The following is a 72,089-nucleotide window of genomic DNA, read 5'->3' as shown; positions in this document are numbered from 1 at the left end:
CGAGGTCGAACGTCAAAGCTGAATATTAGACTATTCACTGACAGATACAATATTATTGGTCCTTACCTGGATTGAGTACGTATGCTAGTGTGGGTTATGATAACGTTAGAAGTTCACTTTTCAATTAGTTTGTTTAGGAAACCACAAGACAGATGGTTCTTAGTAAATATTTCGGAAGAGGACCTAGGCTGCTGAACAATAATTATTTAACGCTTGCAAGTATAGGTTTAGATAAAATATTATTTATCAGTTTACTGACACAAAAAGAGTGTTCCAAAATTGTATTTTATATATGTTTGTGTTTGGGATATATTGAAATTGTGTTTTGCATTTTCCTGTATGCCTTAAGCAAACAAAATTAAAGTTATTAGACTGTAAATTACAAGTAACAATGATTCGGTCAATGTAGGAATGAATACAGCTCCATGTGTTGAAGGTTAAACAAGTTAAGAATGGCTACCAGTTACTTCTACTAAATAAAGTTCGTAGCTAGATTCTTCCATAACCAGAAGTCAAAATCAAATTCTACACCATATCAACACTATACTTTCATTACCGGAAGTCAACAAGAAATCCTACACCATACACAGGATGTCAACAAATTATGGTTTTACACTGTATCAATATAATACTCTCACACCAGAAAAAATAACATCATTTAAAATAATATCGAACCTATTTTTGTAAAACAGGATGTTAATTATACGTTAATTCCGTGGCTAACAGGAAATTCACACTAAACTCTCATATCTAAGCTTGTTTTATCGATTCTATTTTAAAGAAACATGCTTGGTTATCAATTCACGAATTTCAGTTCATAAATACTAGAGCGTAAACAGGGACTCCCCTCCACCATTAATGATTAAAAAAAATACATAAAAAAACAGCGACACCATCTTACTTGTATGCAATATATATAAACCCATCAATATCAAAGCCTTATTAGTGTGAGGGAAAAAACGCGCATGGCATATATCTATCACCTGTTTAGAAAGGTACTTCAGAAGAAGAAAAAATTCCATTGTAGACATCTCTGATAAGGTACCATCATTGAATATGGACATGCCTTAACATGACAGACATCAGTAGAGGCATTGAACGTTACAGTGTATCAGAAGTGTCACCATATTTGGTGTGTATCATTAAAGAAAACCGACTAATTGAGAACTGGCAAAATTATTACGATAATAAAGGTTACATTGGACAGTGATGGTAAAGATTCAAAGACGTTTGTGTTTGTATTGCAATCCCATTCTACAAAGCTAAAAGATAATGGTAAAGCAGAACCCTAGCATGACGAATGGGCTTTTGCTGTGTCTAGCGGTAATCACTGGTATGGTTACAGGTAAGCATTGCCGCAAATATGTTTGTGTTACCATGGCGGACGCTCTGAGAATAGCAATCGATGGTTGCGGTGAGTTCATATTGCAAGAGCATTAAAGAATATGTAAAGGTCCCTCAATTTATTACGGATAGATTCATGTGAGTTCGTAGTTTCTCATTATATATAAATCCAGACCACATTAAGTTAATGTAATATGTAGCATCGAAGGTAGGGTAAAACCTATGTCTACACATTTATTGACTACCACATAGCATTTATAATTAAGAAAAAGTGATACTGACTGTTAGCCACCGACCCCGTTCCAAAAGTATTAAGGGTGGTATAAATGGAGGGGTTTTACTAGTAAAGAGTATCACTTGTAAAGAGTATCCAAAGAAAATGAGAAATCGCCATCTTAAACAAATGTACAATGATTTTTTCTCTTTGAGCTTAAATGGTAGAAGTATATTGTGTTCAGTGTTGGTTTGATCTTATCATTGTTGTTGTATTTTCGTAACCCTTTCACGGTATATATCATTTTTATGCATTCAAATTTGTTGATTTCTTGAGCTGATGCGTTTCATTCCAAATATTCAGTTAGGTATACAACTTCAAATGTGGATACAAGAAAAATATTTTATTCAGTTGAAATTCCACGCAATTAAATACATAGATCACGAAATATTTGAATATATAACATTTGAATTTGGATAAATCCTAAATAAACATACTTGATAATTCATGATTTCTCTAGTTTATAGACTGTTCTGCAAAGGAGATCAACTATACTATATGTATCTGATATGAATGATTTAGATTCTAAACCAGTTGTGGAATTTGGCGTCTGCTGTTGACCATACAACGTTTTTGATTTCTGTAGGTGATATGTTTTTAAATATTAGTTATGACTGATGCTGCAATAGTTAAAAAGAAAATAAACGTGAAGGTTGGCGCTTAAACATCCCTTTTTCTCGCCGATATTTTCGGTGAAGGTATGTTACGCTTGGTTTGCTATTATTGTCAGAGAATGGATCCGGCCTCTGTCAGTTCGTAAATTTTGTAATCAAATACATTGTTCAATTAAACCGTCCTTGTTTGTCAAAAATGCTGCTTGCTTTGAGCAAATTGAATGTAACACGACATCAAGTCATGGCATGCTATTTATTTAAAAGTTCTGCCTTACCACGGATCAAATTTCATCAGAGAATTGAAAAAAAAAATATCGCTAAAGTAATCAACTCTGTGTTTTTACCAGACTTACACGTTGGGAATTAACAATTAAACGCTTGTTAGATTGTATTTATTGTCAATATCCATGCAATCTGGGTGACAGATATTGATATTGACAATAAATACAATCTGACAAGCGTTTATCAAATAACCAAAAATAACACAAAAACCAATTTCCATTCATTTGTATTTTTAATACTTATTTCTTGGCAAATTATTGTCGTGGTATATAAATATCAAAGTAATTTTGGAGTGACCAGTGGGAACACAGAATCACCCAAATAAACTTTCATCAAAAAACCAATAATTGATATGCATCAATTTGTCATAGAAATGTTATAAGAAAACAGGTGATAAGAAATTTATGCCAAAAGCTAGATACAATCTAGCTTCGCCACAAAACAAAATAGGTGGGGCAATGATGATAAACCTTTTTTTCAGTATACCAATATAAACACATGCATTTAACGACAATAACGACAACAATTTGCCAAAAATTCATACAACTATACCTAAGTAGGACCAAGACCCATACAGAAAAAACTACAAAATTCACTTGATTGCTCAGCTTTGTTACCGACCTTTCCAGAGGTTTGTTATATGGCAACTACAAACAAGCATCCAACATTACAAAATTACATCATCATTTGTATGGGCCATTTGTCCATAAAAAAACAACAACATAAGACTCACTTCATCAGTGCCAAACATGTCGCCTCAAGCTTGCGACCCTCATTACATGTTCATAACATGTGCTCACTTCATCAGTGGCCAACATATCGCCTCAAGATTGTTACAAAGTTTGTCACCCCATAGTGACTAACATATCAAACGTGCCACACCATTCTGTAACCAAACATTTTATAAGTTGTCGCCACAACTGGTGACTCAAAACATAATAGGGTTGTTCCCAAGACTGACAAAATATATGCATATAATAATATAATCACATGACATTCTAGTGACAACGCCATAATTACAATACCTCAATAATACCCATGGAGCAGTAAGTCAGGCCTAGGAACCAACTTGAGAGCACTCTGCAATCTGTAAAGGGAAATCTCATTGCCTAACTTACTCAAATGCGTACCATCGCAAAACAATTCTGGATACAAATCCAGTATCTCAGGGTATTCAACGATAACACCCCGGAAACACTCACTCGATGCCTTGACCTCCCTTTTTACTCTCCTGTGCACCAGTTCTAATGCTCTGTGATTCATTTCCCCTCTCCAGTAAATTCTTGGCAATACATTGGACCATACAACCTGAGTACCAGGCAACATCCTGTAAAGCTCCTGTAAAGTACTCACACTTTTTTTTCGCAAACAAACTCCTGTTGTACCAGACCCAATGTCGTTTCCCCCACAGTGTATGACTAAAACACTAGGAGGGTCCTCCATGGTGATTAGATGACGTACTTTGGATTTAATTCCCTTCCAGGTCAGACCACTGTACCCTTGCCACCATATGGTTGTGCCGAATCGCCCCAAACCCAAATCAGGTCCATCTTGAAAATTATTTCCTCGTGCATGGACAAATGCTCTTTTCACAATTGAGGATCCCACTATCCATACCCTCTTGGGCAAACCTGTAAACTTTAGACTAAATTAGTGATGCCCTATAACTGAAAACAATGTGTTAACATTTCCTTACGGGAAAATATTCTGCAAAAAGAGTACATTACTGCAGAATTCACTTAGGAATTCGGATATATTTACGGAATGCATTCGATGTCCACCGACCATAAGACATGAGCTCCTCATCTAATACAGCATTTCTATAAGCGGTAGTGGTTCGAAACGAATGCGAATTGTACCTGTTTGCATCCATACCTATGTGAGAAATAGCTGACTTCAGAACAGCACAAAACTGGAACCTAGTAAGAGGCTTACTGCAGATGAATTGCTCACAACACTTAACAGGACATGTTCTCCCCCCCCCCCCCCCCCCCCCCCTGAAGCGATAAATATGACACAAAATTTACCACATCTGACACCACTGGTGGCCAAACTAGTTCCAGGCCATATTCCAACCTAAACGCCTCAAATTTCTGTAAACCAGTATCATACATCTTCCTAGTGCTTGCTGACAGGGAACTATCAAGCAGCCTTAGGCTTTCATTTCGTAAAGCAACCTCTGAAAGCTCTCTGGGACTTGAAATGGTTTCTCGTCTGCTTCTGGAGCCAATCGACGAAACCGGAGCCACTGTTGACGAGAAATACTGTCAGCAATACCATTTTCAACGCCAACTATGTGACGCGCTTTAAAATTAATATTGTTCAACATTGAGTACAAAACTAGAGGACGCACTAAGGCCGAAGATAGGCTGCTCCACCTTTTGACCCATCCCCACCAGCACTATCTGTGTACAAAGCCAGATCAGGAGAGTTTATCCACTCAATCTCACCAAAATGATAATACCCATTAAACAAGTCTAGAAACGTTAGCCACACTCTCAAGTCCTCCTTTAACTCCTGAGTGATCCTGATTAAATAATAGTATTTTTTAATACCTGCCATTACATCATAAAGTCGACGTGTAAATGCCCTAGCTGGGGGAATTGCTCTTGCACAAAAATTCATCTTGCCTGCCAAAGATTCTAAATCTCGTAATGTTACCTTTTTTCTACCCAAAACCTGTGTAATTTTATCCTTCAAGTCCAACAGTTTGTCTCTAGGGATTTTAACTACCATATTCACTGTATCGATTTCCAGGCCAAGGAATTCTAGCACAGGTGTAGGCCCCACTGTCTTATCTCCAGCAATAGGTACTCCTAACATATTACATATTTCCTGGAATGCCGACATAAGGAAAACACAGTCATTTGAATGTTTAGCACCTGCAAATATAAAATCATCTAAATAATGATCCAAGGACTTAAGGCCGGTCTGGTCTGATGCTATCCACTGAATGGCAGTAGAATTTTTTTCAAAGACTGCACATGAAACACTACACCCCAGGGGTAAAGTTTTGTAGTAGAAATAAATGCCTGCTATCCTGAAACCAAGCAAATCAAAATCTGATGGTTTAACTGGAATAAGACGAAAGGCTCCCCAATTTTGCTATCATCTTTAGAATTAATTCAAAAGAAGAGTAATGAACAGTGCAAAATTCTTCTGCAATAAAGTCGTTTACACAGAATGGCCTTATCTGCCTAATTGGGATATCCAATTAATGCATATTCTAACATGTTACACTTTACTGGGGACTGTCCGAGCGACATTGGGCTGGCCCACCTGACCTGATCTACTATGGTTGGAGGTACTGCCGCCCGTATTTCCTGCTCGATTAGGTCCTACACCTCCAGACCTGAAACCGTAGCACCGAATTTTTGGATGAGTACCTAAACACGAAATGCAGACATGGGCAAATTTACAATATGGCCTCTTACAATTTCCTGTATTGTTATATTCGAAACATTTCGGCCCCGCTTTACCTGAAGTTATCTTATTGGAACTAACTCCAGCAACTTGATTCGTACTGGCATACATGTAAATTAACCACAACTCCTGGTCTACAACTCCCCAATCCAAATGAGGATTCACTGCCTTCTTCATCCTGAACTGTATATCATAGTCCAACCATGACAAACCTGTGACTCTCCTAGCCCCCAAACGCACACAATGCATATGCTTCAAAATCCCCTGTGTCTGCTCATGGTGTGTCAAAACATAAATGGCCACATACTTTAAAAATGCATCTTCTTTGTTTACCTCCCCTGGTTTTCTAAGCAACAAGGCTAAATCTTTGTACTCCCCTTTTATAATTTTTGTCTTTAGGGCTACATCAACCCCGGCATCTAATCCCTCTGAATAGCTAGGCACCTGGTCACTTCGACATGCCACTGCAGTAGCAACTGTCTGAAAACCACTCATACCTTGTGCAACCTGCTGCAGTATCCTTGGGGTGATCCTTTCAATGATTGTCTCAACCATGTCTGCAGCTGGCTGTTGTACTTCGGCCTGCGTTGGTTGGACAAGACGGTTTTGTACGTTCGGAGGGGTTTGCCCTTCCTGTACTTCAAGTGGAGGTGGCTCTAACTGTGATGTCTGTTCTGCTACCTCTTCCAACAGTCGCTGCCCCCTCTGGTCTCTTGTGTAGGTACCTCTGCCCCTGGCACGCCCTCTTGCCCTAGCCCTAACTTGTTTAGGCATGACCTCACCTCAACAGAAAAACAATAAATATGAGTGTAATGCACTTAAATGTATAACTAAAATAAATCAATTCCACCACCACCGTGTAACAATTCCAGCAGCAAATGAGTAGATGTGAATTGCTGTAACCAAGTTTCAGTACATACATGTATCTATATATCCATATCTGTGTTACACCCTTAAATAATGTAAATTCATATCGCCTATATTAAATTGACATAATAAAAATTTAATTCCAACATCTCATATTTATCTCGGCAATTGCTTAAATGACAAACTCGGTCCTAATTTTAACCGTGTCCGTAATGGCAATTTATGAAAGAAAATATTTAAGTCAACTCGTCCCAGAAATATCACAGAAAAACCCCCGGACGAGTTGTCTTTGCAAAATCCCAGTAATACCCCTCTCATATATTTAAAACAACCTCTCGCATCTCTTATATGTTTTCAACAACACATAAAAATTGTCAGACATTGAACCATCAATGCGAATATATATATAATGTCCACGTGTGAAAACACGTGCTCACCATGCGGTCCGAAGCCGTATGCCAACCGCCTGACGTTCACCAAGCCACGTTCTCTCTTTTACCTTAACCAGATACCTATATACTAGGGATTCGCAACAACCGCTTTTCTCGCAGAGTCACGACCTCACCTATTGTTCTCATAACCGGAGGTATATTTAGCACGAGATCTAGCGAGACCAAGCGCTGCGGCTGCGCAATAGGTGGATATCGGAGTTGTTTATATTAGTGACATGTGCCGTGCCAAGAGATGTTGACGACTGTCTGTGCACATGTGTCACCGCGTTTGGCCGAGATAACTTCACACTGGCGATAGTTATACCTATGCACTGTAATGTATATCGGCAGATGTGAACAACGATATTTAAGTAGTGTCTAACCAAAAAAAGCACCATTTTTTCGTTAAAGATTCATATAGAAACATATGGAAAATGTCGTCCGATTTTCTGCCATTAGACGATGATCTAAATTTAGATGTATAGAGAAATATACTGACGACGATTCTTATATTTTCGATAGTGATACTGACTTCAGTCAGTACTTCCGTAATTATACCGGACTCTTACAAGGGGAAATATAATCACCTGTGTTATTTTCTTTGTATCTAAATACACTTTATTAATGACAACTGTCCAAGTATTGAATTACAGATGCTCGATCTTTTCTTGCTAATGTATACCGACGACATGGTTTTATTTGCTAACTGCCCAGAAGATTTACAAATTATGTTGGATTATTTATATGAATATACCATAAAATGGAATCTGGAGGTCAATGTTGATAAAACTAAAATAAATCATGGTGTTTAGAAATTGTGGACAAATAAGAAATAATGAGCCATGGAAATATAATAATGAATAATAATGACAATATAGAAATTGTTGACAGTTTTAAATACTTGGGTATGCTGTTCAACTACAATGGGAAGTTTTACACAACACAAAAACATTTTGCAGAACAAGGCAGAAAAGCTTTATTTTCTCTGACAACTTCTCTTAGAAATCATTGCTTGAATGTAGAAACTTATTGTTAAATTGTTTATTCGTATGTAAATAGTATTTTATGTTATGCATCGGAAATATGGGGATTTCATAAAGGACCGCATGTCGAAAGCGTACATTAGAAATTCTGTAAAAAAATACTTAACTTAATAAGGTGCCTAAATAAACTTGCAATGACTTCGTTTACTGTGAATTTGTAGATTACCATTAACTATTATGAGAAAATTAAGAGTGTTCAAATATTGGTGAAACAGTCGGATAATCAGGTATTGAAAACATGTCTTGATGAAATGGTAAATGAGAATGACGTGTGGATATGTGACATTAAGAATGAATTAGCCGCTTTAGGTATTGAGTATATGTTTTATTCTAATTCACCAGTAGACTATGCTTTTAAAAGCATTGAGCAGAGATTGACCGATGTTACAAAACAAAACATGTTAACAGATATCTGGTTCGTCGAAAGGTAGATTATATATCGATATCTGATAGATAGCCACTGTGTACAGTTTTAAACCTATAGAAACTAAATATAAATGTATGTGGAACATCCTCACACAAATTAAATATAGAAATAGGTAGACATAATAATATTACCCAAAGAAATAGAACCTGTAACAATTGTGATTTGGGTGACATCGAGGATGAGTTTCATTTTGATATGTCCATTATATACAGGTCTGAGGGTAAAATGTTTAAAACAATAGTACTGCAAAAGACAATCTGTTTTTAAATTAATCCAACTATTATCTGTTAATAATGTTAGAGAGTTGTTAAATTTAGGTTAATATCTATACTTGGCTTGCAAAAGACAAAATTTATTAGTGTAGATAATTTTATATTGAACAGTTTTCATGTACATGTATGTAACACTCTCCTGTACATATCTGTAGCTGTTTAATGTTATATATCTTGTATACCTATAGGCCTTAGAGCTCATCTGCACCCACCACTAGACCAGTGATTCGTTGATTTATTTCACCAGCAGTTTTACAGTATAAAAACCAGCATTAAAACTATGCCTTTTATCTGTTTTTTAGAGATATTTCTTGTTTATTAGACAAATGCTATAGCAAAATTCTAAAGTAAAATGAAAAAAAAAAAATACTGTCATGTTTGATGATTGATAATATTTCATTATTTAGTATTGAAAACTTTGATAGTGCTTAGGTCATGTACCAATGGTAGATCTTTTCTTCTTTGGCTTTCTGGGAAAAAAAATCAAGTTGAATTGAATATAATTAATGGATAGTTTAAATTATATACACCTTCCAGTTAAAAACAAAATAGACGATAGTATACCAGCCATCTTTTTCTCTTGTTTTGTTTACTAATTTTCACCGGGCAATAACTAAATATTCACAATGAATTACACAACAAATTTGACTAAACGCGATACAGTAACTATCGAGCAACAATTATTTGAAAACCCTTTTGAAATTGGTCAATAAATAAAAAAGGAGTTAAACTGAAACCATGTAGCACTGTCCTTAACACCAGCCATTCACAGTATAACCATAATTTGTTTTGTTTACTTATTTTCACTGGGCAATAACTAAATATTCACAATGAATTACACAACAAATTTGACTAAACGCGATACAGTAACTATCGAGCAACAATTATTTGGAAACCATTTTGAAATTGGTCAATAAATAAAAAAAGGAGTTTAACAAGTAAACTAAAACCATGTAGCATCGTCTTTAACACCAGACATAAGCTAACCAGCCGACAGCGTGGTAATCGCCGTGAAAAGAACGGCCACATGTGCAGTCTTCCGAACATAAAGTACGACGGAATACGTTTGAAACACCAGTTTACATAAAAATAATTGCACTTACGTTTGATTCCCGTGATTTGTTATCGGACAATAGTCTTCTATGAGCTGTCATAAAGCTGACCGTGTTTCAGTGTACCTTCAATATGGCGTCTAAACAGTAGGAGCAGCAATGCACTCTGGGATAAATTACCCGAACTTCCGCTCGGCGGTGACGTTTGGTAAGCCAAAGAGCTTGTTGCGAATCCCTAGTATATAGGTCTCTGCCTTAACGCAACATATTCCTTTCAATATTTTACCATGTGATTCCGTCTAGACATACTTATACCCGTCCAAGAATGTCAAAAATTAGCTTCAAAGATAAATTTTGATTCCTCCACTGAACAACGTCTTTCTTCCTGAAATGTTTTATATAAAGGAAGTTCTGTCATATTTCCTAATAGATTAAACGGATATTCAAATTAATCCGGAAAATAAATATCCGGATCAGCACCATTTTACACTGTCATAAAAACCTCAACATCAATTCTTTTTTGGCATTGAGATAAATTGTTTGAAAATATAATTTTAAAACTTATTAATTGTTATATTTACATTAAGGCACGTTTAACTTCACTTTCTCTTTGCTAAATCTGGGATTTAAGTTCAGCTATTCCCCTGTTTGTTCAATTGAAAGAACGGCACATGTGAAATCGATTTCATTGTAGTGCTTCGCTTGCATTCAAATTCATGTGTAATACAAAGCCTCGGCGTGACTATGATCAACAAAGCACCAAAATGATGTCATATTTACGCGATTGTTCTAAGTCGAAATCCTTGCTAGGCTTGATTTACCCCAACGCAGTGACAAACATTTTTTGACGCTGACGGAAGTGACGTCATATGTGATCTGGGCTACATTTATACAGTGATCAATACCATCTGGCTTAACACAGGAGTAATGGAAGACTGTCACACAGAATGTAAATATATATGGGTCGATAACATTTAAGTTTTATTCATGCTGCTTTGCTGAACATTTGAAGTTTCTTTACAGCTATGGATAACAAAAACCTTAAACGGCTCTACAACTGCACCATTGAGCAGCTGCGAATGTTGGTATATGCTTCAAACATTGACTATGAATTAGCTTTTAACATTAACACTAGCACTAAACTATCGCCGTCCTCGCTCTACACGTACTCTCAATGATCATCTCTTGTAGGAAATTGCATTTCAATCACCAGGGGTCAAATTGAGTTCACTGCTACTATAGAAACATATTGTTTCAATGCGTGCTCAACGGGCTTCATTAATTACTCGATTGCTTTGATCAGAAGTATAATATACTTAGAGCCGTCATATCCTGTAAGTTTTACCTCGGTTGTCAAAACAAAAGCCAATATCGCTAATAATATATATTTCAGATGTATTTGCATGCACTAACAAATTTCATTAATTTTTACTATAGTCCAGAAACTCTATACCCTTACTCATAATCTTCATCTTTTGTGTAGAATTAGATTTAGTTAAAATTTGTTTGAGTTAAAATTCAGATCACAGGTAGCTGCTAGTCTGCTATTCCAGCCACTTCATTAAGTTTATCTGATTGTCCGAAAACTTCATACACATACTCACTACTGTGTTCTCTTGAATGCATTTCAATCATTTTGGATCCAAATTGAGGTCACTTTCACTCTACATAGATTTCCATCATCCTCGTTCAAGGGTGCGCGTTATTATGCGAACGTTATATACCGTTTTCCTACGTGACAGTATGGCTAGACGAATCTTACATTCTTTTGTTGTGTGTTGGTCAATGTTGAATAGCAAAAGGATTCGTTTCGCTTGAGATGCCTTGTTATTTCAGGAATGTATGAAGAAAACGAATAAAATGTGTTGCAGAGAAATATATAACCATAGCTAATATCACACATGAAGTCAATTTAATCATATTAACATATGTTAACGTCGAATCAATGTTTAATCAATTATTAATGTTTATCTGTCAGCACGTACTGACACTTAAGAAATATATTATGGAATACTTACGAAACGAGAACAACCTAATCCTGTAAGCAAACTGTACACACTATCACGTTTTAAAGGTATTAATGAGATACTTTGAAGCATATCTCTAAATTATTCAAAATAACTACATTATATTATTAATAGACAGACCTAGATATTAACCCTTACCTTGTCCCACTTTATAACATATTGAACAAGAAACGAATTCAGATATTTTCTTTTTCTTTTTCAGAGAAAATGTTTATATCGTTAGAATCGGACACTGGCGTAGGTCGATGCTTTTTAATTGAAGAGATTTGTTTATTTATTTATTTTTAAGAATAGTCATACCGAAATGATAAATAATCACACAGGGATATCTAAAAATGATTGATACATATCTACAGGTGTCATGGCATAGCCTGTAATTGATGAAAGTGTTCATTCATGCATAGTACAATTATTGTAACAAATCGATAATGAGTAGAGTCCAATTCATCATGTAAATATATAAAGATTAAAGCATCAAATATGATTTGCTAATACGAATTAATTGTCACTTTGTAAAGAAATATATGATTTGCTGATAAGTATGAATTGTTACTTTGTGAAACAAATATGATTTGCTAATAAGTATTAATTGTCACTTTGTGAAACAAATATGATTTGCTAATAAGTATTAATTGTCACTTTGTGAAACAAATATGATTTGCTAATAAGTATTAATTGTCACTTTGTGAAACAAATATGATTTGCTAATAAGAATTCATTGTCTCTTTGTGAAACAAATATGATTTGCTAATAAGAATTTATTGTTACGTTGTGAAAAATATTCAGAAACAAGACAGGAAGACATGGTTCTGCGGACATTCGGTATCGTCAATGACGTGGACATCGCAGACAATATGAACATGTTGACGAGACAGCAGACGACGAACACAAATATGAGATGTACGTCACTCTGTATGCAGCTTGGATGTGAGTGTACGTCATTTGTCTATGACAACACCAATAAGACATGCTACATGTTTGCCAATACTCTCATCACCGGGAACGGAAATGACGTAGGCTTCACCAAGATTACAGGTAATGCTTAAATAACACAATAAAATGTTTCTCAATCAACAGAATTTCATTTTATTTCTCGACCGCTGTGTCATGGCGGTAATGGCGTGTCCTTTAAGGAGACCTTTCTGAAATATATACATTTGTCTCCGTCCGTGGAAAATTCAGGAAACATCTGTGATATGATCATTGTATTATATTTATATTTCCACTCAATTCAGACTCAATGAACCTACCACAGTTAACTCGAGTCATTTTTCAATGAACTATATCAAGTCCGGCGTAGGAATACATTTGTCGAGATTGGACTATATTTTTTAAATTCCTTTTCAAAAGTGATCATATTTATATGAAATAAATTCCTTTAAAACTAATATTTGTTTTAATTCGCTATTAAGTTTGTTCACGAAAGAAATCTAGTATCTAATATGAACCATATGTAGACGAAGAGTGATGACATACATTTCGGTAAGTTCTGTGGTAGACTTGCACAAGTCCTTTTTGTCAAAGACAAAATATTGTACAAAATATCAAAAAAAGATAAATATAAGGATTGAATAAAGTTATGTTATGGTGTATGGGGGCATAAACCTCAATAGGTCTTGAGACAAATTTATTATGAACTGCTCTTCGCAGTTCATAATAAATTTGTCTCAAGACCTATTGAGGTTTATACCCCCATACACCTCAACATAACATTATTCAATCCTTAATTGTCTTTGCAATTGTGCGACAGAATTACAGTATAAACGTTGTGCCAAGGACTTTTCTTACGGGTTCATTGAACATTTTCTATATATGCATATGTAGCAGACCGCATGATTAATTTAATTTAAATAATTGCCTCCGCTAGGGATCGAACCTGGGACCTCTGGCTTACTAGTCTTACGCTCAACCGATCGAGCTAAAGAGAAGATCTCTCTAGCCGAGCGGTATATTGCAGCTAGTATTTACCAGGGTTACATACTCCCCCTCCAAGAAAGAACTCGTCCTCGAGTTTCCAGGGGTAACAGCGATGTTTGTGGAGCAAGGCTGAGTATTTTCCCCGGGTCCCTACATGAGCGCCAATGTAACAGAGCGCATGATTAATTTAATTTAAATCACTGCCTGCGCTAGGAATCGAACCCGGAACCTCTGGCTTACTAGTCTTATGCTCAACCGATCGAGCTAAAGAGAAGATCTCTGTAGCCGAGCGGTATATTGCAGCTAGTATTTACCAGGGTTACACACACATATATATATACAGTGTATATATGCATATGATATTATTAAAACATGCTACAACTGTCATATTGTGGAAATAATTCCATAATATATTGTATACAAAATTAATAGAACCTTGACAATAGCCGTTTTATTTATCTAGAATGTGCTACACCCCAGCAAATACCGGACGCCGCTTTGCAGAATTATACAGGCTGTAATGCTACTTACGACTGTAACTTTGGCTACACCGCGACTCCGTCTAATGCCTCAAATGTGATCACGTGTCAGGAAAACGAGACATGGACACCAAGCGACTATGGATGTGTAAGGAGTCGTAAGTATTGGTCTTTTAACACGTAGATACTGAGGTTTTTTTACATTCAATTCTCACTCAATAGGTTTTCATTTCAACTTGAAAAGGAGCGGAAAACTGTAAAAAAACACCAAAAAAAACAAAAAAAAAACACACAAAAAAAACAAAAACAAAAAAAAACAATAGTCTGAATTTCATGCATCCATTCACAGAAAGGAAGTCTGCGTGATGTTTGTTGTTGTGCATTACATTTAAGATAGTATTCTCTATTAAAATCAATTCGATGTAAATTTCCTAGAAAAAAAAAGAAAATCACTGAAATTGAATTGTTTTAAAGTTCGTGTTATGGTTATGTTATTCGACAAACAGAAACTGGCCTTAGTGAGGCGTTATACAATGAATTACATATGTTTGTCTCAATGTTTTATATTTTACCAGTGATATTGATATAACATTACAATTGGGAAAACATGTATTTTCGAGTGATATACATATTCTGTTTATATATATTTAATATATCGCTATTTTAAACCTGCAATACAATTATGTGATAGACTGTGTACATATTGTAAATCTAAATCTGTTGAATCTGAAATTCATTTTTTATGCGAGTGTGATTATCATAATGAATTCCGGGAACCTCTTTTTATAAAGGCTAATGACATCTCATCAGATTTTTTAGATATGTGTTCGAAAGATAAATTTATATTTTTAATGAATGAGGCATCTCTGCAATGTTTTATAGCTAGAACAGTGTTTTTATGTATGAGAAAACGTCGTTCTTTTAATCATGATTGATTTGTGTTAATGTTGTATATTAATTTCTGTGTCTCGTAAGCCAAATACTGGCTGGGCATTTTATAAATCATGCATTGTTTTAGTTAAAACTATTATGTATGTATTTTAAAATGTGTGACACGCTAATAAAATATTTATTATTGAAAAAATATTTATTATTATTATATTTAATGAAAAATGTCAATCACCATTTACACATACAAACGGTACTAATATGGCTACGGTGCATGGGTCTATCACCATATACATGTACGTAAACTCCAAATATTTCAATCATTATCAATTGATGAATCATGTTGTTGGTATATGGATTTTAATAAAAATCGGTTGGAAATACTATATCTTCGATATAATCTTATAATCGTTGAAAATTATGAAGTCTTATAAGAAATGTCCCGCCCTATGGATTTCAGTGGATTTCCCTCCGGTACTCCAGTTTCTTCCTACAGAAAAACCTCTTGTTATTAATAGGAGTTGAAATAACTGGTTTAATAATTGTTGTAAAGTCAATAAAGTTTACTTTTATATTCCCAGTGAAATGATATAGTTGGATTTGCTAAGAGCAAAGCGAGAGTATTTGCTCCCAAACAAGAGACGACTTTTTAAAAAATCATACAGATAGGTCATAAAGATGAATTCCATTACTTATTGGTCTGCAATAAATTTCATACTTCATATCAAGCTGCATAAAAATAGAATTTTGATTTGATTGAGCAGCTAATTGTCTAAAAAATACATTAACTAGTTTTTGGCAAAATATTTGTTTTATCAAAAGCATATTCTTATTTCTGCAGTCTGTTTCCCGCCGCCCTTACTTATAAATGGACATGCCGATGTGACTTCGCTCAGTGTAGGAGGTATCGCAACGTTTGCATGTGATACCAACTTCATCAACGTCGGAGGGACAAACACTCTTACTTGTTTACTGGGCGGGACATGGTCCGGAGTAATCGATATGGACTGTAAGTAAAAAGACTTTTGCAGCTCGGAAACTATTTTACCTGGGGGGGGGGGGGGGGGGGGGGGAATGCACCTTAACTAGATCATATAAATCTCCAAACAAAATAGCTTGATATCATTCTGTAAAAAGTGCACCTTAACTAGGTAAAATAAATTTGACAAAAAAATAGCTCGATATCATAAGGAAGTTCGGGAACTAAGTATTTTCTGGGGGGAAAATGCACCATAACTAGATCAATAAATCTCACAATAAAATATGCCAAACTATGAAACCATCAGGTAGTTGATATAAACAAAAGTTAAGCACTTTTAAACAGTTATATTCAAATTGACATTTTTGTATTGTTTCTGAAAATTTGATCATTTTAATAAATGGGAACAACAACTAAAATAGATCTGGCCGTCAGTAAAGGGAAGAATTAGTGTACCAAAACCCAGAGAATACATTAAATAAACAAAACGTTTGTATGCAAATGGAAATATTTGCTATTGAAATTACCAGATATAATTGGAGAAATATTACGTTACTATAAATTTACAGACAAACAGACAAACATGCATCAAACATCGTCAATACAGGATGGTTATGGTGGTCGGTGGTGGGTAGCGGTATGTCACATGGTTATGGTGGTCGGTGGTGGGTAGCGGTAAGTCACGTGGTTATGGTGGTCGGTGGTGGGTAGCGGTAAGTCACGTGGTTATGGTGGTCGGTGGTGGGTAGCGGTATGTCACGTGGTTATGGTGGTCGGTGGTGGGTAGCGGTATGTCACGTGGTTATGGTGGTCGGTGGTGGGTAGCGGTATGTCACATGGTTATGGTGGTCGGTGGTGGGTAGCGGTATTTCACATGCAGCTTTCGAATTTGCTACTTTCTCTAATTCACCACTTGTCATACCTATAAAATAATTTCGAAATGCAAATGTCTACTGGTATTTTTCATACTTTGCTGATATGCTGTCACAAGAACACAATTAACATGTTTTATTATACCTCAGACTTGTATCACAGCTTCTGATTAGTGAAAACCATGTCACGTGATTAAAAACATTCGTTATGTCAACCACAACTTTCCAAATAATTCATTATTGACTTGCTGTCGCTTTCGAAACATCATGTCACCCTCTGAATATCATAATGTCACCCTCTCGTGAGCCCTCCAAAATCGTTATGTCACCCTCTCGTGATCCCCAACTCGGAACTCTCTTCCGTAACGTCTTCAAAAGTAGTCGAATCAGAGGAGTTCCGAGTATTCTGCTTGACAACAACAATGGCTGCCGGCGGACGCTATCGTCTGCCAACAGAGGAGGAATTGGCGAAATTATTGCAAGAAAAGGATTCTAAAAACACCAAAAGGGTCATCAATGGGGCCGTGGATTCCTTTAGACATTTCCTATCTGCAACAGGTAGGCCTAGACCAAGGATTGTGAAAACTTCGACGTCCATACATTGAAAGTTCGACTGGGAGAATTTTATGCCGGGTCCAGAAAGACGATGGGGTACCTCTTAAAAACTTTTCTTAAAAACTGTTGATAGTAATGAATAAACTTATTGATACCAAAATTAATTCACTTATGTTTTTTTCGGTATAATAAAACAATTACTGCCCTTGTTCCGGGTTGACATGAATATTTGCCCACCCTTGAGGTGTCATGTCACCCTCGGGCTACGCCCTCGGGTGACATGACACCTCTCGGGTGGTCAAATATTCATGTCAACCCGGAACAAGGGCAATAATTGTATAATAACAGACACTGAAATCTCACTGTAAACATGTTATAACAAACACTGAAATCTCACAGTAAACATGTTATAACAGACACTGAAATCTCACAGTAAACCATGTTATAACAAACACTGAAATCTCACAGTGAACATGTTATAACGAACACTGAAATCTCACAGTAAACATGTTATAACAGACACTGAAATCTCACAGTAAACATGTTATAACAGACACTGAAATCTCACAGTAAACATGTTATAACAAACACTGAAATCTCACAGTAAACATGTTATAACAGACACTGAATCTCACAGTAATCGTGTTATAACAGACACTGAAATCTCACAGTAAACATGTTATAACAGACACTGAAATATCACAGTAAACATGTTATAACAGACACTGAAATCTCACAGTAAACATGTTATAACAGACACTGAAATCTCACGGTAAACATGTTATAACGAACACTGAAATCTCACAGTAAACATGTTATAACAGACACTGAAATCACATAGTAAACATGTTACAACAGACACTGAAATCTCACAGTAAACATGTTATAACAGACACTGAAATCACATAGTAAACATGTTACAACAGACACTGAAATCTCACAGTAAACATGTTATAACGGACACTGAAATCTCACAGTAAACATGTTATAACAGACACTGAAATCTCACAGTAAACATGTTATAACAGACACTGAAATCTCACAGTAAACATGTTATAACAGACACTGAAATCTCACAGTAAACATGTTATAACGAACACTGAAATCTCACAGTAAACATGTTATAACAGACACTGAAATCTCACAGTAAACATGTTATAACACACACTGAAATCTCACAGTAAACATGTTATAACAGACACTGAAATCTCACAGTAAACATGTGTTAACACACACTGAAATCTCACAGTAAACTTGTTATAACGAACACTGAAATCTCACAGTCAACATGTTATAATGAACACTGGAATATCACAGTAAACATGTTATAACACACACTGAAATCACACAGTAAACATGTTATAACGAACACTGAAATCACACAGTAAACATGTTATAACAGACCTGAAATCTCACAGTAAACATGTTATAACAGACACTGAAATCTCACAGTAAACATGTTATAACAGACACTGAAATCACACAGTAAACATGATATAAGAGACACTGAAATCTCACAGTAAACATGTTATAACAGTCACTGAAATCTCACAGTAAAACATGTTATAACACACACTGAAATCTCACAGTAAACATGTTATAACAGACACTAAAATCTCACAGTAAATATGTTATAACAGACACTGAAATCTCACAGTAAACTTGTTATAACGGACACTGAAATCTCACAGTAAACTTGTTATAACAGACACTGAAATCTCACAGTAAACTTGCTATAGCACACACTGAAATCTCACAGTAAACATGCTATAACAATCACTGAAATATCACAGTAAACATGTTATAACTGACACTGAAATCTCACAGTAAACATGTGTTAACACACACTGAAATCTCACAGTAAACTTGTTATAACAGACACTGAAATCTCACAGTAAACATGTTATAACACACACTGAAATCTCACAGTAAACATGTTATAACACACACTGAAATCTCACAGTAAACATGTGTTAACACACACTGAAATCTCACAGTAAACTTGTTATAACGAACACTGAAATCTCACAGTAAACATGTTATAACGAACACTGAAATCTCACAGTAAACATGTTATAACACACACTGAAATCTCACAGTAAACTTGTTATAACGAACACTGAAATCTCACAGTAAAACATGTTATAACAGACACTGAAATCACAAAGTAAACATGTTATAACACACACTGAAATCTCACAGTAAACATGTTATAACAGACACTGTCACAGTAAACGTGTTTTAACAGGCACTGAAATCTCACAGTAAAATTATGGTATAAGAAATACTGAAATTACAGAAAAACAAAATAAAACAGACACAAACACTCTCACAATAAACATAGCAAACAAGATGGAGGATGTGTATCTAAACAATTTGTGATTAATGAAGCCATGTTGATATTGTTTCTGAATCGGTCACGTTTTTTTTTTGTTTTTTGTTGTTGTTTTTTTAAATATCATGACTATATGCTGAAGAAAACTTGAAATTCTAATTGTATCGTACCAAACCTTTATTCCCTGTTTAGGCTCTCCTGCGACTAATTATCACTTTGTCATTGCAACCGGAGATGAGGAAAAGTCTGGCACTGATGCAAATGTGTATATGATTGTATATGGTCAGGTTGGACAGTTTAGAATAGCCTTCCCTACGTCAATGCAGTTTGATCGTTCAGGCGTCGACACATACTCGGTAAATAAATGGTTTTATTTCTTTCGACTACATATACAAGTATCATCTAGATGATTAATAAGTGATAATCATTTAATTTGTGTATCAATTCAAATACAGGTAATAACGACACATTTGACCAGACAAAATATATAATAAAATAATATTGAACGCTATGCCCTATATTAATGCAGGATGTTGGAATTACTACATCCCAGTGTTGCCGATGAAGCAGAAAAACACCCCCTTCGAGGAAATACTTACTTAATTTTCTTGTCTTCGATTTCGGGAATTCGTCAGTTATTTTTATTTTTTATTTATTTTGTTTTTTTCATCTGACTTTAAAAAAAAAATCTTATTATGAGTAATGTAATAACAACGAGGTGCCTTGATTTAGACATGTCTTCAATTGAAATAAATGAGAAATTAGACCCCTGGAATTGAATATTTGTCTTATGAAGCTAACGCAATAGCAAAATGGCCTAAAACTTTGGATATCTTTTAGTTTATTGTAACCATCAACACACTTGGGATTGACATAAAGAAGGAAAGATAAATTATCTCCTTTTGTTGGGTATTTGTCTTATTAATTACATTGGAACCAATCAGCATGTAATGTTTATACTACATTTCGTAATTAAATTCATAATTGAAGATGCCATTCATGAGTTTGTTTTGCACAATTTCTGAAGGGAATATTTGGCGGTGTTGGTACACAGAGAGATATCAAAATTGGTCATGATGACAATGGATCTGAACCCGATTTCTATGTTGCTACGGTATGTATAGATCGGTACAACAAATTGTAAATTATCATAATAGTATAATAAGTATCATAATTGAATGCCGAATAAATTGTACACTGTAATTAGAACCAGATATCCAAGAGGGATCATGGCGCCCATCATAGAATTATCTTTGTTGGTTCTATGTCGAAATGATCTCTACTACAATTGTTTAAAAACAAGTTGAACCTAGATATGAATCTAAGCGAGATCTAAGTACGTCCTGTGAATTAGAAATAGCAATACTATACTTCAGCTGTTTTAGCCATTTTGTTTTCTGGATCATGCTCAAAATCAAATGAGCACATTAGGGACAGAGAGAACCTACATTATGACGTTTGAAAAACATATGTCCAGTACTTTTCAAGAAATAGCGATAACAGACTTCAACTGTGAAAATCAAAGATGGCCGCCAGGTCGCCATTTTGTTTTCTGGATCCGGCTCAAAACAAATGGGTCAGTTAGGAACAAAGCGAACATACATATGACGTTTGAAAAAATCATTCCAGTCCTTCTCAAGAAGTAGTGATAATACCGTAAAAATAAAGATATGAGTAGCCGCCGGGTGTCAATTTTATTTTCTAGATCAGCCTCAAAACCGAAAGGCCATAATTAAAAAGCAATCCTGAAATTACTGCTCAGGTATTAGAGGGACAGCTCATGCAATTTGAATGAAACTATATGCAAAGTTAACATTAATTGAACGTTCAAGTTCATTCGAGATGATTTTTCATCCTTAATTTGAATCGATGGCTTAGAAATAATTTGGTTCCCCAAATAGTCTAGATATCGAGATCATTATCATGAGAAGGCATATTAATGTTTTGAAAATGGTGCAATGGAGATCACTTATGTTAATTTCCATGACAATTTGGTCATTCTTTCCTAATGTTGTCATGTCCCCTTTAACTACCTTTAACCCACAGCATAACAATAAAATATTACAATGTAAATGGGTGTTCATACATCTATAGCCCGAAAATGTATGCAGTTAAAACTTAAAGTCTTCCCTTTACCTAGTAACTTTCATATGGTTCTTTAATTCTACAATAGGTTGTACTCGAGGACAATAAGAAAAGGTGTACTTACAATGTCGAGTCGTGGATAAAAACTGGAAACCTGGAAATATCAGTGCCAGCTGACAGTTGTGTGTAAGTATTATAATATAACTGTTTTTAAAAGCTTTGTTGATGTTTGTATGATGATATGAGGAGAGGATTGATGAATGATGACGCCGTAGGATCTTCTTCTTCATATTTATTCATATACAAGTTTCATATTTACATGTGCATATTTACAATGTTGCACGGTTATTCCCGCCCAGCCTACTGACCGGGACTGACTCTCTCAGCCCAAGAGGAGCATACATTCGAATATTGACACCACATTTCTCGGAATAAAAACTTATACCAGACGTTCCTTTGAGATATCCAAATTCTAGAAACTAGATGAATTATGGGGTAGTTGCACTTCCTTGTCCAAATTTATTTGTTTTTATTATTATGTTTCATCTGCTGTCATCTATGTATTGAAACTGTAGGTGTTTACCATCACTTACGAGTCCAAGATATACAAATGTAGAATACAGTTGAATTCATTATGACTCTACAATATCTCACGCCCAATTTAAATGCTAATATGCCGTGTGTCTTATGCCAAAATGCCGTTTGCCTTTTTGCAACTACCAGAAGTTTTCTGATGATTTCTTTCAGACTTATCTAATAAAACACCATTTGAACAGACAATGCGGTTTTCTGTGTATCCCCCCATTAACGTCAGGCGGTGAGCTATTCCGGAATAACCCTCATAGCTTAAAGGTTACATCACAACCTATGATCCGGATTATTGACATTAAAATGTGAGGAAAACAGAACGGAATTGCGGATATCCTCTGGACATTGTTGCATGTATATAACTAGATACATAGTAAGTGTTGGTAGTTTTGAAACGTAAATATAGATGTAAATATTTTTATATTTTGACTATTATCATCTGTTTGATTGTAAGTTTATCTGTGAATTTTCCAACGGATTCCTAGATATTACTGATTTGTTGATTCCAGAAACATGTTATATATGTTTCTGTTGATACCAAGTATTTCTATCTTAAAGAGGCTTACCCGCAGACGGACCGGTAAACGGCACATCTCCGATCACTAAATAAACTTCAGTACACGTTTCTATGTGACAAAATTAGAGGCTTTCCGACTTTATTTCTTGAAAACAATTACAGAATATGTATTTAAAAGACGTTTTAAAACTCAACCTGAGAGGGACATTTATGGAATATAACGGCAAATCTTCTTTGTAAATCGCCGCTGCCTTTGAAGTTATCACTGTGCGGCACTGTGCTCGTGCTTGTTTCTTTGATGTGTCAATCAAATTAGACTTATTGCGGGTTGCGATTAAATAATTAATATTTAAAAATGAGGTTTTAATATCACTTTTCAGCGTTTTATAAGGAAAATAAAATGAAAAACTCAACAATTCCAACAATCTGTCATGTGTAAAAAATCTTTTTCTATTAGGCAATTTTTCTGATCTCTCTGCGGCAAGCCTCTTTAAGATTGTATGCTGTAAAATGATAAATGTGTCTGTAGTTTGAACAACGTTACTATGGATAATATAAATGTACTGATAGTACGTTTGGTTTTTTTAAGGCTGTATCGTGTAAATAAAGATATAAATGTGATGGTAGTTTTGTCTTAGAACTGAACAATGTAAATATAGAAATACTAAATGTTTTTGTAGTTTTATCTTAGGTCTGTGCAATGAAAATATAGAAATTATAAATGTTTTGGTAGTTTTATTTTGTGTCTGTACAATGTAAATATAGAAACTATAATTGTATTGATAGTTATATCTCAGTTCTGTTCGTGTGTGTCTAGCATAAATATAGTATCATAAGTAATTCATAGTATCATAAATGTGTTTGCACAGTTGTAGGATCGCACAACACACGAAACAAATCGTAGCCACAGGGTATGTTATTTCTTGCTTTGGATTGATTTGTAAATGCAAACCAATTATAGTCAGTATCTTACATACCGAAGGAACAGCAGGTAAAGGTTCAGGTAGAGTATCACCTTTCAACAGCATGGCTCGCTCCGGCTGTTTACAGCCTACCGCCGGTTAGGGAATGATTCCGGAGTCAACGAAATCAGTGTTTTCAAACGTTTCTGTCATATTCTCGTTTGTTTAGTGTTGATTATATTAGCGCTTGAAGGTATACATTCAAGGGGATAATCGGTATGGCGTCTCTACATGACACCCGACACGTCTCGTCCCGATTTCGAGTAACAGTAAGTAAGATAACAGACCGGAGCCCTGGTTGATTACAAGCCGCGGCTATTTAGCTAAAAACATGGTTGTATTACCTGAGAAAGAAACACTTTAACACTCTAAGATGGATAAGCCGACAAATATACTTGCATGAATGATATTAAAGAAATAATGTATATATCTATTTCTTTCAAAACCGTTCCGAACGTTTTAACATTATTTGTAAGTACATCGCGCAGACATGGCGCGAACATCCCACATCGTGTAGCGTTGTGCGATCCCACAAATATAGTTTGATCTTAAGCCTGTACAGCGTAAATAGATATTATCCATGTAAATGTGCTCATATTTTTTATTATCATTCACGTAGGCATGTATAGCGTAAATATTTATCATGCAGATGACAAAATTATATTTTGCTGTTAACTCTTCTGTGACGTATATGTACATTTAAAATGCTTTATTACTTTTTATCTGAGGAAAGCACAACGTTAATACATACATATATATTATGGTGTCCTTTCGTTTTATATCACAAAGAAAATTAAGTAAAAACGAAACAATAAGTGAAATAAATTTCTGAGGTTTTTACTTTTGATTACAATGATAATTAAAATCCCTTAAGTAATACATTCTCATAACAGGAATTAAACATCCCGTTTTAAACTATAACAATACAATACAAAAACAACAACTGAAACAATAATAAAACAAATAATAAAAATTAAGATTCTAAGAAAATGCACCGCTAGAAAACACTCCCGTACAAACTTCAATTATGTGTATTTCATGTTAAAAGCTGTTTATTATCTTTATCTACAATGTTAATTTTAGTCCCTTCAGTACTAGACTATCATAAAAAAAATCAACATTCCGTTTTACACGATATCGTTACTATATTCAAAACATACAATAAAAGTTTAAATATTAAAAAACTCCTTTTTATTGCTATAATGTATATTTCATGGGTGTATTTTCCAGTTCTATTAATCCAAGTTATTTCTAATACACTTAATTTAAGCGTAAACTTGGAACTTGGTCATCCATGAATTAAAAACATCTGCACCAAAACATCGATATCACCATACAAACTTCAGTAATTATTAATAAGCAAATGCCTACAGTGTTGTCATGTACTTAAGACAAAATATTCGATATCATTCAAAGTACCATATATATATTGGCAAAGAAATAAATCTAACAGTGTGGACAATAAAATTTCATTCTTTGCCCCATATAAATATTTCAAGTAATTCGTATCCTGCAGACATACCTTTGCAAAGATCCATTGATATCCGGATATATCATATAAGTCTTATAAATATGCAAATGTACCAAATGCACTATTCCATATGCCTGTGACTAAAGGGAGACAACAAACAAAAATGTAAGACTTATGTGTGTGGTTTACTCAAGGGAAATAACTCTAGGTACTAGATATACTCCGAGTAGAATGACCTGTCGTGTTGAACTTTGATTGGCATATTGATTACAGACGAGTCTATAGTCATTAATGGTGCTTTGTATATCGATTGTTTAGAGGAACAAGGACGTATCTCCAACATGGCGTGCTTAGAAGTAAAGGGCCATATCTCAAATTTATCAATTTTTAGTTTTTGATAAATTACAATTCCGACTGAGCTTTTCTTATAGAATATGTTCTTTATATTAATGGAAATTGTCTAATTATTTTAAAACACACAATATTTTAACAGAATTAGACCATTACAATTGATATAATGTACAAATTCTATAAGGAAATCTCACTCCTAGTTGTAATTTATTAAAATCTAAAAATGGATAAATTAAATTTGAGATACCACCCTTTACTTCTAAGCACTCCATGTTGGAGATACGTCCTTGTTCCTCTAAACAATCGATATATACATGTATATCTGTTAGTTGTTTATAATGCAATAAACCTTATCATCGGCTGCATCATTTGTATTTATACTGGTCTAGATTTTGCGACAAAACTGTTTACATGTGAACAATTGATCACATAGTTACTTGAATATGTGTAAACCATACATAAAAAATAAATGATACAATCCCTGTGTTGTCAATATACAATTGTAACAAAAACGATTGGTCCAAAAAAGCACCCTGCTGGTCACAGTAGTAATACTAATCAATATGTTTTGTTTAACACACCTGTGCACAAATGGAACTACCCACTTTCAATATTCCACGAAAAGGTCAACGCGACAGGTCATTCTGGTTTAACTATATGTAAATAGTTTTATCTGGAATGTTCTGCATGAGAAATGCGTCATAATATTTTATTTACGAGTGTTTTTTTTTACAAGTGGTTGTTTACAACAAGTATGCAAGAGAATTCCAAAAAAGATATGTTTGGTGAATGTACTTGAAAGATTTGGCAATATAGTAACACGAGAAACAAATCGTTATTCAGAACTGGTTTACAATTGTCAAGGGGAGCTACATGAATACTGTTGGATTATTAATTTCCTGGAACTATGAAGTGTGGGATTTATAAAAATTCTTAATTCTGTAGAAACGGAAAGGAAAGGATCACGCAAGTACAACTGTTATATTAAGATAAGTAATTAACAGTGTTGATTTTATACATAACCATGTACAACAGTTAATTGTAATTGTGAATTATCTCTATAACTTGCTTTGTTTTGTTTATATCATTAAACAGTGTTTTAACTTAGCTTCTGGGTTTCATCTTTCTGTTATTATCACGTAACACCATATACAATTCAACACTACTCCATTTGATGTCATATACATAAAGTATTACAATTAAAAGAGCGCGTTTAACCATAATTCCACTCAATAACTATACAATTCAACACATACCAATAAGTGGACAATAGTAAAATTAAACACATCTCCGTTTAATACACTATACAACATGCTTCTGTTCAACATGTACTCCAACAGAGTTTAAGATAGGAATTGCTTATTAACATATAAGATGTGTTTTTTAAGATAGCGGCCATGGCGGCTGGGTAGCAGTGTACAGTAAAAATACCCATTTCTAAAAAATATGGCACATGTTTCAGATATGTGAACATTGCCAGTTAACCCTACATATTACCTCTAATAAAGCATCTTTACAACATTTGCAATTTTAATACAGCTCTGAAGGATAAGTAAACTTATTTTTTCTGTGATTTTTAGAGCTGTGAATACAATGGTAACGGCTTAAAAAGTGCTAAAAACTTGCCAAATATCATGATATTTGACCCAAAATGACACAATTCTCTGTGCAATTTTTTTTTGAAACCTATTTAAAGTTAAATATCTCTATCCCAAACACAGAATTAATCTTGTTTTGACACATGTTGTAAATTATGTTTTCCTGCTGTCTTACCTTTTCTGTGGGCTTCCATTTTTCGCTGTAGGCAAAACTAAATTTCCTGTGTAAACACACTTTCGGAAAATCCGGAAATTAATTTTATTTTTGTTTTAACAAATGTGAAGCCTGTATGTACTACTTCACACTGAATATACCAATTATAGTGTACATTTATTTTTTTCATTTTTTATGCATATCATAATGCAGGAGTTATTTACTTAAAAAAAAATCGCTCATGGGCAGGCTGTCCTACTGTAGTGTGCTACCCTGTCTTGGATTTCGGACCGTCCCGAAAAATAACAAGCCATTGTTAGGACCATCTCAACTATCAAAGTTAAGGCATGTTAGAGCTGAGTCCAACTGGTGGAACTAGCGAATAAGTTTTAAACATTACGCAGGCAAAATGTCTTAATGTCAATTTTGGTCAAATTCAGGTCAATATCAGGTCAAGATTTTCAGATCAAATTGACCTAAAAAGAGCAGATTAGTCAATTCGTGAATTTGACCTGAAAATGACCTGAAAATGACCTGAAAATGGCCTGAAATTGACCTGAAAATTTCTTCATGTGAAATTGACCTCATTTGCAAGTCATTTTCAGGTTAATCTCAGGTCCATTGACATTTTGCCTGTGTATATATTTACCGCTTCAGTAAATGTGTTACCAACAACATAATTCACGTTAATGAAATTTAAATGGAGTTCTAATAATAATCTTACAATAAGAAACAAGAAACTTTTAGGCTAGTGGTATCACCCTTAAGGCATTTCAATGGCTACAGATTTGTTTTCCAACAAAACATATATTTATGAAATCAAAGGAAGTCTCGTAACAACAAGGGAATTTGCAATATTTAAAGCTGCTGCTACTATACTCTAGCGTCTCTCGTTCGAAATTGATAATTCCACGTTGTTTTATTTTGAACCATCATAAATATATATTTTTCATGTTTCAATTGGGATCTTTACGGTAGTCACTTTTCCTTAAACCTACCATGACACTTCCCTGTATGATAGCATCACAGGCGGGATCATAACGAATTGCTACCATTATGTTTGAAATTGTTCTTTTTTGTCTTTTATTCTCGTGGGTCTTTTCTAATTTGCTTTTGGTTTTTTGTTGTAAACCCCCGATTCGACATATTGAAAGCGGTGTTACACGTACTTTTGAGGCGCTGTCGACGTCAGTAAGCGACATCTGCACATCCGTACATGGATTATAATATGTGTGTGTATGACAGAGAGTTCTACTGACATAAACTTTGATAACATATCTAAAAATTTGGATAATTTGGAAAAGACATGTTGAAGTGTAACTGACAACGTCTGGTAGTCTTGCAAAGGATAAATCTATTTGAACTGGTACACAGTTTAAACAGTTCGGGTAGTCACGGGATAAACATCTACGACCCAATGACGCGGCGGAACGCTGAACGCTAAAGTATATATTGGAAGGACTGTACTGTACCCCACCAGATTATGAGTTACTGTAGAAACACAGATTTTGGAACCTCAAATACTCAAGGAAGGAAATAACGTGCAATTTTCATGGAATGGAACAAATGATTCGATGAAGATAATCTCCTACTACGAGAGGATAAATTTACGTATATATAGACAGTCGCGTGAACAAGCTATACTTTTGTATGCAGCTTCAATTAAAATGCCATCAATATCGCATTACTTCTTTCCCATCAAAACAACACTAACCTGTTTATCCCTTCCGTTAATTCTCGTCATTGGTTTATCAATGACCATTAATTAGTGCCAATAAGTAACCATTATTGCCAAACTTTTATCACCTGTATTAATCGGGGATTTTCATTTACGGCCATTTATTTTTGTGTTTCCAATTATTAATAGTCATTAACGTTGGCCTCTAGTTAATTTAAAATTATTTAATGATAATTACTTAACATTTTAAAAATAGAAGTCATCATTGCTGACGTTGCCGCACATCCAAAAATTATAATTTCATTTTAATTGCACTTAATTTGTTTCCTGTCAGGTAGAACCATTTATACATAATATGAGATCTTTTGAAGGCAATCTTAATTGTTACAGTTGCAGATCCAAATATCCAAATTAACTCTCAGCCGCAGGAATACAGCTTTTATGCGTGAACCAATTGCTCGTTCTTGACGACGCATAACCTAACTTTAAAGATATTGGAGACAATGGCAATTAAAAACTACTGAATAAATCTTTTTATTGCATTTTTGGCAGTGAAATATAGAGATTTATCAAACTAATAAAACTTATATTTTCACTGCAGCGATGAGCAATGAAAATATAAGATTTTGCAGTGAAAATATAAGTTTTGCAGTGAAAATATAAGTTGTGCAGTGAAAATATAAGTTTTGCAATGAAAATATAAGTTTTCCGTTTTTGACCAATCAGAACGGACCTTTGTATTCACCTCGTTGAAACTTGCCGATTTTTCCAATCGAAGCTGAGATAGATAAATTGGTTATTTTTTTGTATTTCTGAAATATTCTGACTAGTTTTTGACTTAATACTCACTTGACGTTAGCTATTCATGCACAGATTCTCTGATAACAACAGAAAACGCTTAAAATGTGCTGATCAGTCCTTTCAAAATGGCGCCATCAAGCTGACGTGGAGCAACGTCACAAAGAGATGACGTTATTACTGATTCCTGCACTTTCTGACTATTAATTTTTCGATGTTTTTAATTTTGTTTTTAAGTTTATGAAATGCAATAAAAACAAAATTGAATGGTTTCCCGTTAAATATAACATATATTTCACTCGTGAAAATATCGATATTCTGTCATACACGTGAAATATATGTTATATTAAACGGGAAACCATTCAATATCCTCTATATATCTTCAGGATGCCCCAAAACCATAACCTGATTAACCGTCCAACTTGCTGTCAATCAAAAGAGAATGGTATACATCGCAAATACAATCCCCCATTGTACCATTCATTTCATTTTGATTGCACTTAAATTGTTTCCTGTCAGGTTTGCCTTCCAAAGATCTTATTGTGTGCATTCGGTCTTTATCGTTTGGATTAACAGTATCAAGTAAGATTTTTCAACGGAAGTTTAACGAAGCTCTAGGAGACATGGACAAAATCTTCATCATTGTCGATGATATCATCATTGCTGGGTGTTGACCTAATGGAGCTGGGGCATAATGGGAAAATCAGCTGTTCTGAGGTTCTAGAGGATATTTGACAGATTTGCTGAGAACATTTTGCTAAAGAGTGAAAAGCAACAAACAATTCTAAGTAGATAATTTGTCACGGAAGTAATATACATGTACATGTAGGTTGTCTAATTTGGACATCGGACAGTCTGTGTATTTTTAAAATGTCCAGGAGAGAGTTGAATAAAAGGCAAAATTACCAATAGTTTAGGTCCGAGAATACAGACCCCTATTCATGAACCGTGTCGCACCTGTTCTGGGAGGTCAAAGCGTTTAATTTAGATTTTTGTGTTACGCTATTTTAGTTTTGTTATAAGACATGTCTTAATCATTGCTAATTTAGTCAAATGATATCTAATCAAACTTCAGTCAAATAACTAAATTAAACAAACATTATCTTCCTACGTAATTGTGCTTGTTTATCAAATTTTACACATCACCGCTACATGTACTTAATTAAGATAAACTTTACTGATATACCCAGACTTACAGAGTCAGAGTAACAGTATCTAGAATTGAGATCAATCTCAAAGAGGCAAGTTATTTTTTTTTAATATGAAAAGCAATAAAAGTCCAGGATCTGATGGTTTCATTGTAGAATTTTTCACCTTTTTTTTTAATAAAGTTGGTTTTGTAGTTCGTTCTTCGAATGTTGGCTTTTCGAAAAACAGAATTATCAGTAACGCAGCGACAAGGTGTAATTACATGTATACCAAAAGGTGATAAACCAAGACATTCTTTTTAAATGGCGCCCAATTTCTTTATTGAATATAGCATATAACATTGCTTCTGGAGTAATCTCATACAGAATAAAAGGTGTATAAATAAACTTATAAGTCATGATCAGACAGGGTTTTTATCGGGGAGGTACATTGGGGAGAATACACGTCTACTATATGACATTATGAAATTCAATGAAGAAAATTAAATCTCTGGCATGATTTTGATTGTAGATTTTGAAAAGGCTTTCGACTCTGTGTCTTTTCTTTGGCTTTGGCAATGACATTTTAAGATGGTTTGATACATCATTGTCATCAAGGTGACCCAATAGCTCCCTATATCTTTATTCTATGATAAATTTATATGCATTTATATACTCTCTTAAATTGGGGTTGGTCAGACGACTGTACAACACTGACGGGAAATGGAAATATATCTTAAAAGATAATGTTGATGTGGATCTTCAATTCAATATTGGCGGGGAATATATATCTCACTGTAGAAAATTAAGTACAAATAATTTTTGGAAGGATGCTTTTCATGCCTGGTATAAATTGATTAACTCTAAGGAAATTAAAGAAAAATTCATTTTTGACTAAGTGCCTTTGGAATGACAAGGACATAACTGTTGCTGGTAAATCTGTTTTCTACAAATCATGGTTTACATCAGAAATACATGCAATTCCAGACCTTTTAAAGAGTTCAGAGGACATTACATTCTATTCATTTCAAGAACTTTCATAAAAATATCAATTACATACTAATTTTCTTCAGGTCCAAGGATTGATATCTGCAGTTCGAAAATGTCTGCCAGACCCTCTACCCCAGAATAACCCACCAGTTATTCGCACTTTGCAACCTCCTAATATGCAGTGTTTTCTCTCAAGTATCAGTGATTCAAAATTCTTTTATAATATTTTCAATAAAACACATTGTTGCTTCTGGCAAACCCAAATGGAATGAACAGCTCTTATTTGCAGAAGGAGAAAGGAGTAAAATATACAAAATTCCACACCAAGTAACAAAAAATAATAAACTTCAATGGCTTCAATATCGCATAAATGTGGTATAGTAGATAGTCATAGTGTGCATTTTCTGTAACTCTTGAAAGAGAAACAATAATTCACTTGATGTGGGAATGCCAGGAAGTGCAAAATCTGTTACAAAATTTTGATTTTCTTGTAGATGCACTAAATATTCCTTTTGCAATAAATAAAGTCTTTTCTTTTTGGACTCACAAACAATGGTATTAATGCAACAGTTGATGATATAGTAATTCTTATCACCAAACAGTACATTTAGAGAACGAGGTGTCGTAATAAATCCTTAAATGTCAACGCATTGCAAATAATAAAAGAATACTGCAATACGCAGAAAATATATCAAACGGTCGAAACAATTTTTCAAAGCAAAATTCACGAATTAAGAAATAATTAACGATGATTCGTGTATTGTTGCAGGATATACAACGAGGACGAGGATATTTTGCAATTAAATTAACAACGAAGGCCGCAGGCCTGAGTTATTAATTAAAATTGCAAAATATCCGAGTCCGAGTTGTATATCCTGCAACAATACACAATTCAAAGTTGATTATTTCTATTCTACCATGTACTGTTTAGTTCTGAGATCAACCTCTTTCTAATAGAAAAACAGCAAAGAAACCCCGAGAAAACCTTGTAATTTATTTCTCGAGTATTGCATAATATACAGGCAATATAGTACTACGATCAAGAGCATCTATCATATGGCATTGATTTCGAAAAGAAAAAAAAAAGGATAAAAAAAAAGGATAAAAAAAAAAGAAGAAAAAAGGAGGCCTCCTTAGGATTCGAACTCGCGGCGTGATAAAAATATATTGAAAGACTAACCCATTAGCCCACTCGGCTAGAGTAACCTTATATGAGACGGGTGAATATTAGATATATAAAATTGTAACAGCCTTGACTCACGACCGTGTTTTATTGGCACGAGCGTGTATTATTGGCACGAGCGTGGGTTATTGGAAAATAATACATGGTTTTAAACCAATCAAAACTGGCGTTGCATAGCAAACATGGTAGAATACTTGGTATACATGTACTTCTCTTAAATATGTTATGTTTCAGTGTGAGAGTGGATATACTAGTATATATGCATGGGTGTATGGTAATACTGTCTCAGTGTGCTGCATGGGTGTATGGTAATACTGTCTCAGTGTGCTATGTGATTATAAATGGGCATGTTTTGTACAATATGATTTCAAAATAAAAAATGAATAAGAAAAAAATATATATATCCTAGGGTGATTATTAATTCCTTCTTGAATTTTAATCTTCGGTTTATATTTCAAAAATTACCTGATGTATGAACATCTGAAGTTTTTATTCTCTTGTTCGTCTGTTGTAGGTGTCACACAACTAATTATTTCACTATATGTTATTACTAATGACTCAATCCCCTCAATCGCTCATTTGTAGTTTAAATGTTGTGAAATTTATATCAAATTAAATTAAATTTGAAGATTTCACTACCAGAAAAATGATGTTATTGGATAGGTTTAATAGCATATAAGAGCACACCTGTACTTAGAAGGCAGTATTAACAGTGCACATCTTTGTACACATGTGATACATCATGTACCTTTAATATACTGAAGATTTGAAATTGATATATCAATCTAATATATTTTTACAATGTTTTTAAAAATAATTATGTAAAAAAAAAATGCATGAAGGCACTTTCCTTTTAAAAATAGGCTAACATTAGAACCCTTCGGACTTAAGTGCTAGAAAACCTTGTGGTATTTTGAAAGTCTTAACAGGTATTTGTTATCACACTGAATATCAGCCTTGATATGAAAAAGAGATGCAATGTGGTTATGGGTTTTGGTTACAATTTGAAAACAGGAGGTCAATGAACAATCAGACAACACCCATTTCCTGTTATCAAGAAAATTCACAACTCACACGCCTTTGTTGTTGTCAAGTAAGGCATGATAAGTATAGAGAAGGCAAACTATGAAATGTCGGTCGAAAGTATACACAACACATTTTTTATTCATGCGCAAATATAAAACGTACGGAGACTAATGGCAATTTAGCTGTAGTTGTCTTCTTTATGTAGGGTATATTATATAAATGAACACGCGTTAGTCTGGACAAAATACTGATTTTTTTCCCAGTTAACTATCGTTTTATCTTATTTATTCAAAATTACATTTGATTATTGAAGGCAAACTCTGAAGTGTAGATGGAGAGTAATATGTTTAACTAGTGTTTAATTATCTCGAGTCGTCTGTTGAATTGCTCGGTGGGGAGACATTTCTGTCGATGGACTGTAAATGATTTACCGTTACGCTGTATTCCACATTTAAAACAACCTTATGAGTAGTGGCAATAGTTAAAAATATTCAAATGTATTTTCTGTCACTTTTGAATTTTTTATCCGAGCCCTTGCTTGAGAAAATATTTTGCTACCTGAGAACTCTCATTCCTAACTGTTATTCAACCAAGTGTTATTCAATTAAAATCTGCCTTGTATTCGTGACCACAGAATATGTAATCCGGTAATGGACATCCGTGAGAAGCCACGTCATTAACGGTTATATTTAACGAAAGATATAAGATATCTTAATATCAGAAGACATTTAATTCCTCTATTTTGAGTACCTCATTTTGGTGCGTAATCAGCATTATCATAATACTAAGTATAGTTGTATGTCATCAAGATTAATACATTTATCTATCTACCATATAGGTACGAGAATAATTCGGGGCTAATCAGATATCCCTCTGTGCTGCGGAAAAGATGGTGTATTTGGCTGTAGAGCAAATTATCTGTTTTGGTGGTAAGTCATAGATAGAACCATGAACAAGCAGTTATTCTAATCATTTTTTGGAAGATTGCATATAGCCGATACAAGTTTGTCTTAAAGTCTTATTTTATACATTGCTGTGGTACAATTATTTTGTATTTGTGTGGTATATTCAGCAGAAATAAGATGCATTACCTATGGCTGTCCAATACGTTACCTATAGCTGTTCAATAAGTTAAACAAAATACTCTTATTAGGCAGATACAGTTTAAGTATTGGACTGTTACAGATAACTTAGATATTTATAGTTACTTGAGAGCTACGTTTTTGACATTAACAGCTTTAATGATGTGATATTGTATCTATGTTAAACATATTTTGGAAGTCATGTCATCCTATGGCATTATGATATCAGAGATATACTTTAATAATTGTTTTTTTATTAAAGCGATGGTGTTCTTCAAACTAATTCATTATTCAATACTAAATGCTGGTGCTCTCGAAAAATTGCATGGACTGTGCTAGGAAAACACCTTTACTATCGAACGATATTTCGTGTAGGTGTTTGAGTGTAAACAGCAGTTGGACAAACATAAATGTCATTCGTGGGGAAAAGGGCAGTTCCACGTGGTGGCGTGTTGCCACTGACTCTTCCCTTCATAATCAAATGGGCGGAGCGTAAAACGCAGAACGAATCCGAAAGCAGCATTCTGCGTACAAAAGGCGAATAATGATTACTACTGAGTGATGGTAAATGTACCTGTAACGTTTTAAAGACATCCAGACATACGATGGAAAAAGGACAGGATTGTGGATATTTTTGTGAAAGCTCATGCTCTAAAGAGGGTTTATACATGTTCCGTGATTACGTTATAAAATAAGACAGGTCAGTATATCTTCTTTCGATTAAGTGGCTGCTATTTGAGATAACTCAAAGTTTTACACTGCATCCGATCGGCGGTAAGAAAGATATCACCATGCTGTGGAGATATTTCCCGTTCCCGGTATGAACCCAATAGCTGCACGAATCGAAATGGGGCATTTTAAAGGGATATGTTGCACTGCTTACTTTGTGAATTTAAATAACAACATTTTATGTTCTAAGTAGAAAAAATACAAAACATCTTGGAAACAAATTGGAAATTAAAACGATGAAGTCGACAAGTTTTCAAAACGTATGTGTTTTACTCTTTCTTTATACAATACACGTGCTCATCGTGTACTTGTATGCAGCTCAGTACAAAGCGGTATTCCAGACGAAAGGTAACGCTTCAACATTGGTAACAGTTGATGACAGTGTAAAACTATTACCAGATTGTGCTAAACTGTGTGAGAAACATGGCTGCTTGTCATTTGGATACAATCAGGACCAGCAAATATGCAGAGTATACTCTGGTGTGTTAATTACTGCAACGGAGAATGAGGCATCCGGATTTCGGTTATTTACTAAAAGAACAGGTATGCCTTCCAAACATTTTTTCACTTTCAACTTTCGGTTCGGAGCCTGTGAGAATGTTTAAGAAGCATTGAGGTACTTTTAGAAGATAAGACAATTAATATTCATATATCCCAGCATGCAATATTCATTCATATTTTCCATTACCTCCTTCACAGCAGATATCACAAGTATGTCAGTCAGTTTAACAATGTATTAAAATGATGTAACATTTGCTTACCCCCTCAAATACAATTAAACTGTTAAAATCGTCCACATTTAACCGATTAAGTAATGGGTAACATTATACGCTTGGTATAAACCAATATCAGAAATTGATCATGATCTATCAAATGTAGAATGGTTTCAATTTCTCAATGGTAATTTTCTGAACCCATACCAAACGACAGAATGAAACCTAACTATTTCCTACAACGACAGGAAAATTATCGTTAATGTAATGACCATATATAGATGTTTACCACGAAATATATTTAACAGGTTGTCAATTTTAATTTATTTTATTTTATCAGGTTTCGAGCAGAGGAAACTCGGGCTATACAACCTAGAAAATGGGGTCAGAATGAGTATAAAGGATGTCAATGTCTTTGATATAGTCAAGTCAGAGGATCATGTTCATATCAGATGTAGCGAGGAAGAAGCCGTTGTAGTGAAGTATGTCTTTGCGTGTTAAATCTCCCTAGGTACATTGGTAATTGGGGTAGGAGAACAATCTCTATCTGCCCGTAAAAAGATTAATGTCTTAAAATAGCAACGCTTTTATTGACCATATAGATAAGACAACCCAGTAGAACTTGAAGTTAAAAAGTATACAGACTCTTCAACATTAGCCGCTTATTTCGACGTAACGAACAAGGACAGCTAATACCTTAGCAGTATGTTAAGCCTTGTTATTCCATTTTCCATTTGGCATTTTAGATAGTAATACCCCTGCTTTATATAGACGTCATGCTCTCATTTGGAAATTCAGTACCGCTTCCTATTTTAAGACAGACGTGTTTGTGTTTATATGCCTAGTGGTCCGGATGTCACTACCCTAGTTTTCATTTTTGACAATGTCTTTACCCAAATTTGACATAGATTTGGTATGCTGGATATCGTCAATAAAGTAGAAGAAACTTGCAATGAACTCCTTTTGAACATCTTGTCATATTCTTCTTAATTTGTGTTTTAAAGTGTCAATACAAACCAATACTTTTGTTTGTGTTCTGCTCTTGTTTTATCGAATTTGATTTTCGGTTTAACGTCAGCAGAGTAGATATTACTTAAAGAAGCTGCGTTACACGCAATCGAAGACTGTAAAAGAGTAATAGTGGGTTAGTTGTATATATTAATCAACTGTATATTAATTTTATTGATTATTTTCGTATATTATTTACGTGTTTATAATTCATTGGTGAAAGACATAAAATATGTCCCTTAAGCCACCATTTTTATAACGTTCTTAGTAATTCAATTTTTTTTTATTTTGGCTGCATTTCGGTATAACACTACACCGCGATGCATAGTAAATACACTGATGTTCACTTCCATAGTAAATTAATGTAATTGTTGTTTTTACTTTCAGTGATGATTATATTGGTTGCCACACAAAGGCTAAACAAAAAGGTCAAATGTGGACGATGACAGAGAATACCGACGGAACCATCACCTTTCAGAATTTCCGTACATCAAAATGTCTTAGCCTGAATGGAACTTCTGTCAGCGGAAGGGGGTGCTCACCGTACAACCCACTCAACTCATGGATTGTTGACTTCATGTGACTTAATGATGGACGGTTATTCAGAAAATTGAAATCTTTTAATGAATTTTTGAAGTAAACGAGACATTCAGATCTGGTGTCACACAAAATAACGTAAAGACGACTCTGTTTATAGCAATCGTAGTCATAAACAGCTTCTGTCTTCGGACTGTGATATAACAAAGTAATTTCCTATTGTACAATCATTCATTCTTCCTTGCCTGTCTATCAGCCATGACGAGGATGCAAAGGAAAACATAACAAGCTATTTCCGGTGTTTGTGTACAGACAAGGAGAGGTTGTCATGACATTTCAGTAAAATATCGCAATATATTGAATATAAAACCCCAATGTTGGCCTAGTTTATTCAGAAACCTTAATATGTATTTAGGATGTTTAACAGCAACAACCAGCTGATCAACCTATACTTAGAATGAGGATCATACATGCTTGATTAAACTTATTCCCTGGATATCCAGTTTGTTATCCCTCGGGAAGTTGTTTTGACAGCAGTATGCTGTGTGTTTTGGGGCGTCATGAAAATTGTATATAGTTGAGTTTGACATCAATCTTAGGAAACATTTACCTAGCGAGTCAGTTTTGTAAAATGCACGAAATATAGAGAAGGGTTGATAAGTTACAGTGTTTTTTTCAGTTTGCTGCTTGACTACCCCACACTGACTTGTCCTTCTATTGCTTATTTTCCCCACTTTAATTTTTTTTCTACATAGCAATAACCTTGACGAGACCGAATACTTCTCCACTGGTCGACGTCGTTTGTCAAGGATAAGGGTATGCTGAAATTGTTATCCATTATGGTCCATTATTTCATCTTCTGCACATGATAAATCTCTGCCTGTGTCGGTTCCGCGTCTTGGTATTGTTTGTAGACGTTTTCATATGGTATTCACTCTGGCTATAATGATTACGTCGGTGTTTTCCGAAATTGCCACTTGAAAATTCAAAAGGTCACACACTGCTACTTTTAAGCATTGTCTCAAATCTTTACAACATGGCTGCCTTTTTGTCAGACCTTATTCAATTGATGATAACGGAAGTTCTTTTCTTTATATCTGTGATAGTGAAAGTCATTGTTTTCCAGCAGATGGTAAAAGACTAGCTGTAAGCTGGCATCGGATATATCAATTCATGTGATAGTTAATCTAGCTTGACAGGCTTTCGTAGTGTTGTCACGTACAAGGTGTTCGTTAGTCTGAAATTTATGTTTATGCCCAGATGCACAACGGACGGTACAGTTGTCGAGGTCGACCTAAGTGACGACCACCTGCTAATGTGTTTATCGGGCGAGTGAATCATGGCGAAGTCATTTGTTCTTATACCCTGACGACATCCGCCATTTTCCAAAAAGATGAATCGCTTTGGTCATGGACGTAACTGTTAAATGTCATATACTTTTATAAGAGAGGTCATGCTCCAAATGATGATGTTGTTCTGAAACAACGGCAGATAATATTACATTGTATTGTACCAGTGACCGGGACATGTATTGTCATAAGTTATGAATAGACGATACCTAGAGCTGTAATTATTTAACCTTTTTTGTTTCATGACTGTTAAATTAATAAATGCTTAATTTCCGAAAAATATATTTTTCATTGTTACTGTATTATTAAGCTAAAACATAGCTGGGTAAATTTTGTGGGGATTTTACTATACTACCATCATTAGCATATCAGTAATAAGTTTCTCAGGAAATTAGTTCTAATATTAAACAATACTGCAGTATACATTAGTGTATATATACCGGTATTACAACTAATCAAAATACCCCGTTATATATACATATATTGTAAGACATCAAAATAGTCTGACTTTTATATATAATTATCAGGTTCTATGCGACAGTAGTAACCACAACAAATCCAGGCGGTAGTTACCACTGCAACGGATTGCTCCCTGTAAGGCTCTTAGACTGGCCACCAGCCCCTAAGTTTTTCTTAGAACTGCTCCACTAAATTTTGATACTAGATTATCTCCCCCTAGTTTGAAACTTAGAATCAGACATATCCTAGTGACCAAAATCATAAAGGTCAATTTTATTTATAATTTTAATATTCTAGGGACAGGGAGCCAGTCTATAAGGCTCTGTATAAGAGTGCGTTTCATTAACAGTGTCAAGTTCATTACATTTTCAACTAAATTGTGTATATCTGATAGTCCGTTTATGAAATTCATATATGTTTAATACACTGTATAATCTAGATAGATATCGTATTCGACAACGAAATTTATAAATATCTTTATCTACCGTTACCGTAATTGTGTTGCCATCAACATAGACCCAAGTACTAGATTTTTCTATGTGATAAATTTTATTTGGAATTTTTGATTAGCGTACAATAAGAAAATAGAAACTGTTGGGTTAATGTATCACCCTTTAGGTATCTGAATGGTTAAAGATATTATCACTCTATGAGATATCTTTTTTTTTTTAAATAACAGGCGGACTCATATCAAATAGTCGCCATTATCTGGGAGGGGAATTTGCAATATTTAAAGCTGCTACAAATATACTGTAGCGTCTCTCGTTAGAAATTGATAATTCCAAGTTATTTTATTTTGAGCCATCATTAACATACATTATACATGTCTCCAGTTGAATACGCACGTGCGTTAATGTTGCGGTACTTTTTATTGCTCATTAGCGTATCAGTGGTTAGTATACATTTCCCGATGACGTTACAATGTTTACCGGTCCCGAATTGTGTTTGCACTGCCTGACACGGCCGCTCCATTCTGTGTATTTCAGTGGAATTTTATTTTGTTTTAGTTTAGATTATTATCCTACGTTTAATTTGATCGGATATGATAAAATAGCATCTATAAATACGAGGATTGAATGTTATATTTCGATAAACGGCATGTTGCGAATAAGACTTAAACTTTCATTTTGTCAGTGCATTTGTGATCGCAGCTTGAATCGGCTGTCATGGCAACGATGAGGACGATGGTTTTACCACAATGTTAAACCTACTTAAGCATTGAACGGCTTTCAGTTGGCATTCATAGTCAATATGAATTCCAACTGGACAGAGGCAAATTCCATGAAGCGCGCTAGCGCTTCATGTTGAATTTGCCTCTGTCCAGTTGGAATTCATATTGACTATGAATGCCAACAGAAAGCCGTTCAATTCTTATATTTACCATCTGCGATTTTTTTATTTGTCATGCGATTTTTGTTTTGAAATTTTCAAATTCAAATTTCCCGCGCTTACAAGTAGCAGAGATCACTTCCTGTTGGCAGTTCATAGGCTGGTGAACTCGCAACTGAATTGGTAGGGTTATATAGTGGCAGTGCCATTCAATGGTAAATATAAGCTTATATCTACCACCTAAAACGTTCTACACGACACCTAGTGCTTTTGGAAGTCATCAATAAATAACTAGTTGAATCAATAATGGTCCATTGAATTCGTGTAACTTCATTACTTAAAACATTGAAAAGTTCCAATACTAAAACATGAGCATTAACACGAAAAAATGCTGCACATTCTTACGAACAGCCAAACGTCGTCGGACTAATTAAAACGTAGGCAATAAGTAAGTCAATTGATGTTTTTTCTCAAGTTTCTATGTAAGATGATTAAGTGTATCGCGTTTATTTGTACGAGAAAATACGTGGATGGGGTACGCTGGTCATATTTACCGACCAAGTGTTAATGTCGTAATGGTCACGTGACCAAGTAAGAACACAAGAACCGAAGAAAAACGTCCAGATAAGGACGTTGGACAACAAACGTTAAAATCCAGTTATGAAAAAAGACTGTTAAGTTGAAAACAAAATTCGAATTTCTCTCCAAGTACTCGTACTCTCACCACCAGCAAACCTGGAATAAACTTAATGTACTTCCCAACATTCATTTCAGTTTATGACATTTCACTACAGTTGCCCGTTAATTGGACCTTGTTTAATCATTGTACAATGTTTAAGTTTTTGTTTAGGTGGGAGTTTAGCTTAATTTTTCTCTTAGCACATCGTACTGTTATTCCTATGCACACATTTTAGATATATCCATACCACAACACTGTAATGGAGACCGAGACGTTCATGACTAGTTTTAGTAGTTTAGTTACATCACTTGATCATCCAGCCTTCATATCAAAAGTTTTGCACAAGCGGTGGTTGGTCTAGGTTTCGGAACGCGCAGCTTCGGAGGAAATGTCTAATTTCAAAATTGTTCAAAATAGCACTTCAAATGTTTCGGTAAGAAAATTGAAGCGAACAGAAAACCATGAGAAAACGTAGGTAAAATGTATAAAAGTGACCATCAGATCGTTAACATATCGAAGATCATATCCTGGATGGAAATTTTGTTTTTTGATCGATCTTGATCAAATTTAGTTTTGTTTGAAAGTGTGTGATGAAATTGCAGTATAAACTTTCATGTTCCGCAAGGTATTTCACATATAGATTCATTAAAACATTCTATAGTATATAAGTTCCAGAAATCCAGAAATTCATCATTACTTCATAAAACAGAATTATCCTCCTTTTCACAAAATATTTTAGTAAATTGTGAGGATATCTTACAATTTTTGAGAGGTGACCATAGAACTACCCTTATCAGTAGCATGTGTGCTGAAAGAGGCTTGCCAATAGACATCATCGGCGTCTCTGGGTTTCACCCGTGAGAACACTGGCTTGAAAACCTTCGGTTTGACATAAATATTCATACCTTTATCAACCAATCAAAAGTCTTATTATTTACGAACATTTTTTACGTCTGGAAAATAGAAATTGTATACCGAGATGGCTACGTCCATGTGTCGACATCTGCCATCTTGCCAAAGATACCAAAGACCATGTAAAGCGGCGTTTCTAATTGATTTAATTTTCTTCAGCCATTTACCTAGAAAAAACAGATCACGAGGGTACTTACGATGGTCAATAGATGGCTAGGTGTGTTGGAAGCAGTTTGAATGTAAAACAGTTTTCCACGTTATTCCTTTATTGCTAAATATCAACAATATTCAAAATCCTTCACCAAGGTCACATGTTAGTCAATGATAGAATATTTGGAGGTTGATACACCTATTTGCATAACCAAATGTTTAGTATCTACTACGTACTTAATCACAGAATCAAAATTTCAGTGGAGAAAATTGTCAAAGCTAAAGAGGACATGGTAGCAGTTGTTGAGTCTAGCTCTACAGAAAACTTTCTAATGATCGGGCAGTTTTCTATGGGATTTGCAATACATATTGTAAACAGGTTATCAATTATGTCCGTATGAGAAATAGTGGCTTTTCTATAGGAAAATAATTATTTTTGGGAGCAAATTTCCTCAGGTGTGACCAGGATTCATGGTTGAGTGACCACTCTATAGACTACCATCAGCTAGATCACTTTCCATTGAAAAGACATGTATCCACAGTATTTCTACCTTTACTTTTGTGATATACTTGAATATCTTTTGCACGTGCGTTGACATGGCTCAGATAATATACCGTCTTATCATACAATTGGTGTTGGCATATCTAATTTTGAAGAATTATCACAACGGCTGCTACTAGGAGTACTAATTCACGCTCTGAAAAAGGCACACGTACTGAAAACGATGCCCACAGATTGAGTGATGTCATGATGAGATGAATTTGTTCGGTACTACTAGTATCTAATCATAAGGAGGACATGAAAAACGCAGATGAAAATGTTTATTAATAACCTGAAGATGGAGAATAGAGCGTTGATGGAAAGACGTGATGCGCCTTGAGGACAGAAACAACAGTCTCTGAGTGAGAAAGTAATTAGACTGGAGAAACAAATCGGACCTGACGGAGAAGCAGTGTGGTCTAGAAAGTGTTCATAATGATCTAAAATAACAAGGTTGGAAAAACTTGGATTATGACCTTGTCTTAAAACGTTTTAGAGCGCGAGAAAATATCGACTCTTCTTTTAAAAAATCCCTCTTTATTATCAATAGTAGTATGACCTTATCCAAAAGCGCGAAGAAAATTGAACATTTCTTGTTATAAGAAATCTTTCTTTTAAAACCACTTCCTAGCATTTAAGACACATTCATCAAAATCATAGATAACCATTTTAAAAACACATTTTTATTTTCTCTTGCTTTTCTACAAAACAGGGGAAACGACATAATCTTGTATTAAGACATCCCGGATTTTACATCTTAATCAGGCTGTCGGATGGTCTGTCCTGTTCGCTTTAGCTGCTGAGTTCCATCTCTATAGGGAAATGATCACTCACGGCTATAGTCTGTGGGTAAAAAGATAATAGATAATAAACATTCAAATATTAACAAGGAAGTACGCTATTTGGTGTGTATATATCGTTGAACTATGTCATACACAAATGTTCATTGTATCTAACCTCCCTCACAGGGACTAGTTAACTCAATTTCATTTTAACCCTTATGCATATGTCCAGAACATTTAAGAAAATATATTTTAAATCTTTTTGATTCCTGGTATTTAAAACAATGCCGAAACAATCGATTTTGAGGACTATTGCTTCTTGCTGTTTTTGTTCATTGTTGCTTGTTCCAACTGGCTACGAATGCCAATCGAAAATTTCCGTCGTATTTGAATTTGTAATCACCTCATGATCGGGCCCCACTTACTCTGACGATATTGCGGAAGGACCCGAACTGTTTCCGATTCATTCTTTAAAGATGTAGTTATCTTCTGTTTTGGTCTCGACAGCAGGGGACAGTCGCGAAAACTAGACAATGGATTTTTCTCAACGATGCCATCAAGAATGATTATTTCCTTGAATTTTTTTCATTTAAGTTCTTTCCGCAGTGAATACGAGTCCAAATTTTATTATCAAATAGCTGGACATTTTGACTTTAAAGTTTGCGTTGAATACATTTTCTAAGAAAGAACCAGTGTAATCTCTACCAAACCTGGTACACTATATTATTATTAGCTACACATTTGTATTTATAGCGTTCTCGCATGTTATTACTTTATACACACGGAAGACTATTTGGTTTAAAAGATCCGATAAACCAGCAAAGGCGAGATTTATATGATTACTATTTCTTGTTAATGGACAACAACAACAATGTTCTTTTGTTGTTATATCTAATAATTGTTCAACAGAAATGTAAATAACCTTAATCGCGGTCATGGCTCACTTACTTCGTTATACGTGAGGTGCATGTCCTGTTGGAAGTTATACACGCGTGGACTGTTCGGTACAACACTATTCTTCACATTTCCCGTAACGATGAATCTGCAATAATACCGCTTGTTATGAAGTACACTTAGTCATCTATCAATCAGAAATCTTTGCCAAGACGACACAGAAAGTCATTTAGAAGAAATCGTAGGATTTTATGTCACAAGTGCAATACGAATTATTTTAAACTGTGCTAGAAGGAGAAACTACCATGATATATCATTGTGTAGTTTTGGACGTGGCACATTTTATCTAAATAAGAAAGAAAGGATTGTGGTAGTGTGGTATTCATGTGTTAGAAAATATGTCTATTGGTGAAATTATTTGCTGGAAAACTTTCCTTGAAAAATGACATTTGATCCCATGATTCTAACGACATAAGACCTTAGTCTTTTGACCAAATACTTCCATATGTCTTTATTTTGATGAAATCTGCCTGAACCAAAATAAATTTCTTGCATTGCAATAAACCCCAATAAACTGAATTACCACCTGAACTCTTATATGTACTATGAAGTACTAACAACACAAGAACGCATCAAAGAAAGAAAAAATAACTATTCCCAGAATCAAAATAAAGGCTATGCGAGTTCAGAACAACTGGAACCAGGACGATGCTAGTTAAGAACTATCAACTTCACGACTATTTGAGTTTATAACTATCGCCTCCTGTGTAATATTGATACAAGATGGGAATCATCAACGTCTGTACCGGTCGTAGGCGCAGTCGGAGGTGGTAGCCACAGTGGTGTCTACGTCACTATCAATCAGCCAGGTGAAACGATTGTCAGTGTATAGAAGGTTGTGGTCGTGGCGCGTGTGAGACAGGTAACGACAGTCGGCGTTCAAGTCCCCGGCTATGATGGCATCCTGGTAAAATATTACGCTTACATTTTAATACTCAAATGAACTGAAAGTGAATAAAGGATACTATAACTTAAGTAAGAAAGTAGTAACTAAAATATCCCACCAAAGCTTCTGTAGTCTTTTATTTATTAATGTTACTTTCATCTACACTCACTCATAGTGAAATTCAGGTATTCAACGCTTTGGCTTACGTTACGTCAACGCTTTAAAAATGGTTTCAGATGGTGCACATTATTATTTCTCATAAATCATTTTAGGAGGATTACGTTTTTCAAGAATTTTTTCCAGTAAAAAAAATCAACAGAAAAATAACTATATATTCTGACAAAAATAGACGTGACGACACAAAAATGATACATGAAAATTATTATAACGGACGTCATTCTAATTGTCACACAGACTGTATTCAAATTGACAATATTCAAATTATTGCGACCGTTTAATAGTTAGCAGTTCATGTTAGTATAAACATGATACAAACGCCTTACCTGGATCCCCAGTACGTTGGTGATGTTTTCATAAGCAGACACCATGTGTTCCAGCTCGGCGGGAGTGTCAGTTGGTTGTGTGTGAAGTACTATATACAGAAAGTTGGCCGGACCTGTACAGATAAATTAAATGGCTTCATTTCAGACAGGAAGGAATGGATGTATTCCTGTGTATATATGGGTTTGTCCATGAAGTCAGAATATGTGTCAGAGTGTGTGAATCTTACATAAAAATGTTCCCGGGAATTTTAATTCAGCATTTATTATTAGGCTCTAGTTGATGTATCACCCTTTACAGAAAGTACGTCACATTTCATCATTACAATATACAATGGATTGGAATGGAAATAATGGGAAGATAGATCGTTTCCCTCAATGAACTAAAGAAGCAGACTTCCTACGGGTAAATCTTCCGACCTCTTTACTTCCTTGGCGATATAAGATCATATGCAGAGATCATCAATTCATACTCACTTGAATCAAGGGAATGAAACAGGACGGCATATGGTTCCCGGGCAAATACGTCATAATGATCCGGAAACTGGTGTACTTCCTGTACGAACACGTGATTCATTCTGACCGGAAAACGAAAACACGGCTGTAAATACCGTAAAATATTCAGAATGACACATGCTATTTCCTGTTTTTGAAATATACAATATCTCAAATAACATTTGAATTATGAATGGTATCCGATAGTTTTTGATGAAATACCTCTCTTGATGTTTATATTATACAGCACATTTGTCATAGGAATGCATGACCTACATGTACATACCGGAAGAGGATGGCGTACGATTCTGTGTAGTGAACGTTACGTCCTAGCTTCTTACTCACAACCACACCGAACGGGTCGTCACGATTGTCCCTTAAACGGCAAAAAAAAATACAAAATATAACAATCATATATATGAGTATTGCTAAGCATTACATGTCCCCTACCGGCCCCCGCTAAAAATAGCAAAACAGTGACCTTGACCTTGGCCAAAACCTCTGAATCCTCCCAAACTTGATATGTAGCTTCTTACTCTGATGTAAGATACCAGCTTACACAAACATACAGTGAAACATTTCTTAGAAAAGTGTGTAAAACTCAGTCGACAGGCTATCAGGCGGACAGAAAGACAAACGGACGGGGAGGAAACCTATAGTCACCCCGGTGTCAGAATGGGAGGGAGTGGTTGTCACAAGGAAATACAGTGGGAGATACTTCTCACTTGCTATATCAGAAGTACTTTCATGGCAAAACATGTAAGACGTTAATCTTAAGTACAGAAATATCTTTCATTATTAGTGAAAATATCATAACGCCTGTATCAGTTATGCAAATAATCTTTTCACACAAATATGAAAATGAATCTTTTTCTCTTTTTCTTTTTTCTTTCTGCTTTATAAATTTGTATTCAAAGGCTATATCTTACATGTTGAGCGCCTGCACAAGGTCGTGTATGGCATGGTCTCCCCTTACTTCGATCACGGAAATAATGTCGTACCTCTGCAAAACCTGTAGCGGATTTACAACAAGTTATTCATATCTTATCTATATAATTATGAAAACAGAAGGTAAATAAAAGACGAAATTTGAACAAGTGTGTTAACATATAAATTCAAGGTGAAGAAAGGAATTGTAAAAAATAGTCTGTGCAAAACGGGAAAGAAGTGAAATGGACGAAGATATCGTACATATCGTGTATAAGATAGTATTACAACATATTACGTGAAATTACAAATTATGTACTCACAAGAAGTGTTAGTGAATTGTATTCGGTAGATAAATATGAAGAATATGTGGCACATAAGTATTTTTTCATGTCATAACAGGTTTTTTATCGACTTGCATTTAGTTAATACATGCTTTTTAAGGTGTATTATGCACGTGCCTTTTTGATGATAGCTATTGTATTGTTGTTGGAGACTTTGTTGACACTTAACCACTTTATGTTGAAGGAGGCGATCTTTAGGTTACATGTGACTACGGTAGCCATGGAGACCAAAAGGACAAACCGGAAACACATTGTCGTCTGCTTCATCTGTTAGAAAAACACCAACATGGTCGTATGGTAACCATACAAACACATTATTTTTTATTCCGTGATCCCGATGTAAAAACTTTTTTTATTGATATTATTCATAATGCTGATTTTGAACAACTTCAATGATCTTTTGATAGCCCTCGAACAACAGTTCCAAAATAAACTTCTGATTTTCCATTATCTATATGACCATGCGGCGGTCCAAAACTGAATAAATGTTCTCTAGTATGACAAAAGTTGCAACATTTATTTTTTTCTATGAGAGGACTTAAGCGATTTCCTTCTATACCCGTCATTAAAATCCATTGTTTTTAGTAACAGAACGATTTACGTTCCTTTTATATTTGACATATGGCCGGGTGAGACTAATTACATGCCATTGTCTATAGTAAATGATGTCAAAGTCTGCTGATAATGAAAACATCAATAGAAACAGAATTTTATAAAAAGAACTTAAGCCCTTGTAACATACTAAGATGTCTAAGTTCGAGGAAGTAAACTAGCATGTTATTAAATTTCATAAACAGTCAAAACAAAATAACCTGTTGGCTTGACCCCGGATCATTATACTGGGCCAGGGCTTTTTTATGGACAACATAGCCACCCGTTGCTCAGATGTCTCAAATACATTATGCACGTCTTGGAACAGACTGGCCCCCAGACCCTATGTTTTCTAGAATCAGACATACCCTAGGGACCAAAATCATAAAGCTCAATTTTATCTATATAATAGCGAAACTCGCCTACTGTTCACATGTAATTTCGGTAGTTCATTGTGTTGAACGGTACTCATATCTATATTTTCTAGGATTATTGTTGACCATGTTATAGGTTGGATAAAAAATATCAGGTACTAAATTGACGTTTTTACAGATAACAGTAATGAACTTACATTCACCGGTAACGGAATTGCGGGGCGTCTGAACGCTTGAAATCCGAAAGACGCTTATCTCTGTTGTCCGTGAATAAGGTTGACCCTGTGACCTAAGTCAAAGATAACAACGCGAAACCGACATAATTCCTGATAACAGAAGGATAAAGTCACTGCTCCCGATTACAATGACTAGGCAGTAATGGTCATCTCATCAATACTTCTTTTAAATTTGAAAAAAAAGACAATGGAAATAGCGGTGACTCGCAGTCATTAGCAAAAGGGCACCACTGACCAGGTAGCTCTTATTCCAATCGCAGTTGTAAAAACCATGACCTTCGATACTCACGAATATCAGTTTTGTATAGTTCGTGTGTCTCCTGATGGTAAACAGGACCTCGACTTCCAGGAAGTAGACAGATCTCTGAAAGTAACTATGGAGTCTATTGAGGGCACATACATTCAAGTTTTGGACGCATGTTTTGGCTGTGTAGAGCACCACAGATTGTTTTCATATGGATTCCATTTGGTGCACGGTATGTTGCATTTCTGTTTCAATGTAAAGGAGAAGACTCATTCAGACTTTCTTCTGTCGCCCATGGATCTCTTACCAGATGTATGCGCATCATATACATGCATGAAACTTGCTTTTGAAGACACAAGTAATATTCTGCCGGTGTACCTGATACAGATTGATAGAAGATCGGTCAATTGTGTTTGGGATGTTGCCTTGTCATCGTATGAATAGGAATTCGTGTGTGCTGGTTGGGGTTAAGGATAGGTGTTGTGAGAAGGAAACGTCTGTATCTGTATCTAGACCGACCATGATGCCGGCATAAGTGTTAAAAAGCTCTTCCGAACGATCTAAACCTATATTTTCAGATTAATTTCGTTTTTGAATTCCGTTTTCACGTACAATAGTCATGATGTGTCATTCTACAAAAATAACAAACCTTGTTTCCAAATAAGTCACTGCAGGTACAAGGTACATGAAACTGTATATGTTATATTTTAATTCTACTGACTTTCATTTCTACATTGGAAATAGTAGTCTTAGTATTTTATTGACGTTAAACACAACACATGTTTTGATGACGATAAAAACAACACAGACTGTGATGACGATACACACATTTTAATGACACCACACAACTTGTCCCGCCACAAGATATTATACAAATCAAAGGCACTCAATCACGTGCACTGCACGTTTTACAAATACACAAAAATATTAATCACAATAATACACAATTCAATATCACAATTACTTCAAAGATTGCATTGTATAAACTAATAATCAAAGTTAATGAAAAACGTATGCTTCTTTTAATTACTGAATATATAAATATATATGAATTTGAAAACTGCGTCTAAAATCATACATTAACATTAATATATTTCTGGAGCAACATTAAAATTTCATTATGTAAAGTCCAGAGATAAGCTGAATATCTAAATGAATATCTATTCAACGGAAAACAATAGACAGCAATAACAATATTACTTGCTACAGACATATTAAAATATGATTTTACATTTGAATAATTAATTTTTCTTTGTTTTCATGGTAAATACTCAAATGTGATTGGTCGAAAAATTCTTTTCATTCTTCTATGAAAGAAATTCCGAGAATGGCGCGAAACATGTGACGTCACAATACGACAATTGACGTTGCGTATTGATTTGAGAAAAAGAATCCCATTTAAAACCAGTCAAATTGTACATAAAACATGTTTTAAATTAGAAAATCATTTTCAAAAATTAATTATAAGCGTTGATGTCAATTTTTTTAGGCTTTTACGCGGATTCTTACAGAAGTTTGCAAACAAAATTTGTTTCATACCCCGATGAAACTAAAAAAAAAAGGACATCAATGCTTAAATATGCGATACTTACATCAAATCAAACCAATTACTTCACGAGGTACAATCGTATTTCATACAGAACAATCAACAATTGGTTCTCAATAATTTGTTAACACTCAAAACAGAAGCAGTTACGATTCCCTAGAAGAAGATATATATATCTCAACATATTAAATAATTTCGTAAAGTATGGCCTTAATGCATATCATTATGTTTGTCATAGCATTACTTATTATACAAGGAAAACAAAACACTAAAATATTAGCGAATAACTAAATTTTAACAGATTAGCGCAATGATGAACGGGGAGTCAGCAATACTGCCTTAGAAAACAACGTACAGAATCTGCAATTAGCGCTATCGTAATTTATCGAAAAGCGCTAAAGTAAGAATACTGCTAAAATGTCTAAAGTTTACAGTTGTTCCCTTCTGATAAAAATCTTCGGAAGGCAAGAAGTCGGAGCTAACGGATTTTTTTTTAATTTATATGAAGTTATCTCCCGTACTACGCAAGGACTATGGATAGGACTTGGTTGTTTGTTCAATTAATGTCATAACTAATCAACAGTAGACATATCTATACATACAAAGACTATTCGACCATTCCCTTTGTTTGGAACATTTCTGTCTTTCTGTATAAAGTAATATTTTAGTATTCAAACTACAGTTTGACATGGTGTCTTACGCACTAAACAAAATTGCTCCTCTGTGACGCTGCTGTATAACGAGCGATAATGTGGTAAATCAGTATTTCTTAAACCAAAAATAAATCATCATTTGTATGTAGTCAACACTATATGCTTAATTCGGACAAGGCACATTTAGCGATGCTGTTCCGCACACCTCGAGTTTTACTGTTTACATTTGTATGTGCACAACAGAAAAAGGACATTATCTGTTGATATGTTTTTTCGATGTTCCTCTTGGGTTTACGCACGCAAGTCATATGGGATGTATGTGTCATATGATTATGTAGAATGATGAAAACAGTGTAGTACAATAGCATGATGATCAATACACCATTATATTGACATCCTTATCCATGTATTTCTGAGTGCGTAATCCTTGTTTTGATATTTTTTCCGGATATATTACGGATTTACTATAGTAGGTTATTATAACTGAATTGATCGATGGCCTTCCTGGATCATCTACTTCTGTTTCCTAAACGAGGCTGGACTTCCATCAATCGCAGTAGAAATCAGTAGGCTGTATTCGTCTATATAGACAGATGGAAAACACCATCCCTAGTATCTAGAAAATGAGGAAAACATATTGTTTCTAAATTTATATTGCTAAATTCAGGTGAAATTTCTAGCTCACGGTCCTAAAATGCGTTTTTCAAGAAACATTACATGCATGAAGAAATTACTTTTTCAAAAAAAGTAAAAAAAAAGATATAATAATAATAATAATAATACAAAAAAGCCCAGAAATCCTGAATCTACTAAAAGAAAACATTGTCTAGTTAAAATAAATTTGACGGCTGTATAATAGTATAGTATAATAGTTAATTACTGACCCTTATCGATTTTGGAAGTGCCAACCTATTCGCAACACGAGATATGAAAGTGTGTATAATCTATATAATACATACCATTACGAAGGCAATCCCTGAAAGTACTCCTAGCAAGATTTTCACATTCCGCAATAAAAATCCTTCAAGCTGTGTGTAACATCCCTAAAATAGTAACATAATTTAAATGTAGATAAAAAAACATATACAAGAAGAATTTTGCGTGCTTTAAGGAAAGATAATTCTGAATGCAATCAGGAAAAGAGAACGGAAGGCGTGGTTGCGTTATATAGACGTGATTGCCTGCTTTAGCATCCTTTCTCTTCGCTAGGCTGCTTAGACAAGCCAGGGACACAATCTTTGTCAGGATCTGGACCAAACGAGCTCTGATTGGTCAATTCGATCAACCAATCGGTGGTTTGATTTCAGGTTCATGATTCCCTTTGTTTACAATGACAACGTGTATGAGATGATATTTTTACGGCGTTTTATGACACATTTAGTGTGGTAAAATTATTCAAAATAGTTCAAAAACATCTTTAAACGGCTACTATTAGGTAGCGTGTCAAATAGAAGGTCCAATTATCATACGCTGTCGTGATGTTGAAAGGAATGGAAATTTTGAGCATTTGCTTAAAATAACTATATTTGATTTGAACATTCAATATACTAGCAGCGGTTTATACAACTGTTTTCCATGGACTCAAAGTTAATAGTCTCGATAACTGACCATTTTTATGCAAGACTAGAGAGCAGTGACTGAAATAAAAAGATGTTTTTTTCAACAAAATTCCAAGACGTTTTGAAAATGAATATCCCCTGGTCTTCATAAATATCTGCCAAACAAAACGGCACGATGAATTGCTCTGACCTGTCTTGTTTTTCGATGCGAAACTTAGTTGAGAGTTGAAAAACTTTGGCAGGCAATCATATGTACGTGAGATATGGAGGGGGGGGGGGGGATTCGGAAGTAGATAACAAGGCATATCAACATCAATCAAATTTGTACTCTGATGAAAAACTGCATGTATATCAACATCAATTTACTTGGAACAAAATATCGCCAAAACAAAAACAAAAAGCGGAAACAAACCAACAAAAGCCCCTGATCAATTTTGATATTCAAATTATAAATTACATTTGTGAATTCAGAACAAGAACGTATATAGAAAGATTTGAGCCATCATCATATATAAGAAAGTAGAGAGGATCGACGCCATACACGTATGTATCAATTTCCACGAAACAATTCAATTTACCTTTCCATACAGCTGGTCGTTGGCCTTTTCCGGGGGGACGGGAGGTCCGTACGTCGGGGCGATATACAAGGCATGGCCGACACACATGGTCCTGTTGGGGGTACTCGTCGGGTCAGTGCAGCAGCTGTCCGGCACATACTGAATAGGGACTGTCAATCAAACTTAGATGTCATCTAATGATGACGTACAGAATGTTGTTGTATGTTTATTTTTCCATCGTTCATAAAAGAGAAAATATGGGCATTGCATCCTCACCACTTTACATACCAAAAGGGTGATATGGAAGGACAAAAGGAAATATGGATGTAAGTGTACCTATCCCCCGATATTTGCATTCTCGGTGTGTATTCTCTACTTCGCATTACCAACGAAATTAACGTTACACTCTGGTAAACTTTAGTCAGGCACGCAGAAATACATTATCAACAGAGGGTAATTTTAGGGCCTTACCGCCGATTCGGCACACATGCTTTTTTTTTTATAGACTATGATGCAAATCAAAACAACATGTGCATGTAGGCTTTAAATGTGTAAAATATATAGAGGATATTGAATGGTTTCCCGTTTAATATAACATATATTTCACGAGTATGACAGAATATCGATATTTTCATGAGTGCAAAGCGCGAGTAAAAAATATCGAAATATTCTGTCACACTCGTATGACGGAATATTTCGATATTTTTCACTCGTGCTGTATTAAACGGGAAATCTTTCAATATCCTCTATATATTACAAGTTAAACAACAACAATAACAAATATTCTATCAATCCTGTTTACTTTCCTACCTGTCAATCCCCTTAAGCCTGAGGGTGACCACGCCCTACTTACTCTGTTGGTTCTGGTACCACGCTGACTGCAGCTTGTAGAAGGCCCACGAGCTAGACGAGTTGACGTCCCCCTCCACACCACAACATTTGAACTGTAAACATAGCCAGGAAATGTATTGCGTCATACACATGGTAACGATATTATGTAAGCCGGTAATTATGCCATATATAGAGTGAATACATGGTCAGTGTCTTCAAATATAAGCTTTATTTTCGCGAGGGAAAAGAAAGACTAAAGTGGTGAGCCCTGGCGAGCCACTTTTGTCTTTCTGCCCCGAACCAAAATTCTATTCATCCTGCGACAGTCGTCAAAATACACATTTTTAAGTGAAACGGTATCTTTAAACGTTGTTTCACTTGGAAGTTGGTCTGTCGTGAAACGGTATCTTTAAACGTTGTTTCACTTGGAAGTTGGTCTGTCGTGAAACGGTATCTTTAAACGTTGTTTCACTTGGAAGTTGGTCTGTCGAATTGACGCACGTGCTAAAATTCTAAAATGCAGATGTTTTCTGTCACAGCCGAATACAGCAAAAATATTTGTGGTAGGTGTATTTTGACAATGCGGATGCTAGTTGCTGGATAAACATGCTTATATGGGGAAAATATGGCAATAGTTAAGACTTCATTTGACTTTGAACTGTATAAATATATTCCACGTCTTACTTATTTCGGTGATCTAGAACAATGATTTATGATTCCATACTGCTGTACAGATGTTATCTCATATGATCCTGAGGTACACGTAGCATAAAATAATCTATGACCCTGACCTTTGATTAAACTTTTTATATATCTTTCTGAATTTTGAATTTTGAATATACATTGCATGTAAGTGAGCGACTTTCTGTGACTTCAACCACGACCGACCAATCCACCTCGTTTTGATATACAACTATGCATGACCTACGACATAGAACTAACAGTCTTTTGCATGGGACCACAAATCGTGTGTCTAGATTAGTTTAAACATATTCTATTGTATCATAAATATACAAAGGGATCGGGCACAAGTTTTCCAACTTATAAAATTCCCTTTCCCAAAAACACAAATATTTACACAAGATGACATTAGAATTTACATAAAGTGATTTTATTTTTGAAAATGTGAGTTAAGAAGAGTAGAGATAGGGTGATAATTAGTGGGAAATGGAGGGAGAGAATTTAGAAGTCTCCTTTATTTACAATTTATTTTACTCTTTTTTAAGAATAATTAGAACATTTTTGACAATAAATTTTTAAAGTATTGTTTTTAGACAGAGTGAGTGATCTTTCTCGACTCAGCTGACATTTGTTGACATTACACTGTTCCATACTTTCAGCTGTTGAATGTTCATCATATGTCATGCCATGTTTTGCTTTACCGTTGTTTTTCCTTTCCTTCTGATATATCCCAAATGCCATATGAATCGAGAAAGATCAAAGACGCTCTCCTTAGTTATATATACCTATATATCATTGAAGGAAGATATTTGATTAAAGGAAGAGAAAGAGAGCTGATAGGGGGTATGTGTCTAGACATACCCCTATAGTACTTACGATTTGTTGCATTGAGTCCCAAGCCTCTGTGACCTCGGGTTCGATCCCGTAGTCGGTGAGCAGTGAGCCTCGCAAGTGTTTGAGGGTATACTCCTCTATCTGAAAGGAAAAGTAACTCGTTTTCAGACATAATGTACGCAGGTCGATAGAGACAAGGCGCACTTTCCAGATTTATATTTGAGGGCCTTAAATTTAACGGAAATCGGAAACTTTAAAGTTTCACAATGACGTTAGACTAGGGTTTCATACAGGGAAATTAGTTTTTCAATGCAAATCTTATACGTACCTTTTCCCGGAATGCATAAACCAGCACAGCGCTTACCACGAAACCCACAAACATCATAAAGAGGAGCACGAAAAACTGGAAACAAAAGTTAAATAATATACAAGTATTATACTGTAAAATACTGTAAAGTTATGTTAAAATACTACTATAACAGGGGGAAAACTGGAAACAAAAGTTAAATAATACAAGTATTATACTGTAAAATACTGTAAAGTATTGTTACGTTACTACTATTGTACAAGAAAAAAACTGGAAATAAAAGTTAAATAATACAAGTATACAGGGTACAAGATAGTATGCACGTCCATGTTAGTACACTTCTACTAAGTATAGATATATAAGTAATAGTGTCGATATTGAGTGACGTCAGAAAGAAGAATTCTCAAGTGATATGAAGTTATAATCCAGATAAGTGGAATAAGAATTACGTATTTACAACAGGAGTTTACATTACACAAAGGCCAGACAAGGAACGCCTTCAAGTGCTGCACAGACATGATAGCGAGGCTGTCCCTGACAGGTAGTGACGTCATACTCACGGTAACTAGCATACATCGGACCTCCTTGATAGCACCACAGCATCCGAGGAAGGAAAGCAAGATGACAATGGCCCCGGCGATGATGAGGAGAAGGGAGAGAGTCACAACGAGGTTCCCGCCAAGAACAGATGATACCCGTGTGATTCCAACATGGTTTGTCTTGGTATATACACCAAACCCCACTAAACAACACCCCGCGATCTGTGATGAAAAAAATATTGCATTTTAACCTCTGTAATTTGAAAAAGAGGTCATTTTGACAATTACTTCAAGAGATGAAGACAGATTTCAGTTTTGTGAATTTCGGACTACCAATCAATGTTGAAACCGGCAAATGGCATGATATTGATAATAATGGAAGAAAATATCCACCCTGTTACAATCAGGAAAAATGGCAACGAATTATATTACTGTCTTGAGTGTTCATCACTGTCTGGTTACAGAGATTCACGAAAAGATATATATTTTTGGTTGTGTCCAAAAGTAATTGCGTTTAACGAATTGATGAATACTGCTCTTATAAAACACTAAGGAGACAGGGTACCTATATCAGAACAATTAATAGCAATATTTGTTCTCCTTGATTAAATGTGCGTTTACTATGAAACAGTACTTGTGTACTACCGACTACCAACACTATAATTTAATGTTTCTCTATACACTGTTTGGTGAAAGAGAATGAAATTCAAATTGAAATTTCCCAATAAAAAACTACATTGCACATTCCAGATATGTTAAAGAGTCGTTCAATACCTAACATTTTAATTAAGCTCTTGTTTCGGAGGCAAGACCATTCGCTATCTGATTAAACTGCAAATTGCACTGCAAAAATGTTTCCATCGACAAATCTTTGCGGTTTGATCAAAAGTTTGAAGCAGAATGAGCATAAGAACCCATGCAATAGCATAAGTTGATGTCTGAATTGTAGTTTTTAGGAATCTATTTTCGAGATTTTTTCTTCCCGAAAACAACCAAAATTGAGGCATAACCTTTACAAGTATAATACGAATCCTTCGATAATGTTTAACAGTTTCTAGATAGAGCACAGGTAATATTCAATACTCTGTTTCACTAGAAAGAAAATAAATAGAGTATGTAGAGTTTTACTACAAGTACACGTAAATATGATTCCTCCTTTGTTTTCAAGATCGTCGGAATCAAAACTACATTGTTGCATTGTAATAAACAACCTAGCTCGTAATTACTGTATATTAAAATTTTCATAGCAAATATGTTATACATATGAAACACATAACAATTCTGCTGAAATGTACAGAATGTTATGTCAAGGATTATGATCAATAAAAGAACGTTTCTTTATTGATAAGAAAATTTTGCATGCATTATATGCAAAGAAATGAGTAGTTTAAACAGATTTTATTTGAAAATATTCAAAAAGAATTGTACACAAGTTGTACAACTCATAAACGTCCTTTTCCATAAACTTGTATACAGTGGTATTTACAGTTGTCAGCTAATGTGATATAATATAAAGATATGTATATATAAATTAATACGAGGATTGATTGATATGTTGTGAGTCTCGTATTGAAGGAAACACCGTTGGCAAAAGTGTATAGATACTGAAGGGGGTTATGTTGAAAAATAATACAATATATCCGGCAAAATTCAAATCCTTCAATATGAGGCTCACAACATCCAAATTTTACACCAAGTTTATTGAAATCTATTAAGCAAATACTAAATACTAAAGTTAGTAGTATATGATAATCGCATGTCGTATTAATGGTTCAGTTTTCTGGTTGCCTGATCAATCGTGTCAAGGGCTCAGCTTCTGTGTTGGTCATATCAACTCTAGCCACGTCCACCGAGTCATCGGCACGATTGACCACGCCCCACACTGATTAAACCAATGACTAAATTACTAAGAACATATCACAGCTTTAGTAGTGGACTAAGAAGCATATAATTTCAATGTAATTCTAAGTATATCAGAACCATGAAGTGTGTATATGTGACATTACATAACTGCGAATGATATAACATCCACAATTTACATTTAACATCAAATACATCAAATAATGTAAATTCCATCCATGTAAACAAGTATGATGAATATGAATGAGTTATTACAGTAAATAACATGCACAGTATAAGAAATAATAATTGTTTACCTGATGCAAGTTTTTAATTGATGTTTCTATACAAGCAATTTCAAATTTGAAGCCTACCATAAATATTTATATCATTGTTGCAATGATGTTTTTATTGTGTTATATTTGTGTCAATTTAATTTTAGCAATAATAGCGATTAATGATATGTCAATATTTTCATTTTCCGACATGCCACGTACTGAAAAGTACTTTGAAATTCTATGTAACGCATTTAATTGTGTCTGGTGACTAATAAAATCTGAGAAGCTGTATACTTACTACGATGACGATGTTAAATAAGAACATGGAATACTTCAGAAACTTCCCACAACCGTCCACCGCCATGTTTACGGAGAATGCTGGGAAATAATAAAAAAAATAGTATGTTTATATACGTGGTCTATGTGAGGATGCATCATACAGAGGTTTGTTACCAAGTGGCTTAATATCTATAAGAGTATATACACCATGTACTGTACTTGGAAATTCCACTTTGAACTTCCGTATGTGTTAATTCGTCTAATGCAAATAATGTTTTGACGCGTCGAGAAAGCATCTATAAATCGTGCGATTTAAGATGGTCGCATTATATTCAAAAGTTCATTTTATATTCCATGAAGAGTCCCTACTTTATTTATCAACCACAACTAGACCTACATCGATGGGTCCTCCCAAGACCCATCGATGTAGGTCTAGTTGTGGTTGATAAATAAAGTAGGGACTCTTCATCGATCGATGGGTCCTCCCAAGAGGGGCCGCGGTGGCCGAGTGGTTAAGGTGTCCCGATACTTTATCAATAGCCCTTCACCTCTGGGTTGCGAGTTCGAAACCTACGTGGGGCAGTTGTCAGGTACTGACCGTTGGCCGGTGGTTTTTCTCCGGGTACTCCGGCTTTCCTCCACCTTCAAAACCTGGCACGTCCTTAAATGACCCTGGCTGTTAATAGGACGTTAAACAAAAACAAACCAAAAAAGTCCTCCCAAAATAATCGCTATATAGCTTTGTTGAACGCAACAATATACCAGAAAGGCGCCTACTCAGAACTCGATGCCATTTTGCCTTGTCTATGCCACTGCTGATAGATTTGTTACAAGATACGTAGACAGCTTGCAGGCACGGGTATAAAAACAATATATGACTAATAAAACAACATTTCACATCAGACAACGACATAATCTCATTTTCTTAGCCTAACATGTAAAAAGCCTTTTTATTACCTGGTATAAATAACCCACGTGCAGGTGTTTTGTTGGGTATGATTTATATTTAGTGCATTTACTGTTTAACAGATGCATGTGAGCTAGACAAACAATGTAAACAAAACTATGGACATCGGATACTGTTGTGTATTGCCTTGGAGATACACAGTATAATGAAAATCTACAGGTAGAGGAGAGATAAACATAATTTTATATATATATCTGATCTTCTAAACAAATGTTGTTAATGATTCATTCTGTCGACGGATCTTATATTTTTATTTAGAAATGGAAAATAATTTTGCACAAACTGCATGCTAATATATTTAGCACTATTTGTCCAAGATGTAAATAACATTTTAGCTAATGTATCATTTGATAAAGATCAGTTATGTAATAACATTACAGAAACAGTTTTAAACCATAGGCGTTTTGATAATGGAGTCACTGTGTTGTGTAAAATAGGAAAAGGAGATCAATTTGTCCTTTCATTAGCCCTAAGGGACTACAAAAACTGTCGAGCCTTTTGTAAAGGTCCGGGCATTCGTAGCTTCTTTTGAAATAACCTTCTAATGAAGAACAGGGCGTTCAAAGTGAAAACGACGCTCAAAGATGAATGGTGTTCTTTACTTTGTAGAGCTAGTGAGGATAATGAAATAGTGAGAATGCACCCCTGTGATGTTGATGACAGCGGTAATACGTGTAGATATGAGTTCTCTGAGGTGCAATGATCACAGATGGTTACTAGAAAAACGTTAACAGAACCAGTACATTAGTATGCATGCAATGATATCACAGAACTTAACATAACATACATCGCCATGAATTTAGGTTTCCAGTCTGGAGACCATTTGCGCTGGTTATATAAATTCATGTGTGCCAAATGCTTCAAATATTATCCAAAAACAACCGCCACTTGCTAATAACATGAACGAAATTCCTACAATCTTGGAAACGTACGTTACAAACCTGCGTTCGAAGGTATCCCAAGATTCTGTATGGAATGTTATTTATATACATTATGATATGTTTGGCAAACTGCTTTAAACTGAGATGTTCGCGAATTCTAAATTTCACAGTATAACCACTTCTCATTCTCAACGAGTGGATTTTTTGAAGAAGATAACAGACGCACTTGAAGAGCTATTTAATGGCCATATACTCAAAATGGCGGAGGAGTTCCTACTACGTATTTTATGGTTTTCAAGCGACTAACATAACAGACATTCATTGGGAAGTAAGAAGAAAACATATGGCTATTCTATGTTACTAAAGGGTTTATAACTATCCGAACAACTAGTAAAAACATTTATGTCGGTTAGGAGCATGAGTGATGGTCGTGGGTCAAAAGAGGGTTTAAAGCGATTTTTATCACTGTGCTGTTTTTGCAGGTGCATGTATATTGGGGCTACTAATGTCTCTAACAAGTAGAATTAAGTTAAGTTTTTATCGTGAACATAATGGCATTTAGTAGTTAACATTAAATTGGACAATTACGGTTCGGTGATAACATCAGGGTCGTTTTAAGGATGCATGCACATCCCTTTTTCCACTTCTTCAATTTAAGTTAAGGGGGTATACAACCCTTCGCCAAAATCAATTTTTGAGAACGCAGAGAAGTTTAGAAGTTAATAATTTGTTAAAAGTCAACCTTTTGGTTGTTAGGCGATACAATCTTAACTAGTTACTGTATCAATACTGATGTCTTCAGCTGTTATGTGATAATGATGTCTTCAATAAGCAATTTTATTGTTTTGAAACGTTTAAGTATCGTGCATGCTTACTAAATGAGTCACCGACTTGGGAATAGTCTAAGTAGTTCGTCAATTAAGACATACATTGAATGCTTTGGCAATTTACACCTACATTCAGAAGTTGGGTGTACACTGTATTCGGTAATTCGGTAACTCGAACATGCATTCAGTTGTTCGGTAACTCTGGTCAGTATTCAGTAGTTCGGCATTTTGGACCTTATTCGGTAGTTCGGTAATTCGGACATGTATTCAGCAGTTCGGTCATTCGAGACATTGATTAAAAATTCGGCAGTTTTGGTCTGTAGTTCGGTATTTCGAGTCTGTATTCAGTAGTTTGGTAATTCGGACATGCATTCAGTAGTTCGGTAATTTTGACCTGTGGTCAGTAGTTCGGTAATTTTGGCCTGTATTCAGTACTTTGGTAATTCGTACATGTATTCAGTACTTTGGTAATTCGGACATGTATTCAGTAGTTCGGTTATTCGTCATGGATTCAGTAGTTTTGTAATTCGTCATGTATTGAGTAGTTCGGTAATTCGGACATGTATTCAGTACTTTGGTAATTTGGACATGTATTCAGTAGTTCGGTAATTCGGACATGTATTCAGTAGTTTGGTAATTCGGACATGTATTCAGTAGTTCGGTAATTCGGACATGTATTCAGTACTTTGGTAATTCGGACATGTATTCAGTAGTTTGGTAATTCGGACATGTATTCAGTAGTTTGGTAATTCGTACATGTATTCAGTAGTTCGGTAATTCGGACATGTATTCAGTAGTTTGGTAATTCGGACATGTATTCAGTACTTTGGTAATTCGGACATGTATTCAGTAGTTCGGTAATTCGGACATGTATTCAGTAGTTTGGTAATTCGGACATGTATTGAGTAGTTCGGTAATTCGGACATGTATTCAGTACTTTGGTAATTTGGACATGTATTCAGTAGATCGGTAATTCGGACATGTATTCAGTAGTTCGGTAATTCGGACATGTATTCAGTACTTTGGCAGTTCGGACATGTATTCAGTAGATCGGTAATTCGGACATGTATTCAGTACTTTGGAAATTCGGACATGTATTTAGTAGTTCGGTAATTCGGACATGTATTCAGTACTTTGGTAATTCGTACATGTATTCAGTAGTTTGATAATACTGGGTTTGTATTCAGTATATCGATGATTTGTGCTTAAATTCCGCAATTGATGAATTCGAGTTTTAGCTAATAAGACCGGTATATAAGAGACCAACCAACCAATTGTTTTCCCATAGACCTTAGTGTTAACGTTTTGGATTATTTCATTCAAATGCTTGAATTAAATATGACGATTATGGTTTATAACAAAAGTTTAGGGTCTGATATAACACCTAATCAAAAAAAAAAGTTGGGTCCTTCAGCTCAAATTTTCTCCAGGGTAGCCATTTTGAAAATAGGTGAATTTCGCAGTAAAAATTCTCAAAAATCTTAAATGTTTACCTGTTTACTATTATTACGTGAACTTTTGGGAAAAAACCAATCGGACTTAAGAAATTTATATCAACATTTCTTATTGATAGTTACCTATCAGGCTACATATCTATTTTCTCACTTCATAACATACTGGCCAATCAGTGGCTGCCAGACATTTTATCCTTGGCTCAACGTTCTATACACAGGGGCTGTTTCAAAAATATATTTTTTCAATTGGTTGGTTGTTCCCTATAAAGTTTACGCAGGTTAACTTCCCGAGAGGCCGGTGTCCATTTGTGTCGTTAGGTAGACTAGAACATCAACCAAAGAGATTATCGGACTTAGGTGATAAAATAAGTAAAACTCACGGAGAGAGTTACCTTAACCGTTCATTCTATAATATATTCAATGTAACAAGCGTCAATCTCGCTAGACCGTATCGTCCCTAATCTACCGCCACGCTGTCAAACTACAACCACCGTTGACCTTTCGTATTTTATCTATATAATGCTCCTTTCAGGAGAGTCTGTATAGAGATGTGAGTCGAGGATTTCACGGCCTCGCTGTGCATCATGCTATGGTAACGATCCGTTCCACAGTAATCACGGATATTTCTGAACGCGATGACTCTAACAGACAAACCACCCATTATCTAGTAGGAAAAAAACTAAAAATAGATTCGTTTTGATAATATATTGCAACAGTTTACCTCGACACCGCACGTACATTGTATAACTAGTATCGGTCACGTGCCCGTATTTCTTATTAATACTTGGTATCAGATAGCTAAAAGTTCCTTTCTAGTTGGAACTTTAGATTATAAATGACCCTGCCCTGTAGGTTAAGGTAGTGCAATAGACAGGCTATCCCCATTGTCTGACGTAAAACGTAATCACTTAATCGGTAATATTTTTCGTGGGTATAAAATTTCGTAATTCACCGTTTGTCAGAAAACACATTTTACGCTAATTATAATGTATTTGACAGATTTAAAAAAATGTTATTTTATACATTTTTATTAGATTTATATCTGAATATATTTTTTTTCATAACAACCATACAAAATACAGTACTGATTAATCATTCAACGAGTTTTTGATATGGTCTATTTTGTCTCCCCTACGATGAAAAGTCACGAAAGTCTCGCTTACTTAAGTAAAAAAAAATAAAAACAAAAACAAAAACAAAAACAAAAATTTGTAACACCAAAATCAATTCGTAAATTTGAATCAATTAGCCAATGAGAAACCCCTGCTTTGAAAAAATTGATTGTTTTCGTTCCGCTATTTTTTTATCTATTTTTTTTAGTTTCTGTACTCTCCACCTCGATTCGTTTTAATGCGCGCAACTTAGCGGAGATAAATGTCACTAAGGCAGGTAATCCAGTCTTCTCCATATCAGGATTTACACGCTCGGTGAAGACATTCGGCGCGCGTGCCTTCATTTTACGGGGTTTAACGACCTCGCAACAGCCAGGATGAGGACTGGTGTCAAGGTCATACTAACAGGTCGGGTCGTATGAGGATTGGTGTCAAAGTCACACCAACAGCCTGGGTCATATGACAGGTGTCAAGGTCACACCAAAAGCCTAGGTTGTATGAGGACAGGTTAACAAGGTCACATAAACAGCTTGGGTCATATTAGGACTGATGTCAATGTCATTCCAACATCCTGGGTCATATGAGGACTGGTGTCAAGGTCACACAAACAGCATGGGTTATATGAGAACAGGGTTTGTGGTACGAAACTACATCTGGTTCCGATAACATGGTAAGGACTAAATTATCTTCGTTATAATATGTGAAACATTCAGAAAAAAAAATAAAGATAATTTAACCCCGTGTCCTTGAATGCTGGTCAAGTGACCTTAACCTCGATATAACAAGGTAGCGAGCTTTCGAAATACGGATTTACCTGTACGAGAGCAAATAACTCCAGTTTACATGAATTATGCCACTTTTACTGATGACTATCAGACAGTGACTACCGTAATAACGGTACATGGGTTTTTGGGGTGTTTTTTTTACGATAATCGCTTTTAAATGAAACCGACAAAACCGACAAAACCCCGAGCTTTTCCAAAATCTTCAATGGTTTGATGTCAATTTCTCACGGCCTTTTTGCCGCCAGTGTAGATTTCATTATTACGTAACATTGTGTATTACTGAAACAAACATCTGCTGAACTGTATGTCGGTCTAGCACTGGCAAACTGTGAGGGTGGGGTATAATCCTGCTCGAAAGAGGGAGTTGTTGTTTAGTGGTTAATGATAGCTCACGTGTACATGTAACACAAACAGAGAACAATTGAATAACACTTGTTATTTACTTAAAACAAATTCCAAGAAGAAAGAGCTGGGACTGGCGATGTGAATTTACACAATATAACGTAATGCTTTGTAACATAACTGAAAATAATAGGCTAGATAATTTTTTAAATTACAGAGATGCGTTTTAAAACCTCTTGTCTACAGTAAACATGACGCTAATATCCATGGTATGGAAAATGCAATACAGAATGAAGTCACTTCTTTTGATGTTACACAATTTACCATTTAAAATATGGGGTTCGTGATAGCTTCGCGATGTTACATTAAGCGGAACATGTAACTCCTGTAGGCATGCAGTCAAAGCGTATACAGTGTATAACCGTATTACGGTTAATATCAACCATTATCGTCGCGTTCTTATCAGTTTAAAACTAATCGGTGCTACAAAGTTTCATTCTGTCGTATTTATAGGGCAGGTCTACGTTCAAATCCAAGGGCTCTCAATATTTACCTTGCATCAGTGTTAATGCAAAGCCTCTATAGCTATGTTTTCATATTATGTGTATTGCATGATTTGAAAAGTGATATTCATAAAACAAACTTTCATATTTAAATACTTGTTCTTTATATATATATTTTAGCTAAAACGACTATTTAGACAGAGAATGGAAGATCATTTTTTTCGAATCTTGAATAAAATAGCAAACTATGATAAAACTCGAAAATTAAAAAAAAAATTAATGAAACATTTTGAGTACATTTTCTTGGTCGACAGAGCTCATAACATCTATGTGTTTCATTACATAATTTCTATCTCCTACCTTTTTTAACCGCATTCTGATAGTATTTACAAAAAATAAAAGCAGAACCTGAAATCATTTTAAGTAGTGCAATATCATCGGCAACCATTTTTAATACCCATGAAATAGAGGTGTTTCTCGCGCAACCAATATCACCATAGATCGTTACACAAATGCGTTCGTTGGTGTTACCTTAGCAATTCTAAACGCGCTTCTTATCGCGACATTACTTCATCAGAAATGGACTTGGTGTTTTGTATCATGTGGATTGAACTGATTTCCGATCACGCCAGCATCAAACTGTTTTACAATTGTATGAAACCCTGCCAAATAGGGAGACGTAGCAATAAAAAATACAGTAGAATATCGTTATCTCGAATCATGCCATGGAAAAAATCGTGATACCAGAGTATTCAAACTAACTGAATATACTTGATATATAATCTGTACTGATGTAACTAAATTTTACTTCGAGTTAATCAGGGTCTTCGAAGATATCGAGATAACAAAGTTTGGCTCCAACCAACGCCAACTGTCGGCTTACATGGGAGGATGTGTGTCATAGTTTAGGTGTGTATAATCTAATTAATTCTTGTTTGTTTACTTGTTTTGTTTTTCTTTTTGTGTCCCTTTTACTACGAAATGAATCATCATCATGTGCGAGGGTCGTGTTTTAGCCAATTAGAATGTGGCACATTTTGTTGACAGGAAACTAACCTTTCCGCAAATCAGGATCGAAAATTATTGGTAAAAAAAGACAATACATGTATACATATTTAAAAAAAAAATCCTTTGTGGTTTATTTGAAATCATTAACATACTTCAGTTAAGTTCATGTAATTAAAAATTTATCTCGATTTAATTTTCACACAAACAATTGTTAGAAAATGTGATTTAAACTATTTCACATAGGATAAACATTGCTATTATATAGGGCCTACCCACGTTAACATGTATATATATATGGATCGTTGATTGGGAAGTTGTAGCAAGTCCCTGTGGTACAGTGAACTGTCCCTGTGGGTTAGGAAATATTTTCAAGAAAATAGGAAACGCGTTAAGCAGTATAATGATAATTACCACAGGGACATGACACGATTCCCAAACCCACGGTCAAAATACAAAAACATGTAATACATAGGGTTGCTGTATTGGAAATTCGTGCCAAGTCCCTGTGTTAATTGTATATACCACCTTTGTTATAGCTTAGGTGTAAAAACTGTTTTATCTTCAAATGGCAGGTACATCATAGTAATTTGTCATTCTTATGCATGAAACCAATCAGATTCATAATGATGATATGTCGATTTTGCTATTAAGCCTCTATGAAGTTGGTCTATTAAAGCGCGGTTTAAACGTAGTTCAGGATGACTTTAACAATAATTGCGCCATATAATCCTACATTATGAATAATAGCTGTTTTGCGGCTTGGTGGTAATCCAGGTATCACCGTCGGTATGCGAGGCGAGTTTTTCTAAGGCCAAATGTTTAGATAATGTCTACATTTTACATTTATCGTGACTCGACAGAAGTGCATCCACTTCACAATTTGTTTTGTTTTTGTTTAACGTCCTATTAACAGCCAGGGTCATTTAAGGACGTGCAAGGTTTGGAGGTGGAGGAAAGCCGGAGTACCCGGAGAAAAACCACCGGCCTACGGTCAGTTCCTGGCAACTTCACAATTTACATCCGTTAGAGCATATAAGATATAAAGGGACCTGCTAAAGAAATCTGACATTTTAAAAATTGTAACAAAAGTCAAAAATTAATTTTCAATGATCCGGTTCGGGGTCGAACCTATATCTTGTGAACTAGTTAGAGGTACCAGGTTCGATTACAAACGGAGGTATAGAAAATTTACTTTACTGCAGATTTGGTGCTAGTTTCGTGTCCTTACTAAGATTATAGATGATGGGGCCAGTCTATGGCGATTTAAAGTGCTGTCTCACTGAAATGTCATACCCGGACAATGCAGCATGACGCCCAACTAAACTGTCCTTACCGCCAATTCTGAACGACCAGCAGAAAACAACAAGTTCCAATTTGATAGACTATATCACTGCGTTCTAAAAGTTGTTTCGGCCACGTTTTATTTCCGAACTCAATAAATAGGACCCTCGGTACCGCTGATGAGTCATAAAAGGACAGCCGGTTGATTAATTTTACTTAATGTACTTGTACTCTATTTTTAACAATTTGATATATAAGAGGACTCGAATATTACCATTTGTAAGATTCACCCAAATACATTACCTTGTATAGTTTTCCATATTGATAACGAGTATGGACGTACTCACAAATCACCTCGTCATCAATACATGTGGAGCGTCATACACAGATGTATATACGTTGACCACTGTAGGATTTCTCTCGTTTTAATGTACATTTTATCCTGCAACTGCCACCGCATTGTCGGAATACACCCACCGTATATATTTTTGCTGTATACGGCAGTGACGGAAAACAGCTGTATTTTGGAATCTTAGCACGTGCGTCAGTTCGACTGACCTACTTCAAAGTGAAACTACGTTTAAAAGGCGAACATATTTCTGTCATTTTTGACACCGTTTCACTTCAAAATGATTATTTTTATGTCTGTTGCAGGATAAATAGAATACATGGTCAGTGTCTTAAAACATAAGCTGTATTTTTGGCTCGGGACAGAGAGACAAAAGTGGCTCGCCAAGGCTCGCCACTTTTGTCTTTCTTTACCCTCGCCAAAATACAGCTTATATTTTAAGACACTGACCATGTGTTCTCTATGTCTAGACTAGGGGGTTCAAGGCGTTTACATAAAACTAATTAGTTGTTTTATTGTAAACCAGGATAATCTTTTCGATTTGTTGTTTGTATTCTTCGTAAGCTTTATTTATTTTACAACTGCGAAACAAGTTGTATTATCTTATATAAATCACGCTTGTTGGCCCGGATTGAAGCGCGCGAGGGTCTTACTGAGGAAGGAAACATCAGGTGACCCCATACCTTTTCACGTCCGATCGTGGAATCGAACCCCGGCCGCCTAGGTGAAAGGTAAGTGTGTTACCACTGTGCTACCAACTGCTCTTGTATTCTTCTTCAGTTCCAATTCAAATCTAAAGCTACCTCTCTGCTCTATGAGAACTGACCTACAAAACTGAAATATCATAATATTTGCGCCAAATAGTTAATAGCAAGCTGAACTTGAGAATAATTCGAAGTTGTCGGATTCAAATAAATTTTGGGTCGGTCGATCATCTTGAATTTGAATTGAAAACAGCTTTAATCAAAATCGGTCAATGTTACAATGTTTGGCCGAATTTACATTGGCTAATCAGAATTGAAGTCCGCCATCTTGGATTTCAAATGACCAGGGCAATTTCTCCCAAAGAGCTCTGCGGCCACCTTCCTTCGACAATCTCTCCCAGAATTATCAATCTGACAAGGAGACGGACCACAATACTCTCTTTAAGAGATTGAGACCAGAAAAAGAAACGCTGTTTGTAGACTTTATTCTTTAAAAGTTTAACATATCAAAAACTGATAAATGAGAAGCGGACTCCATGTCATGGCTATAACTTATCTTAATCATTTTCCATCCCCAGTATTCTGAAGTCAGACCGTACGTAATACAAAAGATTATGGCACTCCAATCGCGGGGAACAAAACCTGAATTATTACTGTGATAAATACATAATTATATACAGTAATCAGATCGATAGCTTTGAATACCACTGGAAATAACAGTTATGTTGTGCACATGACCGGAAGTGCTTAAGTAACTGTGGAAAGACCACATGTGGAGACATGTTAAGATATGTAACATTATAAGTGCAGAATGCGATGGAAAACAGAATCTCATAAACTTACTTACCGGTTATTCACGGTATAGAGTTGTCTGGTCGTAGTTACGGACTGTCCAGTATATATCCAGTGGTCCAGTTGGAAAGTTGTGTGTGTGCCTCCTACAGTGTGACACACGTGTTAAACTACACACATGAGTAATAAAGTCACTCATCCACGATCCGTAGCCGCACGCGAGGGCACCTAGTCCGCTAGGATCCGAAGTGGAGGCTGAATGTATCCAGCTCTCAAAAACGATAAAAAGTCTACACCATCGTCATCAGTTACCATGACAACGCCAAAATGTTACAAAGTGGGGCTGATCTGCGCCATAGAGATGCAGTGTACAGCTGTTAGGAAAATATGGCAGCTTCTGCTGGCGTGGGGTCCAGTCTAAATATCACGGTGATTAGAGCGAGCGAGTTTTAGTAATTTATCGCTAGTCGTGTGTTTGATTTGACACTGGGGATGCTGTTGTAAGTGTACGTATTTTATGTAAATGTACACTTATCTAAAGAGGCTCGCTGTATTCATGAGTGGAAAGGTCCCGATGATTATATATGATGTATTAATGAGTGTTGCCAATGCCTGAAATCATAGTGTTATGTTACTACGCTATTCCTATGTATACAAATGACTTTCACTGGAAATTACAGGAGTTGAGGAGAAAAATATATTCTCATATCAAAAGTAATGACGCGCTCCTTCGAACCAGCCTTCGCAGAAT

The 72,089-nt window shown here is 35.1% G+C and overlaps 2 protein-coding genes across 3 annotated transcripts; both read right to left on the bottom strand.

The window, feature by feature from the left end:
- Window positions 1–44,760: 44,760 nt before the first annotated feature.
- LOC117330768 (deoxyribonuclease-1-like) lies at window positions 44,761–50,253 on the bottom strand. The gene is made up of 9 exons (XM_033889248.1): window positions 50,148–50,253; window positions 49,103–49,252; window positions 48,644–48,726; window positions 48,001–48,090; window positions 47,697–47,797; window positions 47,223–47,335; window positions 46,580–46,737; window positions 45,828–45,921; window positions 44,761–44,940 (listed from the first exon to the last, which is right to left on the bottom strand). The coding sequence occupies exons 2-9, from the start codon at window positions 49,250–49,252 to the stop codon at window positions 44,890–44,892; spliced, it is 840 nt and encodes a 279-aa protein (XP_033745139.1). The 5' UTR covers window positions 50,148–50,253; the 3' UTR covers window positions 44,761–44,889.
- A 1,660-nt stretch (window positions 50,254–51,913) lies between these two features.
- LOC117330769 (leukocyte surface antigen CD53-like) lies at window positions 51,914–71,880 on the bottom strand. 2 transcript variants are annotated; one of them, XM_033889250.1, is made up of 9 exons: window positions 71,394–71,880; window positions 60,353–60,432; window positions 57,959–58,159; window positions 57,420–57,494; window positions 57,134–57,232; window positions 55,599–55,689; window positions 54,767–54,915; window positions 53,589–53,672; window positions 51,914–53,245 (listed from the first exon to the last, which is right to left on the bottom strand). In XM_033889250.1, exons 2-9 carry the CDS (start codon window positions 60,416–60,418, stop codon window positions 53,177–53,179), a joined length of 834 nt encoding a protein of 277 aa, XP_033745141.1. In that variant the 5' UTR covers window positions 60,419–60,432; window positions 71,394–71,880; the 3' UTR covers window positions 51,914–53,176. The 2 variants fall into 2 exon arrangements, with proteins under 2 accessions (XP_033745141.1, XP_033745142.1); XM_033889251.1 differs by lacking the exon at window positions 71,394–71,880 and adding an exon at window positions 70,526–70,662.
- Window positions 71,881–72,089: the final 209 nt, after the last annotated feature.

Source organism: Pecten maximus, chromosome 7 (genome assembly GCF_902652985.1).
Source record: "Pecten maximus chromosome 7, xPecMax1.1, whole genome shotgun sequence".
Taxonomy (NCBI): domain Eukaryota; kingdom Metazoa; phylum Mollusca; class Bivalvia; order Pectinida; family Pectinidae; genus Pecten; species Pecten maximus.
This window is presented reverse-complemented; position numbering and strand designations above follow the sequence as displayed.

Bases quoted from the DNA above. Each gene is read 5' to 3' on its own strand.
- LOC117330768 (XM_033889248.1), bottom strand. From the start codon at position 49,252: ATGAAGCAGACGACAATGTGTTTCCGGTTTGTCCTTTTGGTCTCCATG. The intron at 48,727-49,102 runs GCACGTGCATAA...AATCCGCTACAG, and splicing joins CAATAGCTATCATCAAAAAG to GTTTTGCAGAGGTACGACAT. The intron at 44,941-45,827 runs GTAAGTGAGCCA...TTTTACCCACAG, and splicing joins TGCACCTCACGTATAACGAA to ACTATAGCCGTGAGTGATCA.
- LOC117330769 (XM_033889250.1), bottom strand. From the start codon at position 60,418: ATGGCGGTGGACGGTTGTGGGAAGTTTCTGAAGTATTCCATGTTCTTA. The intron at 57,233-57,419 runs GTACGTATAAGA...TTTTCCTTTCAG, and splicing joins TTTATGCATTCCGGGAAAAG to ATAGAGGAGTATACCCTCAA. The intron at 54,916-55,598 runs GTAAGTAGGGCG...TTTGATTGACAG, and splicing joins GTGGTACCAGAACCAACAGA to TCCCTATTCAGTATGTGCCG.